The sequence below is a fragment of the Eleginops maclovinus genome, chromosome 8 (assembly GCF_036324505.1).
Source record: "Eleginops maclovinus isolate JMC-PN-2008 ecotype Puerto Natales chromosome 8, JC_Emac_rtc_rv5, whole genome shotgun sequence".
NCBI lineage: Eukaryota > Metazoa > Chordata > Actinopteri > Perciformes > Eleginopidae > Eleginops > Eleginops maclovinus.
In genome coordinates, this window is record NC_086356.1 from 19132099 (window position 1) to 19204187 (window position 72089).

At 39.7% G+C, this 72089-nt stretch overlaps 1 protein-coding gene across 6 annotated transcripts; it reads left to right on the forward strand.

Annotated features, from left to right (window-relative positions):
• Window positions 1-1296: 1296 nt before the first annotated feature.
• On the forward strand, window positions 1297-49393 carry arhgef28a (Rho guanine nucleotide exchange factor (GEF) 28a). Of its 6 annotated transcripts, none has more exons than XM_063889478.1 (36): window positions 1297-1512; window positions 3964-4018; window positions 9899-10043; window positions 10129-10506; window positions 14718-14907; window positions 15040-15229; window positions 15834-15903; window positions 18033-18079; window positions 18261-18333; window positions 21409-21515; window positions 22204-22466; window positions 22552-22735; window positions 22855-22966; window positions 23726-23812; window positions 24972-25014; window positions 26584-26685; window positions 27692-27815; window positions 28509-28644; window positions 28972-29027; window positions 29149-29209; window positions 29318-29435; window positions 29527-29642; window positions 30309-30449; window positions 31017-31267; window positions 31352-31477; window positions 32027-32144; window positions 32270-32524; window positions 33283-33359; window positions 33510-33688; window positions 33802-33893; window positions 34009-34224; window positions 35584-35819; window positions 36607-36654; window positions 37831-38349; window positions 40778-41057; window positions 42582-49393. In XM_063889478.1, the coding sequence occupies exons 2-36, from the start codon at window positions 3986-3988 to the stop codon at window positions 42734-42736; spliced, it is 5328 nt and encodes a 1775-aa protein (XP_063745548.1). In that variant the 5' UTR covers window positions 1297-1512; window positions 3964-3985; the 3' UTR covers window positions 42737-49393. The 6 variants fall into 6 exon arrangements, with proteins under 6 accessions (XP_063745548.1, XP_063745546.1, XP_063745550.1 ...); XM_063889476.1 differs by having other exon boundaries at window positions 47219-49393; XM_063889477.1 differs by having other exon boundaries at window positions 1338-1405; window positions 47219-49393.
• Window positions 49394-72089: the final 22696 nt, after the last annotated feature.

The following is a 72089-nucleotide window of genomic DNA, read 5'->3' on the forward strand; positions in this document are numbered from 1 at the left end:
TTTGCACAAAGACTTTGACTGCACTTTCTTTCTGCACACATACATGTGTATATTTTTAACAACACGGACTCCAAATGTGTATATGCTGACATCATTTATTTTACTTTCTGCTTTAACAGTTTGTTTTAAAACCGTTATCTGTATATCATTTTTATATTTTTACTTTTTATTTCGTATCTTTGTGTTAATCTGTTCTGTTTTTTTCTTATCTCTATCTGTTGCTGCATAAACGCTTGAATTTCCCCACGGGGATTAATAAACGTACATTTTATCTTATCTTAGATGTGATCCAGTCCCAAATGGCCCATAATCCTCTCATCTCCCCACTTAAACAAGACTACACTGTGCGGGGGGAACAGTCAAATTATCTCACACTGCTGACCGTGCTTAAAGTAAGGAAGCTCTGTTGTCAGCTGTGACCTCATGTTACACATTTAATATGCTGCTCATGATCAGACAGTGGGGTATATCTGGGACCAGGAAGGGTGGGAAAGTCTTCCCCTCTCTTCCTGTTGCTGTCATATATCTGTTGGTGATTACAATCCATAAGAGACCAGTTCTGAGATTTCCATCCAACATAAGAGCACAAGGAACTGTCATGCAAATTAAGCAGATATGGAACAGAGTATTCTTTACTCACTGCACAAGCAATTCAAACGTTACTGAATTAAGCACTTTCAAGTTGTGATGACACATATCTCAGCTCTATTGTATATTTCATAGGTTACAAAAATCCCAGAATATTTGATGTAGTGGTGAATATGAGCAGGGAATTACCACATTCACATACATGTCAGTGATACAGTGAAAGTGAGCCTAGGTATTTTAAGCTAACCACAACAAACTACTGTTCAAATCAGGCCAAGTAAGAAAGTATGTAGACCTTGAATGAAATATAAATATACGAAATAAGTACCTCTTTTTATATGCAACGCTTGAGTAAATGTAGGCTAATTAGTAAGTTTCCACAACTGTGAAAATGTGACTATTTGTGTTGGAGCAGACCCATACATTACATAGGGCTACAAATGAACATAGGTGAAAATGACGTCACTCTAGCTCATCTCTGATTGGCGGAAATTGAAACGACAACTGATCCGTGCACACCATATCTTGCAGTAAGATAAAAGACCATGAACATATCATATAAAGTATGAAATGTCGCTTTAAACTCACTGTACGATAAATACAATTTAAGGAGACAAAATAAATATATATAACATTAATGGGAACTTTTGCCCCCCTGAGGCTTCAGTCCTGCAGCCCGGTGTGTGAGGGGGCGGGGCCAGAGGAGAGGCTGAAACAACTCTGGCGACACCTGCAAACAAACTGCCAACCGACTGTACTGAAGAGAAGAGACGGAGAAAGTTGAAGCAAACCGTAATGCGGAATAAGACTGCGAAAGGTGCGTTTTAAGCAAAAAGCTAACAGAAAAACAACTTGTATATTAACAAGTTGTGAGATTTGAGTTCACTACGGATCGCACCGAGGGTTGAGAAGAGACGACAGCAGGTAATGGCAATCTGATTAATCTTCAACTGAAGAAATCTGCTTAAAATAGTTTTGAATTAACAACTGCGGTTTGATATCATGATGTTTTTTCAATTTTGCACATGTTGACTTAGGCTGTAAACTATCAAATTATCAAGTTGGAGCGTTCATAGGTAAAACGTAAAAACAACGTGGTGAGTTCAATGCCTCTCTGTTACTGACTCTTTCATACTCTTTGTCCATGTTGTGGTCTTGCAGTCAATTTTATTATTGCTTTGTTGCATTTACTGACTGTGTTTGACTGTGTGCAGGAGTTTCACTTCCCGGTGAAAGTAGTAGAGGCATTGTTCCTGAAGGAAATGTTAGAGTGCTGATAATGTGTGGGGTATTTATCTATCCTGTTTTCACTTCTTTGCGGGATAGTCGACCTTTCCATTCAGTGGCTTAGCATTGAGATTATTTACCATTAAAAGTTTTGTATTGTTTACAATTCTAGAGACTTCCATTTGTTTTAATATATACCAAATCGTGGTCTGAAAGAAAGTCTTTACATCTTTTTATTAATCACTTAAAGGCACTGACATTACTCAGTGAGTATTAAGTGAAAAGCTAAAGTGTAGTACCTAAAGGCTGAAAGCAGAAAAGTGCTACTATTCATACAGCCTATAACAGATTGCAGTTTGTCATGTGAGAGGAATTGGATTATTCAATCATGCATCCCCTGAAAAAAATGTTAAGGGACAACAGGATCAGCTTGCTCAGGTCTGAAAATATTTGCATCACATATAAAGATGTCTAAATGAATTTCCCAAATGCGTTGCGACAGTGTTCGTTCTCTTGTTATGTGTAATCTCTTTTCTCACGCTCTGTTCTGGAGTGTGTGGCCACCAGCCAGGTCAGGTTTCTTATTCAGCACATTGACCATGTCAGAGGCTGAAGTCGGCCTCAGGACGATGACTGACACAAATTCTGTGCAGACGAGAACAACTGGACATCAGGACTGGAGATTCTTCATCTCTGTTTGTTCCTCCTGTTTTGCGTGTGTTACTTTGGCAACCTGATCACATGGTTATTTTTTACCTATAGATGATTCAGAATGTGTTATTGAGCTCAAGAAGGTTAATTCAAGGTGCATGTTGATTCTTTTTCTATGTGTTGAATCAGATTATGTCTTTAAACCTTGCATAAACTCTAGCAGACCAGAATATTCACATATGTTGACGTTATAGGGCGCAACCTGCCAACCTAGGACAATGTTTATTTTAAAAAATGACACGTAAAGCCTCTCTAGTTCCAAGTTACAATCATTTAGCCCGATTGATGTGAGCAGTATTAAAAACAGGAAATAGACGCCCAGGCCTGTGGCATTCACTTCTATTGATAAGATACAATATCAGAGGGATAGTGATATTATTGTTAGGTACACCCTAAGGACAGCAGTTAGTGTAATGTGACTTTACCTGTTGTTGGATGGACCATGGATCCTTGATTTTTGTCTTCTGTGCCCCTAACAGTTTTTTTTAATGAAGTAACCTTCAGTTCAACTGAGGTTCAGAGTATAGTGCCTCCTTTATTGTATTTCATATGTTGAATAAGGGGTTGATAATATTGGGAAAAGTGTTGAAATAGGGGTTTACATTTTTTGACATTAAGAATAATTTTGAAGGTTTTCATTATATGAAAATGGCTTTAAGTCGACATCAATCTCTGAGCAAGGTCACACCATAGTGGAAAATCTTTTTCCTCTTGCTAGCATAACAGTTGCTACGGCCGAAAAATTAAAGAAAAAGAGATGACTACAGATGATGAATTCTGATGACCACTGAGCTGCAGAATTCAAACTGTTTGGGCTTGTCTAAGTGGCACCAGCTCATGCAAATGAGTGTCTAGACATGGTGCAGCCTGCAGAGCTGACACCACTGTGCAGCTTTGAAGTCATGCACTATTCACAGCTGAGAGTGAAGTCACAGCGGGTCCGGTGTGTGCTGACGATACAGTTACTATTTTTTCTCTCCCCTGCTGCATCCTGCAAGAGGAGTCTGACGCTGTTGATATTGTACCTTCTCCCGTACAGGTTAACCCAATCACCTAAAGGCTTTAAAGGGGCCCTATTTTTGTGCATGTAAATGGTCTAAATCCAAAAGTTCATGACACTCCTCCCCTTTCTGAAATGTCTATATTGTACTTTTTTTCTGTACTATAAAATATGAACATTAAAATGTGCCTCTTTAAGAGGAGCACCATATATAAAAGTGTGTACATTGTTCACCAGAAAATGACCTCAGATTAATTTAATGTTTAAAAAACAAGATATATCCTCACTTGAGCGACTCTGCCTGCAGCACACAATTTACATTTCCCTGAATTAATTATAAACAATTTCAATAAAACTAATGTCATCATTTCTTTTACTTTGAAACGTTCATTTTTTCTTATCCTGACATTGTAGTAACATGAATATTTCCTCCCTAGGCATCTGGTGGATGGAGTTAAAATGGACATGAACAGAAGAGAGGTGCCTCTATATGTAAGTGCTCATATATTTTGCTCCAGTCTGTAAGTGTGTGATGTGTTTGCGGTCTATTTGGATATTTTTAGGGTGTGGTTGAGTGAATCGTGAACTCTGAATAGCAGTCTGCCATATTTAGACCCCACTCTGTGTTTTCCCACCAGAATTAGAGCACTCTAGTTTTTTCTTCCCGCCTCTCTCTCTCTCCTGACTCTCCCTCTGTGCTGGGGTTGACTAGCAAGCCTTGTGTCGCAGATGAAACTTAAGCCAGGAGGGTTTCAGTCCCTGGGGAAACCAGGCCTTACACAGCCTGCTCCTCATAGGACAAGGCCCTCTGAAAGCATGGCCTCCGCAGTGAACATTGGAAAGAATATCCCTATTTTTTTGTGGGTTTTCCTAGAAGGAGTGCACTGAACAGTGTATTAATTGAACAAATACACATTTTCCATTTGAAAACCCTGTCAGAGTGCACAGTATGCAGGTGTGTTTGGATTATTGTTTGACATAATAGAACTCTGTTTCTTTGTGGTACTTTCATTTCTTCCATCTGTCTTTCTATTCCCCGTCAATCCTCCATCTCTCTCACTCTCTTGCCCTTATTCTCCTGTGTGTGTGTGGAAGTCTGGGTGGGCCATTCACTGAAGTGTTGCCAGATTTTTGGTAAGCAGAGTGTCTGCTTGTTTTGCCGTGTCACCAGTTTCATAGGATGAAGGGTTTGGTGGGGGCTCGCTCCAAAACCTTTGCCTTCCCTCACTCATAGAGGCTGACTGAGGTCCGGTCTGAAAACCCAGGCATGTGAATCATTATGAGCTCTACCACTCTCACATACACCTCTCCATTAGGAGGAAGTGGCGTCTCCACCCTCGAAGGTCACAGCTCAACAGCACAAAGTCTCCCTGCTGAATGAGATCCAGATTTCAATGCCAGGCTTTGTGCAGGCGAGCCAATGCACACTGCTGTGCTATAAAAGCTGTTATTGTAACACCCTTAGTGAAGTGTTATAGTGCACCTTCCATACATACAACATAGTGTCAGGACCAGAGCAGGTACTGTTCGGCCAGATCAATGGATAAATGGTTGCATTGTGTTGCAGGCAGGAAGTGGGAGTTCCTGTCTTGGACAAAGTTTTATTGAGCTCCAGTGCAGGGATTTTTGCGTCCATGTGCTGATGTGTGGGTAAATGGAATCCCCCTGCAAGAAGACTCATGTCGCTGAAATGTGAGAAGTTCACATCTGATTTGAAAGAGAAATATACCAAAAAATCAAACCATCTACAACCAACGGCTCTATGACATTGTCAGACTGTTAGTGGGTCCACAATGTTGCTTGAGACTGAATACTTCAATAACTATCTAAGGGATTACTTTGGAATTTTGTACAGGCAATTGTGGTCCGCAGAGGATGTTCCCTAATGATTTTAATAAAAGCCTGACTTTTCCTTCAGTGCCACCACAAGGTATAGGCTACATTTCCCAAACTACTATTTGATGAACAATTTTTTCTAACCTTCATGTTCTCTTGAGGTGAATCAACTGGTTTTTTTTAGCAGGCAAATGGTTTTGCACAGAAGTTTATGTTCACCAAAGAATGATGAACAAAAACAATAGTAAACCTGTAAATTCTTTCCTTGTGATTTCATCAACTTTAATTTTTGATTTGTCCATTAGCCTTCCTTGCACTGAAAAATAAATGACATTCCCTAAGCCGTATTGTTTAGTGCTAAATAGTGCATTTTAGCACGCTGACTCATTAAACATAGATTACCATGTGAAACATTGCACCTGTTAAACATAAACACGTTGGCACTGTTAACAGCAACTAGCATGTAGAAGTTAGCATTTTGCTAAAGTGACACTGTTTCCAATACAGCCTTTAACGTCTTGCTTCTTTTACAGCAGCTGCTATCTCAACACAGCACAACTGCACATTCACAAATTTAGATAGATTAGCTCTTTCCCGCTGTGCCATATTTATTCAATTGCTCATACGGTCCGATAGTGACAGATATCACAGTGCTCTTTGTGCGAGTGGGTATCTCTGTGTCATGGTTTATGATTTTGCTGGCCTTTTAAGTACTGAGGTGGTTGTGTTTGCCATGCTTTTCACATGTCGAACAAACACAACCTCACCCTGCCTTTTGAAAAGCCAGTCAATCATAATAGAAGAAAATACTTGAACAAATAGACGTGCTCTCTGTTTTCTCTAATATTGCAGACCTAAAATAGTCTCAATAACGATTAATGTCAGCTTGCACAAACTCCAGGTACTTCTTAGTATTTTTACGTAACAAGGAGTCTGTTCTTGGCAGCCCTGTTCTTCGAAATCTTTGGGGCACCACGCCAGATTTACTGACAGAGCTTTCTGATAGATCTTTCTGATATGAAGATTAGTTAGTATCTCATAAATCAGAGGTATGTGTCCCAGCTGAGTATGAGAACAGGCCTGCAGTACAGTTTAAGCTGTCACCCTCAAGGCTCCAATGAGCTTCCGTTCCATTGAGTTTCTTTAAGCTTAGATGTACGTACGTTCATGTGTCACTTCGGAACTGTGTGCTGTAGAAATACTTAAGATATTTTTCCTTTGAATTATTCTTAGGATTAGAAAAGGCATTACATGATGTGTCAGCTGGTTTGAACAAAGACTAACTGTGAAAAACAATAATAATTTATAGACTATGTGAGGATTTCAGCACATTTGACAAAACATAATTTGTGTCAGTTTCTGAAATTCTACACTGTTAAAAATGGTCAATAATTAAAACAAAAAAAACAACTCTGTCTGCGCTGACGTCAGGCTGTTTTTCTCACTCGGGTCAGACTGTTATTGAAGCTGTTTTTGTTGTTGCAGTGTTCTTGCCTCCCCTGACGTCACCTGCGTGTTACACTCAGGAGATCACAGCAAAGAGCTCTAAAGCTGATGACTGCTGGTTTCCTGGAGACGACAGGCAGCAGATCCCACTGAAAGGACAGTAACATGGGGATTATAAACACTGGTGGATCTCTAGTGAAAACAAATATTAATATGCACCAGGTATTATGTTAAATTAAGATAATCTTGCTCATTCTTACTAAGGCATGCATGTCCAGACAATAAATACTAAGTACGACAGATTAAAGAGTAAAATACAAATATAACACTTCCATTAACATATATTTATTTAATTACCACCAGACAAAGTGTTCTGTAGAACACAGCACATACATATATGTTTGCATGACCATTATCTAGTGTGTAGACTTACTCCATTTCTCCATACTTTAAGGCTATCTTACACATCAACACCCCCTCTTTGATTGGTATCAAGCTCCTATTGCATATGTGATAGACCTCCTCGTGTTCCATAATTTACACATTACACCTGACCTGAGAACTGCCCATATAAGACACATGAGGTTAAACTACAAGGTGTTGAATATTTCATTGTTGCTGGATCAGCTCGTGGCATGATACAACCCCACAGCAGAGGGCATAGATCACATCAGTCGTTTTTTTATCACCAGCCATCCTCCCTCCCTTTCCCCAAGGCACAGGAGGTGAAGTTAGGATCAAGCAAACTCTGTCTGATCAAATTGTACCTGTGTGAACAATATCGTCTGAGGCTGCTGCAGATGGTTGGGATGATAAAGTTGAAACTTCAGCCTCCTTGTAGGAGTAAAAATGAAATCAAAATAAATGAAATAATAAGCGTACACATATGTTTCCATATCTTTCATAGAAATTTAAATCTAGCAGCCGGAGGACAATTTCCCAAAACGAAGCAGCAGACATAGAAAATTGATAAATCTCCTTGATGTTAATATGGGATATTTTATAATAATCCTTCGGGTCAGGACACAAATGTGATGGTTACATAATAAATGTAATGAAATTCTACACGAGCCTTGCGTCTTGCTAGCCTTGTAAGAAATCAAGAAGGCTGCACAAACCATAGGCCGACATCTTATCTTTTAGTTTGCTGGAATAATAATCAGCGATATCCTTAACAGTGTACAGTGGTAGCTAAGTGGTGGTAGTGCAACTGACCACTGAGTGCACATAGCAAGCTGAGAAACTGGAGGCTGAGTCAGACCTCTTTTATCAGTCAAAACTAACAGCCTGCCAACACAGGAGGTCAGTTTCATTTCTACCTCTGAATCACCACCGACTGGACTCCAGAAGAAACACTGGAAAGCTCCCAGATTTTCGGGTCAAGGCAAATACAAAGGAGAGTGGCTTTAGTTTGAAAGGCCCAAACGACAACTTAGACTTTTTATATTATTGTTTGGTTAGTCAAGATGGAAGATGGTCTGTATATATGAGGTTGTGCAGAGAAATCTTTCCCATCTACAGTAATGGTGTTAACAAAAGGCCTTTTGGCAAAATAAGGCCTGTATCTGTGTCCTTTAGCAGGTAGCTTACTATCAGTAGGAAGTAAAAATACCTGCAAAAGTATTCACAATCCCATCAGTACTTCGCTATATTTTATTGTGTGCTAATAAGCATATGATAGCATATTAACAGACCAAATATAGTTAACATTGTACCTGCTAGAAATGAGCATTTAAGCTAGCCTTCAGCATGTTAGCTTCCTGCATTAGCTTTAAGCATGGCCAAGCCCAACATCCTCACATCCACTCAAGACTCTTCATGTTGTTTAAATATAATGATGATTATATTTAATCCATCCACACTCAAAGCTATAATTATGAGCTGTTTATGCTTCAGTCCCTTTTATTTAGCTGTCCTCACTCTAAAATGTTACAAGAATTAAAAGTCAGTCGTGCATATAGCTACAAAAGCTTTTGGCTTGAGAAAAATGATTCCTGGTTGATATAGGCCCCTTTAAATACATTTAAGCTTGATGAATGCCTTAGCCTAATGTCTTAACAATAAGGACAAATTAAGGATGGCAATAAATCATGATAATAACAATTATGATGAAACCCTAAGCTGAGCACAAGAAAAACAGATGACTAGGATATTGCACAAGCATTGAACTCCAAGTGTGTGATCCCTCTTGAACTTCAACGATACCCTCTTGAAAAGGTTGCCTCTGGAGGGAAAAATAACACTGGGTAGTGAAGTGAATCTTGCGTTTTTCCTGTTTGGTAATCTTATTGACATTAACTTTGCTTTGTCAGTGATTAAGAGGCACTTCATATCAGTGAATAATGTGGGTGATTGAGAGAACTCTAACAGAGGGAACTCAGTCGGTCTGTGTTGATCTTCTGCTCTAAAATCTTTTTTGAGGACATGACTTGTGGGTGTTTTTGGAGTGATGCTGGTCAAAGCAGAGTTCAGATGCACTCAATAAAAAATAACAAGGTCACTGATGTTACAGAAGTTATGAACCTCATTTTTAGGATGCAGTCAATCCTATTGTGGGAAAATGACTGGTGTCTCTTTTTCTTCCTTTATTGGTGGCTTACCCATGCTCCTTCTATGTCGTGTCAGAGGGTGATAAGAAAATATTTTTTCCCTCTGGAGAGAGCAGTTTATAAAAAGCCTTTTACATTAAAGAGGCCCTATTATGCTCAATTTGTGCTTTTACTGTGACATCAAGAGCCCGATCTGCTCTGATTGGTCAGCTGGACAGCTTTTTTGTGATTGGTAAACTGCTTAAAAAATGTCCCACCCATTAGCCTATTTCAAATCATTTGTTGAAGCGCTAGCCAATAGAAGCATGAGTGTTATGTAATGATGTCACTAATGAGTCCAATAGAGACGTTTAAGGTTGGGGGGGAACCTTTTTTCTCTCCCCCTGGAGACACCTTTGGTATTTTAGCCTTTGCAGATCATTTACATGCACAAAAACCTGTAAAACGCACTAAGGGAAAGGGAAAACCCCAAACAGCATAACAGGGCCCCTTTAAGTTGTAAAAGCAATTAAATGGTTGGATTTTCTTTTTCTCATTGCAGGGACAAGTGGAGGCCCATGTAAGGTTACAGGCGAAAGCTCCTGAAGACGCAGAGTTTTACATTGTTGTACAAGGCTCTGACCTCACACATGTGACTGCAGCAAAAAGAGGACATGATGGTCAGAGCCTTTGCTACACAGTTCCCGGTAAGTCCTTCAATCAAGCATTAGTCTTCACTTTTAGCCTTGTTGTTATCTACCCCCTTATCAGGATTCTCTCGATCTTCCACAGGCCATACCCTTGTGGAAGTTGCCTCTGTGACATCCTACTACTACGCAGAGGACAAAGTAAACCCATGCGAAGGTGAAGATTCTCTGGAATACATCAGGGATGTTGCCCAGGAGGTAGCAGAGTACCTGAGTGCAAAAAGGGAGCAGCTTGGCCCTCAGAGCTACTTAGATGTCCTGAAGAGGTTTTCCACGTGGGCGCAGGCAGCTGACGAGGAGCCCTCCGCTCTGGGGTCAGACAGCGATGAGGAGGATATTCGACTCGGGCAAAGTTCATCTGATGAAGTCGGTCTCAGGCCGCTGGATGAGAGGATCACACAGGCTCTGGCCAACATGGAATATCCTCAGCAGTTGAAAAACACTGACAGTGAGCCGAGAGAAGGTAATGAAACTGGAGATGAGAGTGTAAGTAACAAGCTGTGATCTTGTGGGTTTTATAAGTCATTGTTGTGTGTAGTTCTTTCCAGTTTTTGATGCCTTCTAAAGCACGTATGGGTCTGCGTATTGTAGTGTATGGATCAGTGACACTTTTAGAAACCAAACAAAACAAAGCAAAGGTATATACATGTGGATTTATTTCACTCAGAAGATCAAAGTAAGTTAAGCCACAGATCCACTCACAACCTGGTTGGTGCTCTGCTACTTCCTGGATCATTTGCAGGGATCAAATATCAGGGAATCCCCTCAGGTCAGCAGATAAAGTATGAGGATTATCAACTATTCAATTGCCAAATAACTTTTTTCTTCTTCTTTGTTTTGTTCTATTGTTGCTGGGATGCACATCCTGGAGGTGTTCCTAAAGGCTGGTTCACAGGTTCAGAAACACATATTTTGTCACTTAACTCCAGTGATATCTAGCCACAGGTTTTGTCTCACTTGCACACGATTTGAGGTTGGAATCTGTAAATTATCCAGACTAAAGGAGATTTATTTGTACCCCCTAGATGCATAGGTAATTTAGATCTGCACTCTTCCAAAAGATGCTGTGCTAGCGAGCTCATTTATCGCGCTATGAAGTAGGGTAGACCAATTATAATAGCAGAAATAATTTTAACATTTTGCAAATAAAAGTTAACATTTTAAACCAAACACAGCTCAACAACGAAGGTATTAAATGTCTTGCTGTGTAAAAGCATATGGGTAATGGGTAATATGAATGAGCCTATTATATAGAGAATAGTAAGAGATTAAGTGGACAGGTCTTAAACATTTCCCTGTAACTTTTTTACAGCTTTCTACTCCTCATAACCTGGAAACATCAAATCACCATATCAACATAGCCGGATACAACTACATATTTTTTCCTTTTACAATTTGTGTGAATTAACCCTAACAGACAGACAACATAAGGCCTTCAGGTCACCCTCAGTGCAGTGCTGTTCTAGGTGCTCAGAGGTTATAGAAACCCACCATGAGATCTGTCTCTTCATCACATGATGTGCAGGACCAGCCAGCCGGCCAGTGTGCTCTGTAGAAGACGGAGCAATTACTGCCATTATACCTCTTCAGCCAGATTAGAGTTGTCTTGCAGACCTCTGTGTCTGTAAAATCCACTCCCACAATCCTCCTCTGCACTACACTCCCACTGCTGTGTCAGAGTGCTTTCTTACATCTAGGCCTCAGAATTTATTAAGGTTCATTATTACAAAGCATTTTTTAAGAAACTGATGGCTGAACACAGACATAGGTATAGATTTAACATGGGTGCATTTTAAGAGATGACATGTTGTTATGGAAAAGTATAGTTGGCTAATACAGTTAATTGCCTTTTTACAATTCCATTGTATAGCATGGTTAGAAGGCCTCATACAGTCATAGGCTGTCCTCTCTGCAGTATGGTAACTATTTGCAAATGGCATGCTTACAAAAAGCAAATGCGCATGCAAAACATGGGCAGGCTGCAAATGCAAATTAGCTGTCAGCCCAAAGTCCTCAGGGTACTATTTACTGGTGTGTTCGACAATGACATTCTTGTTTGTTGAACTTTGCATAGAGCGCATGATCAGTGTTCACTCCTCTCAGTTGGGCGGAACTGGGTCACAATTAACGGCGCCATTGTGGAGGTGACGGTGAATTTTAGTTCATCCCGGGGTTCCCGGCAACAAATTTGCAGCAAAAGAGAAGATAAGAGTTAATTTATTCTGCACATTGTTACTGGGTGGGAAAGATGGCCCCATGGCAACCTTCAGCTCTTACCCACACTTACATTGAAGGCGCAAAGATAAAGTACCTCGAGTCGTCTCTAAAGCTGTCTTTCATCCTGTGCTTACAAAACAAAAGGGTGTATATGGAGGATTTGTGCCGAGCAGTGATCAGCAGAAGCAGGTCCACCCTGTGCTGCTTGATATCAGCGCTTTCATGTTAAAGCGTCGTTCAGAGTGAATGAGGGTTGTTTATACACCCGTATACTTTGTGTTTATGCATCATTCTACTCCGTTGCACTCATGGCAGGAGGCAGGAACAGTTGTTTCACAGCAGGTGTTGGCTCAGTGAAACAGCCAGTTTTTCTAGATAATATATTAGTGATATACTGCAGACCTTGCGTGGCCCAGAATTCCTTCATCTGTACAATTTATTAATGCCATACATACCGTACATATGCAGCAGAATATCTGTACATCTGAGCATAGTCGAGAAAGCGTGTGTACATACCACGCCTTGATCAATCTGAAGGTTGGGTGAAAAGGTTTACTTCACTTAAGTAAGCCTGACTAATATTGGATTTTTAAAGGAGATACGGAAAATTAGAAGGAAAGAAAAAGGTCCATCCCATATTCTCAAAGTTTAAGGTGAAGGTATTTAGTTTTATATAATAAAAAACCCAGATAACAGTAGGATATTTCTCTATTTGAGAGTCTGAACTCAGCATTTCCTGCTATTCTGAGTAACAATTGTACTTAAACATTAGTCAATTATCAAAATAGTTGTCTAAATCCTGGTTCTCATCCAACTTTCTCAAACTAAACCGTGATAAAACCGAGGTTCTTTTAGTTGGCTCCAAGTCCACTCTGGCAAAAACTGACAAATTCTTCCTTAGCATCGATAACTCCACTGTCCCCCCCTCCCTCCAAGTTAAGAGTCTGGGTGTCATCCTCGACAGCACCCTATCTTTTGAAGCTCACATCAACAACATTACTCGATCAGCCTACTTCCACCTCCGCAATATTAACCGCCCGTCACTCACACCCAACAGCACCGCCATTCTCATCCACGCCCTAGTTACATCCCGTATTGATTATTGCAACTCCATCCTCTCCGGTCTTCCTCAAAAATCTCTGCGTAATCTCCAACTGGTCCAAAACTCAGCCGCCCGTATCATCACCAGAACTCCTTCCATGGATCATATCACTCCAGTTCTTCAACAACTCCATTGGCTCCCCGTTAAATACCGCATCGACTTTAAAATGTTGCTCCTCACCTTCAAGGCCCTCCCTCTTGTGCCCTCCGATCCTCCTCTGCCTTCCAACTCACTGTACCTTCTGCCCGCTTGACCACCATGGGGTCAAGAGCCTTCAGCCACTCTGGCCCCCGTCTCTGGAACACTCTACCACAAGAAATCCGCAATATGGACTCACTCTCAACCTTCAAATCCTGCCTGAAAACCCACCTTTTTAAACTGGCCTACTCTGTGCCATAATTACTATAAACTGATTTTTGTTTTTAAGTCTTTGTGTTTTTTAAGTCTCCAATTACTGTTTGACCTTCTTTGTTGCTTGTTTTTAATTATGCTCTGTAAGGTGTCCTTGAGAGCTTTGAAAGGCGCCTATAAATAAAATGAATCATTATTATTATTATTATTATTATTATTATAGATTAGTTGAATTATCTTTCAAGTTATAATATGGATTGTTACAGGTATCAGAAAAATGAGTAAACGTAAGCTACAGTAAATGGTATGAAGAGGTGGGAATAACTAAGTACATTTACTGAAGTACTGTATAATTTTGAGATACTTGTACTTTACTTGAGTATCTCAATCTCAGTTATGCTACTTTGTACTTCTACCCCACCACAGTTCAGAGGTAAAAGTTGTACTTTTACTCCCATACATGTATTTAATCCCTTTAGTTACTTTACAGATCTGGATTAATGATGGTAAATATAATCAGCCCTTAAATCAGACTTTAGTTCACCTGCAGTAAATCCAGCAGCTACCCTGCAGTATACAAAGCCATTCAAACTAGCTGCACCTTTACCAGCTCTGAGAACACTTTAATGATCAATCATTATAAAACATATCAGAGATATTATTCTGAAATGGACCAATCCAACAATCACTACTTTTACTGTCTCTACTTTAAGTACATTTAGATGAGAGTACTTTCTACTTTCACTGGAGGAACATTTTGAATGCAGGACTTTTACTGAGACAGAGTATTCCTTCTATTTTACGTAAGTACAAGATCTGACTACTTTTCCAACCTCTGCTAGTATGGTCTTTGTATGGACTTGTCACATGACAAAACTCTTACTTAACCAAGCCAAAACATTAAGGCAATATAACTTGAATCCTCCATTCATTTCAGGTAAAGCAGAAGTTTACATTATGTCTTTTTTTCATATAACCCTCTTCATTTTCGTCTCTTTTTCCAGCTGCTGAGCTCCAGCCCAAAGAAACCCTCCTTCACCTCGCAGTGCGTTTGGGTTTAGTCCATGTCTCCCGTTATTTAATCCACCAACCGAGAGGTCAGAGGGCATTGACCTTTCCAAATCAGGAGGGAGACACCCCTCTGCAGCTGGCTCAGAGGGACGGACAGCATGCCATGTTCCGGGTGCTTGCTGCGTAAGGCTACATTTTTTTGACAAATCGACTAATCGTGACTTCTGATAAGGCTGAATCACAGGGAAGGCTCCTTTCTGTTGTCATTTAATTCATTTCACCTCACTTCCTATCATCTGTCTATCCCCTCCTCAGTCCTCCAAGTCCTGTAGTCAGCCTGGTTACAGGTGTGTGTTGTGTGTGGGTCGACCGCTCCTGCATGCTGAGGTTTTGTCCCGCAACGGACTCCCTGACCCTGACTGTGCGACGTACATCCATCAGCCGCCCTCAGGACGCCATCTTTACCCTCCGAGACAGACTGGCAGACCACAGCATCCTCAAACAGGTGCGAGCAAACAACCAGGAACAACTTTATTTAACGGCCTTATTGTATTCCCATCTCCTGCACAATATAGAACAGCTGATAAGTATTCCCATGGGGCTCTGTAGATGATGTTATGCCTGTTGCTTTTGAGATAAGGCCATTTGCACAGGTTTTGTTCAGGCTTGTGGAAACAGAAAGCCCTTGACTCCCACACCCTTTGAGATACAGTCAGACATGTTGATAAGAGTTGAGCAGGTAACGGTAAACACAACAAGGCATAATAAATCAGAGGGCATGAAGGGGGACATGAAAGGACACACATGTCCATATGCAGTGATAGTACAACTTCCACAATGTCAAACAGTGGCGACAGAGACACTGGTTTTGTTTTCTGTGTTTGTGTGGCTCTGTTGTTGTCTGTGAACAGTTTGATGAAGGTAAAGTTCAAAGATGGCCTTATTTATATGGACATATTTTGTGACCTCGGTAGCCTCACAACCGCGTTCCACGCTGCAGCTAGTGTGATTCCGTTACTGTATGTCTTGTACTCTTTTTGCTGTTATTTGGAGATTTGTTGCGGTTTATTTGACTGTTCAACTTGTTAACATATCTGTTTTTGTTCCAGACCAACATGCTCAAAGCTGTCCGAGAGGTAGACCAGACGGAAAAAGAGGAATTCCTTCCTGGTGATGAAGGTAAAGCGGCTTATTTAAATCTAAATCTGTGTTGTATAAATTATCCAAGTCCTGTTTACCATGGCTTTTTATTACCTCTAAATCTATGTGCATTCATCTGTAAATGATGTTATTACGGACTGTTTGTCACAAGATGCTTTTTACCATACCCTACCTGCATCCGAAGTATAATGCTACTTGAAGAATTTGTACTTTTAGATAAAAAGTACATTACATTGTTCACAATAACCCTACTTTAAAGCAAGAACATGTAATCAAGTGTCTGTTTACCCGTGATAATCTGACATGAGGCACAGGTAAACACAAATCGAGATACCTGCTGAGTCTTTGTCCTCCTTTTTGTGCCACACGTTAGCTGTCATGCTGTATGTGCGCACCAGCTGTGTAACATGAGCTCTGAAAAACAAACGTCCAACACAACCAGACACGTATGCCTGAACACACCCACACACTCATAGTCCACAGTGACATTAAACTCACTGATGTAGTTGAGTCTAGTGCTGAAAATAGTCAATATGCTAGTTTACTTACAATTAATTTGAACAATCAATTAATATTTTTATTCATTTATGAAGCAGCTTCTCCATGCTGATAGCGTTTGGATTTTTAACGGTCAGACAAATCATTTTCCCAGGCGTCCACAGTGGGTTCTGCTTTCAAAAACCGTTTATAATATTTGCGAGAAACAATCCCCACAGATTCATTCGAGCAAACCCTATGGTCATCCATCATTTGCAACGTAAAGAGACTAAGAAAACACTCTTAAAAAGAGGCCATAAAAGCCACTCTCCTCCTACACGTGTGTTTGTTCTTCCTCAGAGAGTACAGAGAAAACTTGAGCGGCAGATTGTTTTTCTTTTCCTTTGGTGACATGCTTGGGCTGGCTATTAACCACACAGGAAGATCCTTTGAGAACTCCAGTAGTGGGTAAAGTAAACAAAGGGTACCCAAGCAAAACTATTGTTACTTTATAATTATATTGACTCAAGTAAAAGTACATGTAAAAATAACTATTTGCATGAATAACAACTGTAACAACTATTCAAGCAGGGAGTAACTTAATTAGATGCTGTTTAATAAGTGCACACTAAGTGTCATAGTGCCATATAGAGAGAATAATGTGGATGTAATGATTGTTAAACTCTTAAAACCAGATAGAAAACAAAGTCATTGCCATTGTGTGTGTGAGCAAGGGCTGTAAATATCAACTATTCATCAATTCATCTGAAGACTATATTTCTTGATTAATCTTTCGATTGTTTGTTTTATAAAATATCAAAAAACAGTGAGAAATGTTCCAGTTTCTTAAATTCAAGGCTGATGTCTTTAAATGTCTTGTTTTGTCAGTCAAAAACTACAAACATATTCAGTTTAATATGACATATAACTGAACTAAGACGAATCAGAACAGTTTTATATTTGACAGTTTGAAAATATTTTGGGAAATTACATTAACCAATCAAAGGTTATCAAATGAGTTCACAAGTGCTTTCTGCTCATCAATGAGTTTAAACTATAAATCTCTTGTGTAATCTCAGCTGGATATAAACATTATATAGGAAAAGTTTGTAAGGGTAAAAAGTATTTCTGCAAAACAACCACTTTTATTGTAAAAAATGTTTTAACGAAATAACTCAAGTACATGTAACATAGTAAATGTAACGCATGACTTCCCCCCACTGCAGATCTTTAATGCTGCATCTTCTCACACACACACACACACACACACACACACACACACACACACACACACACACACACACACACACACACACACACACACACACACACACACACTGTTTTTAGTAACTATAGAGATGGCACATGGCCGTATCGACTCATAAAGGAGAGCAGGAAGTGTACCTCAGTATTGACCTTAACCCTGTCCGACTTCAGCCGCCGTCCATTAATCCTTTGGAAATAACAACCTCACGGGGGGAGTGTGTGCTCTTCCTCTGGACCTGCTGCCTCACAACAACACAACATCTCACAGACCATTTTTTTAATTCCTGGAAACTGGAGACACATCCAGAGGAGCTGATGTCGTGCCATGTGCACATTTCTGCTTGGGAGGAGAGTGGTAGCCTGTCATGCATCAACTTCTGGCTAAACATTTTTATTTTGCACAGGCATTAGAGCGGAGCTCCGAGTGGAGGAGCACTCGCTGGTGGACAACGTGAGTATACATGCTGATATATATTTGTGAGTGTCGCTGTAAATGTTTATAGATTGGCCTCTTTAGTTCCTCCTGGTTCTTACATGTCACTGTGATTGCATCTCTGTTTACTTCAAGTAAACAGTACTTGAATTCTCTTAAGAGCCATGCCTTCTCTGTGTGGTTTCTGGTTTGTTTAAAGGTATTTGAAGAGCACCTTGTCCTTTCTCTGGATGATGCGGACGATGAAGACGAGTACACATCCTCATTATCTGGTAATTATTCTTGTCTCTGATCTCCTCTTCTCTTCTCCCCAAGATTTTACTGGAGAGAATTTGTTTTATGTTGTTTTTAAATAAATTCACACTGAAGCACTTTATTACAATATAAAGTGTTATTCAAAATGTTAAAAAAGGCACTTTATTTGAAATGTTTTTCCTCCTCTCCTCTCCTCTCCTCTCCTCTCCTCTCCTCTCCATTAAATGTATCTACCTCAAGCAAAACAATAGCACCGTAGCCAAACCAAAATAGTTTTTCCGTTTTAATATTATGGCAATAATACTGGCATCTGGTTTTGATTCCTGAAGAGTTTTATCCAGAATACCTGATGTGCTAATGTTTCTTGGAGGAGGTTCATATGTCATTCATCAAACTCTGGTTAAATATTTGTATTTTGCAAAGGTATAAGCAAGAAATCCATGTGTCCTAAATAATGAATGTGTTACTCGTAAAAAAACAGCAACACAACAGCATATCTGTGGCTGTACTGAGCAGCAGGGTGTGGAATAATAAGGTGGTGCAGAAGCCCTGACTGGAAGTTTTTTTCTTGTGGCGCTTGCACAATGTGCAGAGCTCTGTTTTGAATCACATCATAGGAAATCAATAAACCAACTGCCTCACAGACACAGACAGGGATGCACTTCTGGATAAGGTTAATGAGCAGTTTTGTTTGATTAAACCGACGTATTATCCTCCTGGAGTCTGGCTGCAGGCGGCGCAGGTTGCGTCTTCAATGACTCCGTCTGGGAGTCCAGGAATCTGCCCTGTCATTTGGACAAAAGCAGGAATGGGGTCAGGAAGGGAGATGCCCCCCCTCCTAGTCTGGCCTGTCTCCCTGCCGTCCCCTCCCCCCCGACCCCCCCGGATCGGACAGTGGTGCTCTGTACTTGAATTGAGGGGGGGGGAGAATGTTAACAAGCTCAAATTTCGTAGCGTTTACAAAAGCTGACATTTTAGGTGAGCCACATACATTAACCTTGAGTTCTCTCTTAAACACGCAAGCGCAAACACTCACTGGCTTGTAAAAAACTTCGAGGAGGATGCTCACATGTTTCAGGTGTTGCCACAGTTACTGTGATTGTGAGTCCTCATTTCCTGTGTAGAAGAATGAAGAGTTTGTTGTAAACTACTGAATGGAGGAAATAAACTCAGTGTCCATAAAGTGAAGTGTGTGTGTATGAGTGGCAATGCTGGGGCATTGATCCCAATGTTTTCCCCTTAAGCAGGACTGCAGATTTTTCGGTATTGCCCAAGGCATCAAACTCCCCGCTGAGTTGAATATTTTTGTCGTGATGACGGCGCCTGAAGATGGATGTGGTTCAGAGTTGTCATCCAGAGTTATTGTTTTTTTCCATATCTGTCGAAATGATGGTCTGGTTTCAACCGTTTCAGTTGTTGTTGGAGCTTGCCTGTGTGACAATCATTCCACCATCTGAGTCTTCAATCTGTCACCATGCTTTAAATTAAACAGAGAGGAGATTTCTGTGTCTGTGTGGAGCTGCGTTCACTGACAGTTTGATTTGAGCATATAAAATGGGAGCATGCAGACGGAGACATATACAGAATATAACATAAACACAGGGAGTCTGCCTTGTGTGTTTGAGCTGCAGCTAATGTCTTCACTGTGTGAGAGCAGCAGAGAGGAAATGCCTCTGTGATGCTCAGGATTTCCCTTACATTAGTGTGGGCACGGCCGCTCCAGACATCAAAGTCTGAGGGGAAAGTGCTCAGAGCTTTGAAAATGTCTTCTCATCAAGAGAGGTAATTTTCCACATTGTAATCGTAGAATTACCAGCAGCAAGCACTCCTGTGAACATGCACATGTATGTAAACTGCCACTATTCTGTACTCATTCATTTTTAGGGTTTTTTAGCTGTGCTTTGTTGTTACTTTGTACTTTTACTACATTTTTAAACACAAACATTGTACATTTTTACTGCATTATATTTAGTATATTTTTTAGTATGTAAACACTGTATCCCAAACCACAAAAAATGCCTCAAAGGGCTGTACAGAGCAAACAAAAGCAAAGACAAAATACAAATATCATAGCACAAAAATGATAACAACCATATGAACAATATACATTGATTCATAGTATTTGATAAACATGTCTCCTTTATTCCATATCAGTGAGATTTTTCAAGACAATCAGTCTTTTATTATCAGTCTGCAAAACAATTTGGAAACCTAACCCAGGTATTAAAAACATGTTATTTTTAATGAAAATCATTATAGAAGCGATCATAATATTACACAACTGGTCCATATAAAAAAAATAGAATCATGAAAGAAAAAGTTGTATATGTGAATTGTAGTCATGCCCAGTCTTCCCAATTTAAACTTTGTCAAAAACCAGTTTTTATAATTCAATTTATGAATATGAAAGAGAGAGTGTACATGATTACTGTTAACCAGACGTGGTCTATAAAGGAGAACAAGGCTCCAGTCAATAATCCATTTCCTAGAAACCGTCAGCTTGGCGGTAAGGTTGACATGTGCAGGTTTCTATAAAAACAAACCTGTAAAGGTCAGACAGGGAGAAGGTATGCAGTGTCTGCTCACATTTTCCTTTCTTTACTCTATCCCTAACATTAAATAGGAGAAAGATCAATAAATTATGGCACAATGATCGAAAAAATCACTAGAATTAAGCAGAACAGCAGGCTCACTGAAGAAAATACGAGTTAACAGAAAGATATGATGACAGGTTTGGTCATTTATTTTCTCTTTTTATGGCATATCTTTTTTCATTTAAATGTTTGTAATGTGTTTTGGTTGTAGGGGTTAGACCCTAACCCTGCTTTACTCATGTTACACTGAGAGCTGTTTTTTATATTAAACCAACTGATATTAGGATGAATAATAGTAATGATAAATGACTTTTTGCCGTGTTCTGGGAAGGTAAATCATTGAGAAGGATAAAAATAAATTCCTAATGGACATCTGCATCTTGTACAGCGCTGTATAGAAGCTGATCCTAACTGGGAAAAGGGAGTAGAGAATAAGAGAAGTACTTTATTTTAATAATAATAAAGCTCACTGAAGATTGTACTCTTTGTTTTTCACAGTAAATGGGCATCCCATGCAGTCCAGTGGAGACCAGAGCCAGTTCACTGCAGACCCTCTGCTCTCCAGGATCAACAGCAGCGACCGGAGCCACACACATCATTCACAGGTCATACATCACCCTCTCTTTAAACACAGGTTTATCATTTCAAGGGACAGTTCAGCCCAAAATAAACTATACTTATTTGTCCTCATATCTGCAGTGCTGTTTTTTAATCTAGATTGTTTGAGTGTGAGTCGCTGACTGTAAGCAGTATCAGCCCTAGAGAAGTCAGCCTATTCTCAGGTGTAATGAAACCAGCTTTTGGTGATAAATGTCTCTTCCCAGAAATCATGACCCGTTGCTCAAGGTAATCCATCAACGCAGCAAAACAGTTTCTTATAGTAACTTTTTTTTCCTACCAAACTACACCCTCCAACCGCATCACAATTCGTGCTAGATTAACGCTTATTTCTGAGCAGGGATACAGCTGGTGGTTGTTGTTCATTAGAAAGAAAATAGTTCCTATTTCAAATTGCTCAACACAAGGTCAGTTGATTATCTTCAGTAACTGGGTCTTGATTCTCGGAAAGAGAAATTTCTGGCAAATGTTTTCAAATCTATCTATTAAGCAAGGTGCTACCATTATATTTGAGAGAAGGCAGACATGTTTTGGGCTTGTATTTCCATCACTCTGCTACTAACACAAAAACAATCTAAGTATCGTCGATTATGGGGTGAGCTGTCCATTAAATCATCCCTGTTTGGCTACTTTTTAAAATACATTGGTGCTTTCTTTTGCACTCTTTAACTTTAGGAGGAAGATGCCGACATTAAGTACAGCGTCAGTGGAGTGACGAGGGGCAGCACAGTGACGGACAGTGGGTTGTGGGACACGATGGACTCAGATGATTTCCTTCCAGCCACTGACACTCCTCCGCCCTATTCAGAAAAATACTTTCTCCCCTGCTCTCCCCCTCTCTCCCTCCCTGACCAGGGCCTCACAAGGCTAAAAAGTCCCTCCTCCTCCGAGTCGAACAAGGAGACAGAAAATTCACCCATGGATACCTGCGACCTCAGGTATAAAACATCGTGGACCATTCTCTCTTATCAGGACGCAGTGTTTTAGTTGTCTGTGTGTGTAACTGGTCCTCTATTTCTCCAGTCCCAGTCTGGTGGCTCTGGAGTTGGACAGTGAGGAGGAAAGCACTGAGCCAAAGTCTCCGCTTTCCCCGCTCCTGTCAGATGTTGAGAAAAGTGAACAGAAAAGGGAAGCGTTTGGTCCCACCCATGACCTCACATGCACTCGCAGCCAATCTGCCTCCTCAGCATGTGAACCCACCACTAAAGTAAAATACCATCTCAGGCTCTCTGTAACAGTCATTTCCACTTCCCCTCATATCATTCATGAATTGAATTGATGGTTTGAAGTCTAATGTTCTTTTTTTTTTAAATGATGTTTTCACAGGAATTGGGTGACCAGGGGATTCGCCTGCGTTCGTATTCCTACTCTTCCTCCAAAATCAGCTTGCGTCCTTCTCGTTTTGCGCGGGACAACCACACATCAGATATCAGCCCTGGTCAGTAACACCCAAAATCTGAAGTGTACAGTAGAATAACACATGACTAACAATGTTCTCATCAACTAACTTCACTTGTGTGGTGTGTTACTAAATGGTTGGTGCAGAGCTAACTTTTTACATTCTCTTTTTGTCCATAACCAGCTGTTCAATGCAGATAATCTCACTACTAATAAAAAGTGCAGTCAACTTCAGTAATAATAGTTTGTCATTTTGGGAAATACACCTATTTGGTTTCTTGCCGACATTTAGATGAGAAGATCAGTATGAATTTCTTTTTGTTGTTTAATATAAAGATACAGGGAGAAGAAAGTTAGCTTAGCTTAGCTTACCTTAGCATAGGCTGGTAAAATAGCTAACCTGGCTCTATTAGGAATATTAAAATTGTCCTACATGCATGGTGGAACTTGCTTATTAACCAGTTATATATGAATTTTGTTAAAGTCATACAAACAACCCAAATTTCTGATTAATTGGTGATAATGTGATGCACGATTTCTTAGCCAGGGAAAGGGACTCTGACAGTCTGAGGGTGATATTGATCTTCATCTCCAAATCTTGTCAAGAAATCAAATATTTTCCAAGATTTTTAACTATTCCTTCAAAAATGTCTCAAAAATGCTTGTTAAATCCTTACAATGAGCCTCCAGCAGTGCAATAAACATATATTTTGTGAGCTGTCAGTCTGGAGTTGACTGTACCGGTGATATTTGTCCGCTCTGTAGTTGATGTGTGAGCTCTGTCCACTGTGTCCTGTAGATGCCGGGCTTCACAGTGTCAGCCACAGCCGATCTCTCCTTCAGGCCCTCTCTCTGTCTAAATCTCTGTCTCTTCTCCACCCTGGTAGTAAGTACTGGACACCTACAGCCGTCACACTGCGCTAAGGCTCAGCATGCCGCTGTCAGTGTCAGTGCTTATGTGTGTGTGTGAGTCAAGGTTATTATTGTTAACTGATTCTGTTGATTAAATGAATGTTTTGAAACATTTGATTTGATTTGAAGACAGAAAGGACTTTGGTAGAGACCAAAGCAAAGCTATAATCACAGTGAATGTTGGACCTACATTCATTAGGGGGTTTTAAACGAGACCCAAATTGATGTAAATGTTGTTTTGAAAGGGAAACTTCAAAACATGTCAAATAAGCAACTGTCAGGCTCGCCATATCAAATTAAAATAGCTGACAATATTTGTTCTTGGTTTGTTTTCACTGCTCCCAACTGGACAAATACAAAGTTGCACTTTTAAAAAGGACTGTATTTCAACTGTTGTCTGGTTAAAATATAACTACCTGATCAGAAACATCATTCTGCATTTAAGTTGAATATAAATTAAATTTTAATTTGCAGAGTAGTGCTTTTCATCATCAGTGCCAGTTGCTTTCTAAGCTTAAGTTAATTTATCATCATTATACATACTTCAATGATTCCAAAACCGTGGACAATCAAACCACAAACAAAACAAGGATGGGGATTTTAAGTAGTAACACATTAAAATAGAATCATGAAAACATATTAACCTTGACGTGTGTTTGCATGTGTGTGTATGCCTTCCCTAATCATGAGTCAGCCTTGTCGTAATCAGAATGGCAGCAGGAGTGCAAGAAGAACTCACATTTGCAGTGATGAAATAAAAAGCAGCTGATTACTTTGCAGCCCGGTGAGAGATGTAAGGGGTCTCTGAGGGGTCAGCGCTCTGTCTGTCTGCTACAGCTTCATATGGACTGTCATATACCCCTGATCATCTTTTGTCTTGCATATCAGTTGTGATATTATTTATTGTATATGTCATTATGCTTTCATAAGAACAGCTTCTCTGGCAAGTAAATGAAACTTTTATCACTCACTGTAACAGTTAATGATGATGGTTCCTTGTTGTATATGATATTGGATGTTATTTGTTCTGTTGCCTGACTGTAGCTCTTTTTTTTGTTTTTGTTTTTACAGACAACCGACAAACACTTAAATGTTTTAGTTTGATAACTTCTTGTCATTTTTTATGTTCACAGAGCAAAGAGCCTCCAGTATATCAGAGCAGTCACATGAAAAAAGGTATTTATGCTTCACTTTTTCCCCTCTTTTTAGTTTTAGTGTTTCTTTCTTTACAAAATGACTCATCTTTTCACGTTAGCAAGTCTTTCACTCTTAATTAAAATGAAAGTTAATTTTCATCAAATATGTAATCCCCAGCGTGGGGAGCAACATAATAGTAACCGTGACGACCAGGTTGCTTGGTGACAGTGGGCACTGTGAAGTTTGCTGCCGTCTTTTGTGAAGCTCTTTTGTCCTTGTGGAGCAGAGGTTTTATGAGCTGGTGGTTTTGATCCTGTTTGTTTCTGTTTCTAGTGACGTACAGTACAGATACCAGCGTGACCCTGAGCTGCTTTCTGCTTTGTTATTGAAATGCACAATGCTCTTGTTTTTCCCTCCATGGCTGCCTTGCTCAGACATGATCAGCTGCATCAAGGATGTCCTAATGTATAATGAATGTGTTGTACTGGGCAGGCAAATGATGGTTATTGATTAAAAAATGGTACTAAACTATTACAGTAAGTGACGATAGCACTTTCAATAGTTTCCTGAAGGTTGGCACTAACTTAAAATATGACTTCCTCCTCTTTTTGTTTTCCTACTCAGCTCTCTGCTGATGCCAAATGATATTTCCTCTGCCTCTTTGTATGTAAATGCACTAATGGACCACACTTCAGGGGCGCCCCCTAGTGGAAGACACTAGAAATAATATACAGTATACGCCGATCAGCGTTAACATTATGACCACCTGCTTAATATTGTGTAGGTCCCCCTTTTGCGGCCAAAACAGCCCTGAGCGGGTGAACTTGGTCTGCAATGTTTAGGTAGGTGGTACGTGTCAAAGTAACATCCTCATGAATGGCAGGACCCAACGTTTCCCAGCAGAATATTGCCCAGAGCCTCACACTGCCACAAGAGCTGCAGTTTTGGAGATGCTCTGACCCAGTCTTCTAGCCATCACAATTTGGCCCAAGTCAGAGTCGCTCACATCCTTACGCTTGCTTATTTTTCCTGCTTCCAACACATCAACTTTGAGGAGAAAGAGTTCACTTGCTGCCTAACATACCCCCCCCCCCCCACTGACAGGTGCTATTCTAACAAGAGTCAGTGTCATAATGTTATGGCTGATTGGTGTATATGGTGTGTTTTTTATAAATGCATTGAGATTCAAATGTGACCTGACCAAAAAGGCAGCATGAACATTATTGAAATGAAAAACAAAAACAATGCAAGTAGACAATTACAAATAAATTATTAAAATATCAATTTAATACACAATACAACAAAATGCAGAAAACTGATTCTAAGGACTTCAGTGAACAATCCTAGAAACTTCAGTGACTAAGAGGGTTATTGTCTTGCTCCTTTTAATATGGACTGAAACTCCTCCATCACAGTCATTCTGTTCATTTATTCAGGAATTTGTTGCAGCGTTTTTAAAATATATTTATTCTAGTTGTAGTAGTTGTAACCTCACTGCTGTCGAATGTTGTGGGTGTGCGGGCCATATTAATTTTGGCCGTTGTGGCTTCTCATCAGTATATTAACTCATCAGTGTGTGTGTCGGTGTGTGTGCGCTGCTCTTTACAGGGAGATTAGGTTCCGTAAGCGAGCGCAGTCTGCTGACGATGAGGGCAGCATGGAGCTGGCCGAGTCCCTCCAACATCTCACCCTGTCTGAGTTCCTCAAAGAGTATGTGGGGGGTCCACCCCCGATCCCCTGTTCTAGCATCCTTAACCATCCACCTCCAGCGAACTAACCCCTGACTGACAGCATGTTCGCAGCAACTGACACCAACAACATCCTCCTCCCCTTTCCTCTCCTTGTATTGTTTCCTTTCCTCTTCTCCACCTGTTGCACATCATCTCCTCTCCTTGTTTCCTATTGTCCTTGCTTCTTCTCATCTCATCTCCTTTTACCCCTCCTCTGCTTTTTTCGACTACCCTCCCTGTTTCATCTCCTTTCTTTGTTCTCGCTCTTCTCTTTGTATCATCTCCTCCCCTTGTTTCATATCCTCTCCTTTTATCATCTCCCCTCCTCTCATTTCCTACTCTTGTTTTCTCTTCTCTCGTTGTTTCCTCTTCTCTACTTCCTCTACTCTCCATGTTTCATCTCCCATCCTTCTTTCATATTCTTGTTTCCTCTTCTTTTTTCCTACTTCTTCTCCTCTCCCTGTTTCATTTCCTCTCCTTGTTTAGTCCCCTTTATTCTCCTCTAATAGTTTGGTTGTTAGTCTCTTAACAATACGCACCAAAAGTCTCTGTTATTGTTTTGCATGTAACGATTTCCACTTTCACAGCACAGAGTTGCAGAGAATGAATTTCTTTTTGACACATTTTAGTGACTAACATTTCAATTGCTTTCTCTTACATTTATTAGAACAGAAAGTACACCCTGTGCAATATCAGATGGAATGTTTTTATGTTGGTTTGTCATTTTATGGCAGGAAGTTGCAGTACAAACTTAACAGTTATATGCTTTTGTGCTTTAAGCATATAAGAATACACTCTGCCTGCACCTGCATTAACCCATCTTACTGGCCTTTGTTGTCCTGTAGACTCAGCAGGAAGAAAACAGGATGCCGCGACTCTATCACTTAACACCTCTGCAAAACAACCAAGATGTTTATACTGCTGTTAGTTATATACCCTTGTGGAAAATAACACATTTCACTCCCATTATTTTATTTTTTCTTCAGAATTGAAGAGGAGGAGTTGGATAAGTACAACATCCCCACAAAGGTGGAGTCAGAGAAGTACAAAGTCATTCGCACCTTCAGTTTCCTCAAGAGCCGGATGTCCAGCACACGCAACAAGACAAAGGTAAACCCAAAACACAAACAGTCCATGCCTCTGATGTTACACCCATCAAAAGTTCCACTAGAATACTAGGAAAAGAATTGACAAACAAGTCAGCTTCACATGCTGTATTAAACTCTCAGTTTTTTAGTCTTGTTTATTAGTTTCAAAGTAAGAGGAATAGTGTTTTTGTTGTCGATTGTGCTCCTCCGCAGCAGGTGTGTTTGTACTGACTGATTAATTCACATATCTTGGTTGATCTATAGATAATGACCTTTATAAAACTGTTGTGAATGCTAGTAGTCCTGCTGTGGAATCAGGTATGAAATATGGGACTCTCTGGGAGACACAACCAGGAAATGTTTTCTGGGAATAATTCAAGGTCACAGTCACAGACCAAACATGGTGTCCGGCCTCTTTCCTTTCAATGATTAATCCCCTGTTGTTGAGTCAGCACAGAGACTGGAAGCCCTCCCCGACCTGCATCTGTTGTTTATGCTACGCTCCATTTCCTTGTCGGTGGACTTTCTTACACTTTGGCAAAAGGCGGGGATTCCTTCCAGGCTCATATATCCACCTACATGTGGAAGAGTTTACTCTGAAAATACAAACTCACCCTGGTTTATAGAAATATGAGTTAAGGCTCCGAGCTGTCACAGTTTGTCTCTGTCTATATGGCCTCTTTGTTTACTCATGTCTCCGGCATGGTTTTCAAAGGGGAAGGGGAAGGACAGGGAGGCCAAGGACCGGCAGCCAAATGGACATCGGTTCAACACAGGCTCCTGTTTGGGCCCCAACATGTGCGTGGTGTGTGACAAACCAGCATCTGGAAAGGACCTGCTGCATTGCTCCAGTGAGTAAAAGAGTATTTTTAGTTTTTTAACAAAACACACCATGGTTTCCCGCTCCTTGGATTGGTTGTTTTGGTTTTATTTGATTAAGATATCTGTGGATGAGTCATTTTTTAAGCTGCTTTCATGCCAAGTAACTTATTTCCAACTAAATGAAGAGCTTATCTCTGGTGAAGTTTAGCTTTTGCATGATTCATTATGGAGAAATGAGTTTTACAGATGTGTCAATGAAATCAACTATTGATTATCTTTCAAAATCTTATTCAACCAAGAAAAACAGCCCTAAAGAAACCTCACATTATCTAAAAAAATGTAATTTTTTTTCACAGGTTGCACTGCTATCGTCCATAAGGGCTGTAAGGATTCTGTCCCCCCGTGTTTAAAGGTGAATATTGTGTTGAAATGTATTTGTTAGAAAGTTGTCTAAACTGCTTTCTCTATTGCCGTCTGTCCTTGTGTCAGTTGTTTATACTCTGTTACCGGCCTCTCTCATTTGTATTACTTAGAAACTTCAGGATAAGTATGCTGTTACCACGGTGAAGAACAAGACCGCATCCCTCCCACAGAGTGAGTTTACAGCACGAGGGTCACGAGGGGGTTGTTTGTGAAAGGTCCTGTTTGTATCATTTTATTTTGGAGATGATTATTGTTATATCTCTTTGTTTTCACCCTCAGATTTCACAGTGAGAGACAGTCCTCCTCTGTGTGTTGTCCCCGTCTCTACCTCTCTACCTGTCATGAAGGAAACTGCAGAGTCAAGCCTCATCTCTGGCTCTTTCACAAACAGTGACAGGTCAATAAGCTCTCAGACGTTAAAAATGACATCATTAATGTGGAGTTATTGGTGACTATTTGAGGGTAATATTGGTTATCTGTGTTTTCAGTCGGCTCAGCGAGGGCTCAGAGACAGAGTGTGACGGCTGGAAGGCGAACAGCCAATCAGAGGAGCTCCTGCAGACTCCAGTGTCGTCGACCTCTACTGACTCATCCTTTGGAGAAGGTATGTGATGAATGAGGCTCATTGTTTCAGTTTCCTATAAAGGAGATTGTTTTAACATGGAATGTATGTCCTCATGCCTGTTTCCTGTTGGGAATGGTGGAACAACAGATTGGCAAAATCAATGTTTTACACAGTTTATATTGCAGTTTGTTTATCAGATTTCTTTTTGTCATTTTTTGAATTGTTTATAGAAAGTATGTATTTGAATCAGTAATATGCATACTTTCGTGAAAGAAATTATTTTTAATGCTGATGACAAGTGTGATCAACAAATAAAAACAGGATTTTCAAATGCATATGTCAATTTTTAAGTATTAAAAAGTGGGATAAAAACCTGATATCTGATTTCTCAACCAGCACTTAAATATGTAAATTGCTCTATTATATGTAAAATAAATTTACTTTACATTTTCTAAATGTTTTGCGAGGGAAAAAAGGTTTTGTTACTAGCTTAAATCATGATACAACTATATGAATATGCTATTTGGTTAGTAATGAAAAAATATGTATTAACCCACATATAATGAACCCTGGGATTAAGTGGCACATTGAGTTGGGAGAAAGTAAAGAGCCCTGATTCCTCAAGCTGAATGTTGTGATTAATGAAATGTAATCCCCGGCAGTTTTAATAAGAAAAGCTGATTTGGTTCATCTTCTTCTCACTAGACTGTGTGGATGCGTGTATCCACGGCGACATCTCGGCTGACGCTGTGGATTACGAGGCGGAGTCGTGGAGTTTCACCGTGGAGCACAAGTTCTGCAAGAAGCAGGAGAAACGAGCCGTGAAGAGGCAGGACGTGATCTATGGTGAGCAGATGTCACAGTTGTGAAAGAAAACCACTGCAGTGTGTCATTTTCTGTCAGTGTCAGTATTTCATACTCAAGATCGCTGTAACACATTTATTTGGCAGTGATGGAAAAGTACTCAGCTTCTTTACTTAAGTGAATGTATATTACCAGAGTCTAAACAATACTCCATAACAAGGAAAAATCCTGAATTTAAAAAGATATTAGAGCTTTAGCACCAAAATGTACTTAATGCACATTTTAGACACTCTGTGTGCTGCTGAATACAGGAATAGTATTTATGTCATGGAGTCGCATCGTGTTATGTATCTAAAAAAAGTAACTGGTAACTTCAACTCAAGTAAAAAGTACAATATTTGCCAGACACAAGTGAAGTAGGAGTATAAAGTGGCAGACAATAAACATATACAATTACCTCAAACTTTTATAGTACAGTTGTTGAGTAATTATACGTAATTACTTTGCACCGCTGATAATTGTTTTGTATGATTAAGTGACTGACTTAAGATTTCGTAAATGGTATATTGCGTGTTTTTATGTGACACACATTTCCATGTTTGTCTGCAGAGCTGATGCAGACGGAGCTGCACCACCTGCAAACGCTGCACATCATGGCTGAGGTTTTCCGGCGAGGTATGAAGGAGGAGGTCCAACTGGATACGGTGGCGCTGGACCGGGTCTTCCCCTGTCTGGATCAGCTGCTTCTCCTCCACCACGCATTCTTTTCTGCCATGAAGGAGCGGCGACAGAGCTCCGCCCAGCCCCAGGGACACAGCAACTACCTCATCCACAGAATAGGAGACGTCCTGCTGCAACAGGTCAGTGCTTCTTCTGGGACGATATTATCTTAGGTACAACAGAAATGAGTTAAGATGTGAGTAACTGTGTTCATCTTTCTGCAGTTTTCAGACGAGAACAGCGGGAGAATGAAGCAGGTGTACGGAGAATTCTGCAGTCATCACAACGAAGCAGTCAGCTTCTTCAAAGAGCTCCAGCAGCATAACAAGAGATTTCAGACCTTCATTAAGGTACTAAACCTTCTCAGACACGAGTGTACAAACGTATCTTCAGTTTAGTTTAATCTCAGAATAATCAGCATTACTATCCAACACAGAAAAATGTGTTGGTCCAGTGTTTTAGGCCTGAGGACACCATAAAGTCTGCAGTAAAAACAATTCTATGATATACATAATAATGGCTCATACCATATAATAAAACACATTTGATCTTTTTTTCTTGATGAATGAAATGACCTTTAGTATATATGTTTTTCAGCCCTAAAAGAGAAACAATAATATCAAATAAGTTTCAAATCTTTTCAAGACTTTCAATCTTTTTCAAAAGAAAATTCAATATTAATGTGAAAATATGACTAGCTTAAACCTGTAGATTATGCTGCACGGTTTACAAGTTTTTTGTGTTAAGAAATACAACATTTCTCAACAAAAAGACAAATCCTAATTTTATTTATAACTACCTTATTGATTTTTATTATATATATATATATATATATATATATATAAAGCACCACTACCCTCTTGACTACGACTACTAACTTTTAATTTGACCTTTTTAAGCAACAAGGCAATAATTCCTTGGTGAGGCGGCGGGAGATCCCAGAATGCATCTTGCTGGTAACCCAAAGAATAACAAAGTACCCCGTGCTGTTGGAGAGGATCCTCCAGTACACTCAAGGTCAGTTATATACTGCCCTCTGCTGGCTACATCCGCTGTATTTACAGCCCATTTTTATTATATTTCATTTAAAAGTAACTGACTAAAATTTGGTCATAATGTATTTCTCCTTCCTGACCGCTCAGAGGGAACAGAGGAGCATGCGGACCTCTCCAGAGCTCTGGTTCAGATCCGAGAGGTGATAGCAGCCGTGAACCTGAGCGTCAGCGAATACGAGCAGCACCAGCGGCTGCAGGAAGTGTGGAACCGCATGGAGAACCGCAGCACAGCCAAGCTGAAGAACGGACACACTTTCCGCAAGCAGGACATGATGAAGCCCGGACAGATGCTCAAACACCAGGGCCTGCTGCTGTGGAAGACCGCCACCGGACGGCTTAAAGGTGAGACTGTGTTGTTCAAATTATGGGATGTTTGGAAGTGGGGCTGTATGAATTCAGTGTGACACCGACAGTAGATGGCGGACAGACAACAGTTATCAAACTGAATTCAAGCGATGTACTGCAGTGGATGAGGCAGCTGTAAAAAGTATTTTAGCCACCTAAAGAAACATCAAATTATAAGAATCAATATCAGTTTTCAGATCAGTATGCTATATCACTCATATTTATTTGCTGCTTTATACTGCCATAACACAGGTATACAGACTGTTTATAGCAGGGAGCTGAAGTTGTTATCCATCCTCATTCCAAGGCCACCAGACTGCATTGAAAAGTAACACTTCTTCGGCTTTGGCAAGAGAACAGATGGATATAATGGCTTCAGTTCCCTGCTGAAAAGGGCTGTCTGCTGACAAGTGGTGAAATATTCTAAATAAAGAGTGCACTGATAATGATTTGTTTTGGTAAGCCTGTCTTTGAGGTGTCCAAAACATGTTTTCATGCTGCCCCTGTCCAGAGGAGTGTGTTGCTCAGCCTGCATGATAAAAACTCCTGTCTGCTTCTACAAATCTGGTGCTTACCGACCATCATCTACCGTAGTTTTTACACAGATTATTAGTTTTATTATTAGTACCTTATACAGCCCCACTTCAAGACATCCAAACTATCCCTTTAATGTTGTTTGCATTTTTTAGATGCATTTACATAATGTAAGTCAATGATCAAATTGATGACATTTTCCTACTTTTCCTCTTCTATAGATGTGTTGGCTCTCCTCCTCACCGATACGCTCATTTTCCTGCAAGACAAAGACCAGAAGTATGCGTTTGCCACAGTGGTACGCACACATTAATTATGTCTGCCATAAACCGGCTGCTACAAACATCAGCTCTGTTATTGTCACACCCTATTCTCTGTTTTATTTTATCCTGGGCTATGAACACGTCCAGGAAGAATATATAAATCTCATTTTTTTTATGTGCTTCAGGATCAGAAGCCTCCAGTCATCGCACTGCAGAAGTTAATAGTGCGAGAGGTAGCAAACGAAGAGAGAGGGATGTTTCTGATCAGCGCGTCAGCCGCCGGACCGGAGATGTACGAGGTCCACACGTCATCCAAAGAGGAGCGGAACACCTGGATGAGGCTCATTAGGGAGGCTGTGGAGAGGTGTGTAATACTCTGGTTTACATACTGTATCTATATGTGTATAAATGAGGCAGAGGAGAATATTGAGGGCTACTCTTTCCATAATTTGTGAAAAGTATTTGTTCTGTGCTCAGCTGTCCTGAGGAAGAAGAAGAATACACAAGTGAGTCTGAGGAGGAGAAGCGAGCTGCCGAGGCTCGTATTCAGAAGATCCATAAGTTACAAGGTGTTTTTTCAACTTTTTTGTTTTGTTTTTCTTCCCTTTTTCTTCATATTTTGTTTACCCCCGAGTGAACATTTCACCATACTTTATCTGTGAACCCTATGAACCTGTGTGTCAGAGAGTCTGCTGAGCCAGGATCAGCGGATCTGCGGCAGCCTGGAGGAGAAGCTGCAGGTTTACGCAGCGCTCTCCGCTCTGCGTGGGAGGACGGACGCCTCGCTGCTCGAGCCCCGGCTGCTCGAGCCCCGGCTGCTCGAGCCCCGGCTGCTCGTCCAGCCGCATTCCGAGGAGCCGCCTCAGGCCGCCGTGTTGCTGGCTGCAGCTCTGCAAGAGGGTGAGCGCTCTACATTACTGTACCCTGCAGGAACACACACAGACACACAGCACCATCCGATTGTTTTTTTAACAACAAAATCCAAATAAGTGAGGAATATACAAGATACACTTATTATGACCCCTCTTATAAACAATTTCAAATAGTTTAAAACACAATATTATGGACATATTTAAGTTGTTACTAATCCATAGTATTTGTCATCTTCCACAGTATTAAGAAATATTCTAATGTCAGTTACTGTTACTCCTCCTTTTTTATCCATAAGTGGAAGCTGCTTTATAAATAGAGAACCAATGACTATGTAGTAAAACACATTGGTGATAATGTGACACACATCATCTAAAACTATAAAACGTAGAATAATACTAATATGTATTAACGACTACATAATTATATGTTATGTAAGTGAAAATGTGCAGCGAGGCGGTCATTACTGGAAAAAGAACACCCAACAGACTGATCATGGAGACAGACGTGCATTATCCCACTTATTACACGGCTACACACTAAACAAACTAACGACCTGACTCCCAATATTAATTGAAATAATTTAATTGACTTGAAAATAATTGTATGGCTCCCGCTAAGAAATAAACCTCTGTTCCACGGCGCACCAATGGCTGGAACTTGAAATAACAGCTTGTTTAAAAATGAAGGCAGCTCTGATTGAGGTTTTTCTGTAACTGTTCGAGTCTGTTCACAGTTTCTGATCCACTAACAAGTCCTTAAACACTGCAGAGCCCAAACCGTGTTCCTGTCAGTGTTTACTTCCTGTCTGTCTTCTTCTGGTGATTTATTAACCTCTTGACCTTTCTCTCTCTTGATCCTCCTTAGCAACAGTCATTATAGTGCTTAACAGCGGTCTGTAATACTTTCATATTGACCTCTGAAATGTCCGAATTGACCAATTACAATTGAGTATTCAACTAAGGTGTGTAAGAAAATGTTAATGTACTGCTTAAAAATGTTTATTGGTGGGGGGCATTAAGTGTATTAATCAATAGGTAGACAGTATCAAATATATTTCTAATAAATAAAGCAATCATTATTTATTTATTAACATTATGTTGATTTGTACTTTGTAGTCATTTTTATGGTGGTTATGCTTATTTATTTGGGAATCCAATCATTGTTGATTGGAGGTTTTCTTAAAAAGTCATCCATCCTGTGCCTTAAATGTATATTGGCTTTTGCTCAGATGTATTGTAACAAAAGAGAAATGTGCCATCATGAAACATGTTAAAGGACCGCAGTATAATCCTCTCTTCTTCCAGCTGAACTCTCTCTCATATTTATTGATTTAATGGATTGAGCGGTGCACTCAATGTCAAACGTGTTGTTGTTTTTGTGTCCCAGCTAAGAACCTGAAAGCCACGCTGTCCTCTAAGGCCTGTTCTCCATCCAGTCCCAGCCCGGACTCTGACACAGACTCAGTGTTTCCTGTCAGCCCGGCTGCTCCTGTGTCACCCCCATCGGACTCTGAGGCATCACCTGAAACCCTTGAGGCCAGAGAGGGGAGCTGGACCGACGCCTTCATGCTACAAGCCCCCTGTGGGCTGCCAAAAACAGACACCAATGACATCGACTTTAAGGTACATACTTCTGCTACACAGGATGTGGTGGGATGTAAATAAATGAAGTTGTTTAAGTACAATTTACAGGTACTTGTAATAAAATGGAACTACACTTAAATATATCAGTCTTGTACTTCTTTATACTTCTTAACCACTACCTTTCAGCTCCATCTTCCAAAACAAAATCTAAAGGTTGTGGATTTATTATTTAAATATTAAAGAGCAATGTAATGTAATGTTGTTCACTGTGGCTGGTGTAGCTACAGCGGTATTACAGGTCCTTATAGCCTGCATCTGAACCTCAGCGCTTTCCATTTCTCCACAGATGTGTGGCTCAAGATTGCCAACAGTTGTTTTAATAATTCAGTACAGTCTATTAGAACTGCATTTCACTCTTAATGTGATACATTATTGATGAGCTCATAATAATGGAAGGAGTCCATTTAGTTCCTTGAGGCATTCGGCATTAAAAATGAATATGAATTCTTATTCCAATTACTATGCCGCACTTGTGCTACCGTTTGCAGCTTTTTGTGACCTGTGAGTTAAAAGACTCTGAGAAGTGGGAATCATTTTATTGTCGACTGCGGTGTTAATTTAATCGTTAACTGTGTGAAAGGACAACAGCTGGCCTCAAGGGGGCGCACATGTTGCATGAATTCAGTTTGAAATGGACATGAGTGGGAAAATATGAGTAGATGAGGAGATTGTTAAGCTCATTATTAAGTAGAAATATGAGTAAAATCCTCAGTCATGCATGAAAAACACAGCCTGTTGATATACATGTTGTATTTTGATCTAACAGGTTGCTCTAGGTGTCCAAAGCCTGACCCAGTTACTATACAGTCTGCAGGTGAGTGCATTATTTAACACACAGTTAACCTTTTATCCTGCTAACAGCTCTCATCCATATTACCATCCAATCAGCAGCTCTGCAACAGACCAACCTCTCTTCTCCTTCCCTGAGAACACACACTTGCTTTGTTATTCTCACACTCAGTCAAGATAAAGGCCTTAATACGCCTGCACTCTCCAGCTCCAGTAAACAGAGAACCAATGCTGAGCTCAGCCGTTTGAAGCCAAAGGTAGCAGCATGAGCGAGATTCCCCCTGATCTTCTCTCTGCTTCTAGAGATAGGGGTCCTTTGTTTCCCGACACACTCTTACACAGTGCTGTTAAGTATAAAATGTAAATGTGTACAAGGAGAACGTGTGTGTATTTGCATGAGGGGGACATGTGTGCCCATCATTGTGAGCTTGAGGTTTTGATTTCAATTATATTTTCATATTCAAAGTTTTGTATCTCTCCTCGCATATAAACCTGAAAATCACAATCTACCAGTGGCAGTTGGTTGATTTCAACATCTGAAGAGCTTTGTCGTAATATAAGAATGCAAGTAGAGCCTGATCATATGTTTATATGTCTCCTAGTAACTGTTGTCAGTGGTGTAATGTAACTAAGTACAGTTGCTCAAGTACTGTACTTAAGTATAAAAGGAGGTACTTGTACTTTACTTGAGTATTTTCACTTTCATCTACTTTATATTTTGTACTTCACTACATTTTTTTATCAACTGCTGCACTTTTTTACTCCACTACCTTTATGTTACTAGTTGCTTTGCAGATTTTGGTCATTAATACAACATATAAATCGCCAGACGTTGTAATTTATTATTATGGGCTAATCTTCCCAGTAGTATACAAATAAACCCACTTTTACCAAGTGCGACATGTTATGAACACATCAATGCACCAATGATTTTAATACAATTAACGTAAAAAAAGGGGCTTAAAATGGCCATTTAGCATAATGACTACTTTTACTTTTGGCTTTTATTTAAGATTTTTATTGCTCTTAAAGTTTTTGAATGCAGGCCTTTTACTTGTACTTTTGGACTGTAGTATTGCTACTTTTACTTGAGTAAATAATCTCAGTACTTCTTCCACCTCTGCCTGTTGTGAGGATGCACATGTGGTTACAGTTGTGGTTGATCCTATGCATTCCCATGAACCCCATTTTTGTGCTCTAGGCCGCAGTGACCATCCAGGACAGCTGCTACGAGGTCCAGAGGCTCCTCCTCCAGGAGACGGGGCGCCCTTCCCCCCGAGCCCTGCGAACGCACCTTCCCAGCATCCGGGGCAACACCCTGCAGGAACAGGAGAAGCAGCGAAACCTGGAGAAGCGTAAAGAGGAAGTGGTGGCGGCTCGGCGACTCCAGGACCGACTGCGCCAGGAGAAGGAGCGCTGGGAGAGGGAGTGCCAGGCCAGGGAGAGCCAGCAGGGGGAGCAGGAGAGCAGGCTGGAGGAGCGGGAGAGGCAGTGTCACCTGGAGATGGAGAGGCTGAAGCGCGAGAGGGAAGAGCTGGACGAGCAGCTGGAGGAGTACCAGCAGAGTCTGGAGCGGCTCCGGGAGGGCCAGAAAAACGTAGAGAAGGAACGTGAGCGGCTGGACCATCAGCAAACGCTGCTGCAGACCTGGAGACACAGCCGGCAGAGGAGTCTGCCCTCTGTGATCCCTAACATGGTCATCCCTCTAGATGGGCAGCAGGTAAGGGGGGCACACAACTCACAACTGTTTCTGCTGTCTATGGATTTTTATGTAACTTCTCATGTTTAATTGGGCATTGATCAAGGGTTAAGTACACTTCTGTATAAAGCAGGGTAGTCCAAACGTTTGGCTGGGCTGCTCACTAAAGGTGAGGTATATCAATCAATCAATCAATCAATCAATCAATCAATCAATCAATCAATCAATCAATCAATCAATCAAAGTGTATTCATATAGCCCAATATCACACATTTTACACTTGTCTCAGTGGACTTTACAGTTTGTATAGAATATAAATATGAATACGACAACCTGTGTGCTTGGACCCTCCCATCGGACAAGGAAAAACTCCCAAAGAAACCCCTGAGTTAATGCGGAAAATTGAAGAAACCACGTGGAGAGCAACAGAGGAGGATCCCTCTCCCAGGATGGACAAACGTTCAATAGATGTTGTGTGTAAATTAAAAAGAGTAATACATTATTATATTAAATATATTTATTATATCATATTATATTGCCTCATAAGTTAAGTTATAGGTTAGCAAAACTATTAAATGTAGGGAAATTGTTGTTGAAAATTGAATAAAGAAAAAATACAGCATACATTAGAGCTTTGAAGGTGCTCTCCCTTCACAGCCTTGTTATGCAAATAAGTTATTGGGCTATTTTTATTCCATTATACTTTACGAATTTGCTGTGGGCCAATTAAAAATGGACCATGGGCCACACTTACGACCCCCCTGATCTAAAGCTCTTGACCCTGACACCAGTGTGACGTAGATACGCAGTGTTTATGGAGTATTTCTTGGCTGAAGTCATTGACTAGGAGCTTTTCTCAGACAGCTTTCAGCCTGAGTTACGCTGCTTCACACACTCACACACAGCAGCTCAATCCCCTCTTGATGTACGACCTGCGATAATGAGAGCAATTTCAGCATCATTTGTCTTAGTGCTCCTGCAGGTCCACTCACCCATAAACATCTTAATGATTGATGATAATTAAACCATTGCAAATAAAAGCTCCGACAAAATAATTAAAACCAGAGGCACGCAGCCCTAGTAACCAATCAATCGTGTCGCAAAGGACTTAAATTATCAACGCTTTGTTTGAAAAACACTACGCTGAAATGCCCCCCTGCAGCTGGAAGGCATGGAGGATAAAGGGTGCACTGTTCCCCGTGCCCTTTAAGTCTCAATGTACCTCACGTGGACAAGCAACAGTGGGGAAACTAATACAGCACATACATCTCTGGGAGCTTTGTGCTGCTCCGTTCAGCAGGTGTGACGGTTCAAAAGACGCACACAGAGAGCCCTCCAATGGACGGACAAATGAGCTGACTCGTGTTACAATATTCCCTCTCTCGCTCATTAATTTACACACCACCCTGGGCTTTTTTAACAGGCTGGATGGGATGGGGCTCTCCTGGCTATGGGCGGACTTTTTTAAAATTTCAATTCATCTCTTTTAGTCGGTGTGGATGCTGCAGTGGTCTGAAAAAGGTGTGCATAAGCAGCAGAGGCCCTAATGTTCCCCTGCTAATGTTTTAGCCAGAGGCAGGAGCTCACAGGGTCAAACACAGATTGAATGACGCACGAACATACACACACACACTCCCTTTCTCAGGTCGTTTCTAATTAGCAGAGCTGCCTCGGCTCCGTGGAGAAAAGGAGGGCACATTAATGTGAAGATGGGACAGTAGACAGGGGGTATTAGGAGAGGACAGGTGGTGAGATGCAGCAGTAATTCCTTTTCCTATGCAATAAAGGGTCTGCACAAATGACTCGTACAAATCCAATCTGTGAGAGTTTTGCATTGTCACTATTACAAAAGGGAAATGCAAAAGGTTTATTTTTCTGAAAAATAATTACCTTAATCAACAAACTCTACACTGTAAAGAGGTCTCATGGCAGTTTTCAGCTGAATATATAGTTCCTTAAAAAAATTCTCACAATGAAGTCTGTGTATTATGCATTATTATTATTATTATTACTGTGAGCACCTCAGGTGAAATTTAATCCACTTACATTATATTGGGCTGGAAGGTGGAATCACAGACAGAAATATATCCACACCTGGGCAAATAAAACCAAAATGATGTATCCATTTATTTATAGGCAAGTGGGACAATCGATTTTGGGTGCTTATCATTCTTTTTTATTGGATTTTTAGATAAATTCATCTTAAGGTTTATTAACAGGGCCTTTCATAGGTAAGTACCTAATATTGATCAATTATACAATACATTTCATGATCTCTTGTGAATATGCACCAGTGAATTTCAAAGGATATATGTTGAATGGATTTATAGGATCAGAAACTCTCCAATCATCATTCTTTGTTAAAAATCTCTCCTTTGGACAAGATTACGAGCCTTATCTGCATGTGTGTTCACCCGTGTTCTTAATTTGTTTGCCCTCTCTCCCCAAGGAATCAACACAGTCCAGAGACCTGGCCGGTAACGGCTCTGTGTTCGTGAATGAAGCCGCGTTCGCGAGCAGTGCCATCAACAACCGCCAAGGCCGCCACAAAAGAAATGACCCCAGCGCTCACAATTGTCTCAACACCCTGCTGGCAAAATCGAACAGTAGACAGCCCCCCGTAGCGAAGACGCCCCACAGTCCACACTCGGAACCCCAGGGATGGATGGCGGGGACAGGATACCTGTACAGCCCTGCAGGGAGGCTGGAGCTGCAGCACACGGCTAGAGGTGAGCAGTGTTATCATCTGATCTAGAGGACGTTCAGAGCAAATCACAAATGAAAGGGCGATTACTGGCTCATGGGGAATCATATTTTACTACTACTAATACATGTTGGATGGCTAACTATTTTGGCCATGAGATCTCTTTAAGTAAATCAGTGTCCAAGCAGGTTTCAGAAGTCTATAAGTTAAACGTTTTGACCTCTAAATCAGATTGTTTCATTTAAAGGTCTCTTATTATGCTATATTTGAACAATTTATTGTAGGGCAATATCTGTGAAGTGTTTGGCTCAAAATACCAAACAGATCCCCATCGTAGCATGCCTCCTCCCCCTCTATTTCAGACCTGTTCCTGAAGTGCTGATTCTGTGACTGTCACTTTAAATTTGAGCTGAGCTGAAGCTGGCCACGCCCCTTTGGAGCATCATGCAGCTCTCTCTCTCCTCTATGAGAGTTTTCTACCTGAGAGAAGAAACTCAGCTAAACGCTGCCGTGATTAAACCCCATATGATGTCCCAAACCACATCCAGCATTATTTCTGAAACACTTCTCAGAGTTTACCACTACAACAGAGACATTATATGTATTATATATACAACAACTCCAATTCCCTCCTGCAGACATCCTGCTGAACACACACACACACACACAGAGGTGCTGCGGAGGGGATTCAGCTCGCAGACTGAATATGGGGGACGATAGGTTGGGACGTGTCACGTGGGCGGGACGTTGCCAGGAGTTCAATGTAAAGACAGCCCACATTTCGGTTATTACATCATACTCGAAGCAAATCTGGATCAGCTCATTTGTACCCCCGTTTTTAGAGATGTGTGTAAGGAGGAAAAGAGAGAGGGTTGTATTTTCTGACACTTTGTGAGTCTCCTTACACACCGGGGACACATATTTATGTATAGAAGACAGCAAGAAGTGCATTTTGCATAATAGGGGACCCTTAAATGCATTTAGAGCTCAATTTGTAATTTAAACAGCAGAGAGTAGGAAATAATACTAATATTTAACATTATGTGAACGCCTTAGACCCCTTTGTGACCCATTTAACTTTAATTGAAGAAATACTTATCGATTATCAAGATTATTGTTTCTCATCATTCGACTAATCAATAGTGCAGACACAATGACTTATAACAAGAAATAATAAAAGTAAAACTTATTAGATTATTGAGCACGTAACTACATACATTGTCATATTATGTTTTTAGATACCATCTTCAAGGAACGCAAAAGATACTACTAATGAATGCATCAAGTAGCTCAATTACTAATTTAAATGTCTGGTTACGTTTAATATCCTGCGCCTCTGGAGTTGAAAGACAGTATCATCCTGTCTGCTGCTCAACGTAAATGAGAAACCTGCTTCCTTTGAGAATGTAAACAAACCTCTGCTTGCACTGGTTTCACCCATGTCGTGAGAGCCCACTATACACACACACACACACACACACACACACACACACCCACTCTGCTCTCAAGGCTCTATCCCTGCTGAAGCCTTGTCTGTCCTTCCTCTCAGTTAATCAGTGCCTCCTGACAAAGAAACCTTCCCTCCTCCGCACCACCTCCACCTGCAGCAGCAGCAGCAGTGAGCCGGGGCCTCCGCCTGCCAAAGGGAAAGAAAATCAATGGTTCCTCTATCTATCGACTGGCAGGGCAGACAACAGCATGTGAATCACAGTTTAGAGGCGATGGCGGACTGATTGGGACATCGATTGGAAAAAATCTTTATAAAACTCATTACAGCATGACTCGTCATCGCATCAGGAGGGAGGGGACGGGGGGAATGAGAGACACGTATTAATCTGCATTTCACTCGCAAGGTGTCAGCTGCATGCTCACGTTCACGCCTTCCCCATTCCTAATCCATTCATGCAGCACGCTCATTGTCATTTTCACCGGAAAATTACAGGTTACATGTGTCGTGTTGCTCAGCTCTTTCCTGATAGGCTGGTTTAGAGTTAAGTGACGCTGGCGAGGAGTTGGTGGTTTTTTTTCAGCCACTAAAGCAGGCAGCGCGATCTCCTCCTCATTGATCAGCTTATTAACCTTTCCTCGTTATTGAGCGCTCACACCGGCCCCAGTGAAACCTCAGTCACTCGTTAACAAGCCTAGGGTGTATACTTGGCAGCCATCTACCACGCAGGGCGCGTTCTAGCTGACATCTACCCACAATGCATTCTTCAGTGGGTCCCATGAGGACCTGCAATTAGACCTGTCACCATGATGAATATTAAGTTGACACTTGACTGTCACACAAATAGTTGCGGTGAACAATTTAATTGCCTATTTTTTGGGGGTAATTATATGCCGCACAGTGCGTTTGTGTTTGATTTGGCGACTAGACCTGAATCTATGTGGGACATTTCAACTGCTGCACATCAAAATGATGTGATCACTGCCAGAGGAGTATCAATTAATCATTACATTTTTCAGAATCCGTGTTGCACCTCCCCTGCTGCACAGTTTTATTTTCAATAAGTTGTTCTGAAACGGTTGTGTAGGCTAACCTTATGTGACTAAAACGTGGTACAAGGTTGCGTGATTTCTTTTCAAGAACTCAAAATGAACCAGGGAAACCTCCAACTGTTACTCACTTCTATTTACACTCAATTGTTCATCATCACCTACGCTCCTCTTACATCTCACCATCCATCTAAATATTTTAATGACATTTATCTCATTAGTACATTTGTTGAAAGCTACAACACTGGCATAACTTTCCTCTGAGCTGTCATACACAGTGCTGAACCCATAGGCAAACTCTGCTCTAAAAAAGAGATCTGTTATCAGCACCTTCCTGTCAGCATCTTGTTTTGTAAGAGTGAAATATGGCCTTTTAAAAATTATAAAGAACCTATCCAACTGCAGCAAGAGCTGGACCCAAACTCTTTTCACTGATATTTGAACCTTGTGCACTTGTAACCCAGTAGATTATTTATTTGTGGAAACTTTGAATTCTCTTTTATTGTGGAATCCAACAATTTTGCAAAATGATGGCAGTCAGCTCATATAATTGCGGTCACGCGATTATAAAATAATTGCAATCAAAGAATTATCGGCTTCTTCCCATAAATCCCCATTAGATTTATGCCTCCTTTATGCCTCATTTTAGTATTTTATGTGCAATCTCAGATTTCAAGTCCTCTTCATACCGGATCAGTGATGCCTGGTATGCAGAGGAACCTGGTATCTGTTTTTATCGTGTGAAAAGCAGAGGAATCTCTTTCAAATGCAATTCCTCCTTTGTGCTGCCTCTCACGTTGATCAGAACACGATCTCACTTCTCATTCTCAGCTGAGCATGTGAAAATGTCTTCTTATGCACACACACAAATACACACCCTTTTTTTGTTCAGTGGATTTCCATAATTTGTTCCTGCACAATGTAACCTCGGGTAACCAGTTGGATGGAATTTCCTGAAATGACTCTTCATCTGATGAGTCGTGTCTGCTTTTTGTTGCTCACCTTTTCATACAAAAGATGAGAGCATTATGAGTTAGCTTAGGAAGAAAAGAGAGATGAAACCTGTGCTCTTTACAGTATGCAGATTCATTCACACTGCTGCGTGACACACAAACTGGAATGTGACTTTCTAACAAAGCATTGGGCTATGTTAAATGCCAGTGATTATTCTTTCTCAATACTGGGACTGACATACAGAGAATTAAATCCTTTTTGTCTCAGCAGTGGGAAAAAAGGTTCTGTCTCTCCTGGGACATGTCTTCATGCTTTAATGTTCAAAAAGCTCTTTATGTTTCTCATACTGCCTGTGCTGCAGCACCTCTTTTCACCCTCTGTCTGAAACCAGAGCCCAGTCTGATATGTTTTGTTTACTTCTAGAAAAAAACAGGGGGGGTAGTGTGTGGGAGATGAACTCCCTCTGGAGGGAACACAGGGATTTTAGCCTTCATGGACCATTTACTGTACACGCACAAAAATCTATATAACTACAGGAAAGGCAAAACCCCAGATCCCATAATAGTGCTCCTATTTTAAATATGTAAATTATGAAACAATGATACTTATTTTAACCTATGCTTTTCCTAAACCTAAGGTTGCTTATTCCAGATGTCTGCCTGGGTCTACTGATCTTTTGAACACACAAAAAAATATATTTTCATAACATGGCAAAACATCCGCCTATGGCTTTAAAACATCCCTTTTATTTATTTCTAATTACCAGATGTGTTGTATTGGCTTGTCCAGAAGGCTTTAACTCAAATTCACAGAGGAAGTGTTACAGACAAAGTTTTGCTGTAGTATCTTACAAAGCATCTAATGCTGTTGGCAGGGGAATCACAATGTTCCAGGTTGTTTTAATAACCCTGGCCATCTGGTTTCTGTTTGGGTAACCATACAAGACTGATATTATTTTCTCCCAATGTTCTGCAGCTCGTACAAATTGATATTTTTGTGGTGCTTTCTTTTAGTAGCATGCATTAAGCTGTCTGTGTTCCAACATATTAATAACGCTAAGATCTTATTACTTCATAGATGAAGACAGAGATTGAGTGTTTTTATCATCTTGCTGCACACTTGATGTCTCATCTATCAGAGGCCTGGCCTATATGGTGGCTAACAGAGCCACTCTAACAGACTCTTATATAATTAATCAAACAAAGGCACTTTCCTTCAGGGACACAATGAGGCAATTTATAGTTCACGCCATCTGTTACCATGACAGCACACCTGCACTAATGCTAGACAGCACCCACCATGCACACAAATGTAAGAGCACACACTTTCTCAACTAGATGCCACCCATGAAAACAATTTATCTTTCGGATCGCCTTTAATTAAATCGTAATGTTATTGATCCTTAAAGGGAACACCACTGAAGCTGGGGGTATCACATTTCTTTAAAAACGCTTCAGCAGGCTATAGTTCTTGCAGACTCTAAGGTTTAAATCCTTGTTATCCATTTGATGGTATCGTAATCAGAAACAGGTGTAGTGCACATAAAAGGAATTTGCTTGGGTGTAAAAGTGTGCATACACAGTAAAGAAAATGAAGTCGTAAAAAAGGAGGTAAAACCTTGATTACTTTGTTCCTGTTGCTTCTAAAACTGGATTTCCTTACAGCGATCAATAAGAATGTCTGTTACAAACTATTAGAACATTTTAAAAAATAAGAGAATTATTTATTTACAAGACATTTGAATTTAAAAAAGATATATATTAATAATACTGCATAAAATAAAGTTTGTGCATCCTATACATGTAAAGATGAATGTGCAGGGTGCATATATTAAATATATATATATATTAAATATATTAAATCTTCACCATGGCGATGGATGATGCTGAAAAAGATAATGATAAAAGGGACACTAAGTGGAAGAGGGAATGATGGATCGTTAAAACATCTTTTTGTTTTCATTCTCACTCCTATGCTCCTCTGCATCAGGGGGCATCAGAGGCTGAGCTGCAGCAGCTGTGCTTTGATCTATATGCAGGTAGTGATTAGAAGAGAGGGCGCAATAATTAGACTGAACTCATTAACCAATTAATTCTGGTGATTATTTATCACTGGTTAGTAAATGATTGATAAGGTCAATGAATTATTAGTGGCTGCATTTCTTCTACACACAGTACAATAGAGCTGTACAGAGCGGTTTAAAGCCTCAAAGCTTTGATATAACGTTTTAAATTAACATTTCAGTGCTGCACATCTTTTTTTTTTCTTCCTTTTACTACACCAATATTAGTGTTCTACACTTTATAGTAATAGATTCCATGGATGATGGCTGTGTTTTCAGTCTTGTGCAATCAAAACATTTCAAATAGCTCCAGAGTGTTGTCAAGTCCATAAGTTGAAATTCACCACATAGTTTTGCTTTAATCCACTTTTGTTGCCATAAGTTGGCCTTTCAAAAAAAATTCACTGCAGTCTGAAACTGTTTTTCTCTCTGCCTAGCTGCAAACAAAGGGAGGCACCTATTGAAGAAAGTTAATAAGTCTAGCATTTATTTGAATCCGATGATGCAAATCGAGGATTTTGTTCGATTACAGAATTTTTTTTATGGTTATGACATTGTAAAGCATGACAACACTTATTAAAAGCTTGATTCAAAAACCCAATAAGAAGCTTCAAATGTATAAAATGACATTCAGTTCTTCCCTACAGTTTTATATTTGTATTTGTCTCTCTCAGATCCTCAAGGCTACATCGGGGAGACATGGTCGTCAACAGCAAGCGGGGCTGACCCGCATCCGGTGCTCTCGCGTCCCACTGACCCTCAGCTGGACCTCCGTGCTCTGGTTTCCTTAGAGACTGACAGCGGTGGTGAAGAGGGCGGTGAGGAAACCATCGTGTACCTCTGAATGCTAAAAGATTTCAGACTCTAAATCAGACAACACAGCACTTGGAAAAAGATATAAAGACATTTATGAAGCAACTGGATTGGAATCAGGGTAGCTTCAGTGAGCATTTCACTGTGAAACAGTATTTTGTCATGTTTTTTCTTTTATATTTTAAAAATGTTTTGTGGTCTTTTATAAGTGTAAAGTTACCGGGAACACCGGGTGAGAAAGACGGGTGTTTCATACTCAATCTCACATGCCTCATGCACCTTAGCTCAAGGCACTACTGGGTGTTCAATGTCTATTTTCTGTGTGTGTGTATATGTGTGTGGTCTTTATTGACTGGGTCCCTGCAGCCTCACTGTTTCCCCTCTCTGCTACTTGTCATACCTACTTCTGTCCTTTTCTTTCTCAGGTCCCTTGAGCACTATATTTATTCTATTCACCACAGAACAAGAGAAAACGCGTATACCCATCAGAAGAAAAGCATCAGGCGGTATCTCTCTACTGTGATTGTCTTACCATCGAGTAAACTTCAGCGATCAGATGGCTTCTGTTTATGTACAAGCCGAACATTAGGATTGAAAGATGAGGTGCAACACATCAGTCCCACGCTTTTCAGACCCCAACATTTAATTCTTTTAATCTGAAGCACATTCTTCATGTGAAGAGAAATAAGCACAGATGAGGGTGTAAGAGAAAAGTTGCAGCTGTGCTAATAAGTAGGTTTAATAAGAGTGTAGACATTCATCCACAAAAAGTCTGAGAAAGCATTTTTAAGCACACTTTTCCTGGGGAAAATAAATGTGCAGGAAGACTGAAAGAAAGCAAACATACTAAACCATTTTATATAGAAATGTAATTATATGATTACATTTTTATTTCTCTCATTTATTTATTTTTCTTTCATTTGTTTATCATTTTAGCCAAACTAGCAGCAGCTCTAGGGATGATAATGCTAGTAATTCAGTCCACCCCTTTGGTTCATTGCGGTGAAATATTGTACAGGCATATAAGTATAAATACATGAGATAACTCCTAATACATTTGGTGATTTTATGACTCATTTTCTAGCCTTACCAAGTGTACAACATATTTTGGTATGAATGAAATATTTTTAAAATCTTGTCCCCCTCATCAATCATTATAACTTTGGTAATCCACAAACTTTTCATCTAGACCCATTTAATATTTTAAAACAATGGATTCCTCCAATATTTTGGTTAATCTAAAACATTAATAACAATAACCTCAGCTTGACTTGACTTTGAGCGTTGTGCTGATTAGCAAATGTTAGCATGATAACATCTTAAAGTACGATGATAAATACTAGCTTGGTGGCATTGTCATTGTGAACATGTTAGGATGCTGACAGCACGATAACATCTTAAAGTAAGAGGGTAAACATGATAAGAATTAGCATGATAGCATTGTCATTGCAAGCAGGTTAGCATGCTGACATTAGCATTTAGCGCAAAGCACCACTGTGCATTAACAGCCTCATAGAGCTGCAGAATGGCTTTAGACCCCATGTCTACTTTTTCTGTGATTACTTTAAAGAAAAACTATTTAAATTTTATACAAGCTGTAAAGGGTGAAATATATTGTCCTGATATCATATTTGCAAGTACCCAAAATAGTAAATTGCCTTATTGATACTGTCATGCTAATGCTACAAGCTATTACACTTGAATATTCATGTTGCATGTTTATAATCTCTCATGGGCATTTTTATGTGTAAACAGGTCCCTGTGCCAATGCTTTAGATGTCCCTTGATGTTTTTACAGACACTAAAAGATAAATGTAATACTGTTATTAATGGGACATAATGCAGTTGCAGTATGTTGTTGTGATTTTAGTACCATGTACATACGTTTGTGATTGTATTTATTCATTACAGTACTAAAGAGTTTTCCAGTACTTTATGAAGGGTTGTGTTGTACATAAAAGTGTATCTGTGTGAAGGCACGTCTTTTTTTTGTGGACAAAGACATGTTCTTATTGATAAAAATAACTTTCATTGAACTTGAAACAGTGCTTTGTTTTTCTTCTGGCTGTTAAATGGGGCTTAGTGAAGATGTCAATACAATATTATAAAATAAAAACCTGCGTGGTTGAAGCACAAACACCAATTTTAAGCTGGTGTACAAATATCACTTCAGTTTTATGACTCTGGACTGAATGCAGTGTCAACAGATGTGCAGTTTCCAGCAGTGACAGTGGGTAGAGCAGGTGCATGAATGTTAATGATTTTCAGTCAGGCTGCACCTATAGATTGCAATCACCAAAATAACATCCATATTGAATTAATGAATGCAATATGTTTGACACCAAATGTGCATTTTATTAATACATACTTGCACACATTTCTGAATACATTAAGACTTTTATGGGTATAAACATCCAAACTAATCACAGCCTGTCTCTCAAGAAAAGGCTAAAAATAAAAACTGAGCGAACCTAATTGAAGCTTTCTGGCTTTCCCTGACAGCAGTAATGTATTTCACATGCTTCACCTGTGCCTCTGTTGCCTTTTCCCTTTTTAGACAGAAGAGCAGATGCCTGAGATCAACAGGCTCCCTGCTCTACCCCCCATGTGTGCCTTATTATTTCAACAAGGTGCTGCATACAAACACCCACTCATTCCCTGCCACACACACTCCTCAGCCTGTTTTCTACCCTATCACATTTTGCTCTATTAAATGCAATTTGCAATGACATCAATTGCTAATTCATGCTTTAATTGCTGTGTAATGATTTTAATAATTTAACATGAACTTCATTAAACCTTATTGGTATTTTATCCACAATTTCAGTCTAAATAAATGAGCAGATAATCTGTCATAATGAACCAGTACAAGCAGGTTGTAATTTGCATATATTTCCTATTACCCTCTGAACCATCCACTATACCACCAAATTTTCCCTCCAACTTCTCAGATGACTAATTACTTTACAAAATGTCTCAAGGAAATAGTTTGTGGTTTGGTTTGTTGCTCTTTTTGTCAGCAGGATAATGCTGTTACATTTTTCACTTAAAGGAACGGTCTTGACAGAGCCTTTGTATTTGACTGAATATTTCTGTGGGATTCTAATCTTTATACTGATGACTCTGAAGGCAACAATGCTAAACAATATACTCTGAACTGCCTGAACATGAGTTGATTCCTCTATTTAATCGTGACATATTACATTAAACACAAATATGATATCCTACAGGGATCACTTCTTGGGCCTCTTCTGTTTATTATCTACATGCTTTTATTTTCCTCAAAATATAGAAAATATAACCATTGTGGCATGTAACTTTTGTGTTTTTCCTATGCTTGACAGCAAACTAACATCTCCAGCTCATTCAGATTGCAGATGAACAAGTTCTTAATAAATAACGTAGTGTACAACTTTCACGTTCTGTTTGTGAGATTTGCAGACAAACAAATGCTTTCTCAAATGTTATTCATACTTCTTGTTGTGTCTTTTATTTCTTCTTCATCACCTTCTTCTCATCTTTAAGTATTGATTTTGAAATACTCAAGGCTCAAAACCTCTCTGATCTGATTCAGTTTTACCCTGAAGGCCTCTCAGGTCATCTGGGACTGTTTCACTTCTAAGGGTTAAAGAAATATAGTCGTTAGTTTCTCTGCACCACAAAATCTGGAACATCTGAGGTCTGCTGTAAATTCAACTTCTTCTAAATCAATGTTTTTCTGTTTGCTCCTGCTTTATTACGTGCTGGTTATTTATGCACTGTAACCACATTATATCGTTATTCCTTTGGTTAATATTCTACTCCAATATACTGTATGCTTAGGTCTTTTTCAAAATGCATTTTCAAACCTTATAAAAGCATATTGGGTTGCTACCACTTCCTGATCTTTACACCAAAAAGCATGAGGAAATGTGGTCAAGCCTCTGTGTGAAACGCTATCTTCTTCACTCACCATTCTTATTTTACTTGCTGTTAAAATGAAGATTACCCCCTCTTCCATCATCTCTTTTTGGGCCCTCACATAATCACTTTTGAACACAGTTTGTATGCTTCACTGAGCAGCCATTTTGACCATGATTTTATGGACCATAAAGTTGGATATAATCAAAATGTTCCTTTGTTTTATTTGCCTCCGCAAGTTTTTCAGCTCCACCTAAGGGAAACTTTCAAAGCCATCAAACAGCTGTTTGAGGAGTAATGGCAGAAAGGGAAAAGCACATTTTATTAAAAAAATAACTTTTGTGTGCATGTCATGGAGTATGTCTATGTATGAAAGCTGTGTTTTGTGTTTGTTTGACAGGTGTGATTGTACGAACAGATGCTCTAACTATGATCAATGCCTACCAGCCATCTGGGTATTTTCAGTTCAACTGACACTCTCTGATCTCATTCCCTGGCTTATCATTTCTTGATAACTTTATGAAGTTGGATCTCTTTTCAGTCTGTGTGCCAATAGTGTGAATATCCTTGAGTTCCTTTACTAAACCTTACATGCCCAATATTACAACTAGAAAAGTGTTAAATACTTAATAGCTCTTTAGTGTTTCTCTCCCTCAGCTTCACTCAGTGTGGATTCAATAATCATTTCACAGTAAAGAAACCCCAGTACTGTATGTGGCCTGTGTCTCTCTCCCCTAGTTGTTTTTTAATGACCTACGTGGAAGGTAACCAATAATGCCAAAGGAAAAACCGATAAAGGGGAAACATATTATCGCTGAGTCATCTGCCAGGGTGAAACGCACGTCGCTAAAGTCTTTCCCAAGGGAAAGTGTAATGATTTCTGTAGGCGCACAGAATAAACCTGCCCGGCCCAAATATAAATAACAGCCATTAAAGCTCATCCCAGTGAGGAATGCTTTTATGAGAAACCCTGAACAATATACAGCATATATACAGGTTATTAGATTTCTCTTGGGGTGAAATATAGTGACACGCCAAACTCAATAAATATACTGACTGTTCACAACCGCAGGAGAAAATAAAATCTACTACAACTTCCAAATTAGTTTGACTTTCAGTACTTTTTTTCTTGTTAACAAAATATGTCAGTGTGAAAATAACACTCCCTAAAATATGTTTGAGCAGCTTCTGCAAAGAATGCAGTATTATGTTTGAAGTGACATATTAAGTGACATATTCTCTGATCTTTATTTTGGGTCCTGGATTTAAGTGGTTTCACTCATCGTGTCCCTTTTAAGTCACAGTCTCATGCAGCTGCGCCAAAGCCAAGTGCAATGATGTTTACCCCCAAATAAATGCTAATTACAGCACTCAGACATTAGACAGCTTCAGTATCCCAGCAAAGATGCAATGGATGAAGGTCAGATCGGCAGTGAAGGCTACAATGTACCAGAAGTGAATAGTTATCCAGAATTAGCCACAAACAAAGGGTAATATAAGCATTTATTTCCCCTATAATTGTTCAATTTGCTTGACGCAAGCCATTCATATTTGTTTCCTTTTTCCTACATTTCCATTAAAGCCAAGTCGGATGCATCACAGCTATGAGGGTTACAACTTGGATGTTGCTTTTACAAGTTGGAAAATGGCAAATTTGTTCCTTCCTTGTGACGTGAATGCAGCATTAATTAAAAGGTCTGCCAACATTGTTATTACACTGATTTCTTTGTGAATTTCTAGTAGTCCACAGAAGTCGCTGAGGACATAAAAGTTTATCAGCAACTTAACTCTCATACTTATCCAGGACAACCACTGAACCTCAAGTAAACAACTCCATACATGTTATGTCATCCACCCTAAAGGGTAATGGTAATAATTATCAATAAATTGACATAAATCCTGACAATGCGATTCAATTCCACATCTAAGCAACATCTAAATGTAGTTTTCCAAAATGAGTTTGGAGACGCCGCTGCAGATACACTTAAAATAAATGAAGTGACACTACAGAGAAAAACCTACTGTTTTCCCTGACTTTAAAACACTATCATTGAAATAAATTCTTTTTAATTTCTCAAGGCAGAGTAATATATTTAATATTAAACCTGGCAACGTAAAGCATCCTCATATACTATAAAGCACTATTTTATTATAACCACCACTGAACTCCAAATAGACTTAAAACATAAACTGCATATTCATACCCTAAGTGGAGATGGAAGTAATTATCTTAGAAATTAAAATAAATACTGACGATGCACATATGCGCGACATCTGAGGTGCATCTGACTCTACTTTCCCACACTGAGGTTGGAGGCGTCACCACAGATGAAGAAGAAATAACATGATCAGACTAATTGGAAAGAGACAAAACACAAGATTTCTCTCCCTTTGTAAAACACAATCAGAAGAAAATCACTTCTCCTATAAAGGATTAAATATTGATGTTATTGGTGAGAATGTCAAAAGGGATAAGCTTTATAATCCATAAACTTTTAATAGCTTTCAAACAACTATGGTGCCTGAGGGTGTGCACAAATCGATACAGAATGATCCAAACCTATCCATGTTGACTGCTTTTCTGCCTCTTTTATCCCTTTTTGTACACTAGTTGGTAATTATTTGCATTGAGCTCGCCAACTTTGGTTAGTCAACACCTGTAGGCTTTTTTTAATGTTTGTTTTTTGTCTTTTGTTTAAATAAAGGAACAGGAACTTTGAAGATACCACATCCAGCGTCTGTTACACCACCTGTTGGAGGTTTTGCTGCCACAAACGGTGTTACATTTTTCACAGCCATTCTTTCAGCACTGCTCCATTCATTCTGTCATCAGCGTCATCAGTTGTTCCTGTGATGATGTTGGCACAACAGTATTACAGGAGATCGGGTAGGCTTTGTGTGTTAGCTTGGATGAGAAGGTAAAAAATGTGTTTGATTATGTGTGTGGTGTTTGGTTTCATCAGCTGCTTGGAAAGGAAGAGAATCAGACAATGTTTTTGTTGATGGTCATTTTTAAATGCATCTTCACTGGGGGGAGGTGAAGAGTCTTTAAGGAGTACTGATATACTAAGGGCCCGTACCTGTCAGCACATGAGGAGTGTGTGACATACATCTGATGCTGTTCGTGAGAGCATGGGGAGGAGCGGTTCACTGTTTTTCTGCAGCGTGACGGCTTGGTAATCCTCAACAACACACCCACCTGCTTCTCAATAGGACCCTCATTTTCCCTCTTTGTCCCTCTTAATTATAGAGGACTGTTAGGTGTCCATGTGGTGCGTGTGAGGGAGAGGCGGTATACATATCTGTTGGGTAATGGATAAAGGATGGGTAGGTTGTTGTGTAGGTTTCAAGCTAAAGGATTAGTTACCTTAACCTGTGGTGACTAGATAGAGAACATCATCTCAGTCTTTTCACTAAAAGTAATGTTTACCAAAATAGGAACACCAAATACGTTTTCATTTAAATGATTCAGAAACTGGATGATAACATTTTTTAATCATTAGATTGAAAACAGTTGTGTGATTTTGCGCACAGACATAAATAGTACGTTCATATACTGACTTCTTCATACTAACCTCAATTTCTTCTCAATTAAAGTCAACATTTTAACACATGAGGTGCTTAATCAAAGGCATATGGCCTTTCTTTATATTATTATATATTTTATAATATGTATTTATATAGCACTTTTCATACACCAGGTGCAGCTCAAAGTGCCTTCACAACATGGCAAACATCACAAAACAAGATATTCACTTCAGGTCAAAAGTTTAAACTTTTTGCAAACATGCAGGATAAAAGCATAACAACAATTCAGGGACACAAGGAGATAAAAGGTATAAAAAGAATGTACAATAAAAAAAATATGATCCAAAAGTAAAATAAAGGAATATAATCAATATAAACACCTATACAAAATAAATGAAACAATATAAGGAATATATAAATAATAGAGATTAAAAGCTAAGTTTACCTTAGCATTTTTCTAGACTTCAAATCCTCATTGACATATTTTTTATTGCAGATTATTACATTCTACATAGTTAATGCTGAAAGCTGCAAATATCCAGGAACCATTAGATGACAGTTTTGCCAAACCACATTTCTTCTGGGAGAAAACTGATATTGATTTCCCTGAAAATGTAGTAAATTATCCCACAATGTTCGTCTGTAGATGATGGCTATTTACAAGACAGATTTCCACATCTTGTCTAATTTGTGTTGTGAATCCATGGCTAATGTGTGGGTGTGTTCGATAGCTGTATGTTCACATTTACAGCAATTATCTTGTCAGATGAAAGGTTATTTTTATTATTATTGCCAGGAGGAATGTAAGGCCCAGGTTGAAATAACAGTTATCCTTTATGTTGGCTCATCTGAATGCATATGTGTACATGCAGCTCGTTCTGTCTCTTAATGAGTATCCTTCAGTTCACTGGACCGTGAGCTAATGTAAGTCTCTCACACTGCCTCCCCTTTGATAACGACCTTCCCAACTTCACAGGAAGTAGCAGTTAACAGATAGCCGGCCCTCCTAGCAGATGAACACTTTGTCATTAAAAAAAGGGTGAAAACAAGGTCAGTCCACACCTCCATCCACCCGTGCACAAAGAGAAACGGGCATTTATAGCTTTCAGAGGTCATTTGCTGTCAGTCACAGACACAGAAGCCTGGTTTCTGCCCTGTGATCAGCCAGAAAAAAGAGGCTGGAGTTACTGAAGCTTTGTACACCAGATATTTATGCCAGAGCAGATTAAACAAGGTAGACACCCGTGGCTGAAATGGGTCATCATGCATTTACTTTGACTCATCAGGCATGAGAAGAAATCAGTTTGACACTGCTGAGAAGAGACAGAAGGAAAGAGCCTAATGGCTGTGAGAACTTGAGATTTATGTGGAGGTCATTGTTCTTTTTTTTTAATACACATCGATTATGCTTTTTGTATTGTATGTGACATATTAGTGCCTGTAAATAATCCTCTTTGATAGTATGCCAAGTGGCCCCTCAAACATTTTTATGCTAAATCACAATGAGATAGATTGACTCACTTGTGAATTTTCTTTTGTAACTTTAATGTAAATAAGGTGCAAGGCTATATAAAAGTACATCATGACTTATACAGCTTATGGAACAAAAGAAAACGGATTTATACTGGGCCCCTACCCTCCTGTCGTTTTGCAAAAAGTGGCCCTAAGGCAAAACAAGTTAAGTAGCATCTCCTGGCCAACAAAAGCAGAGGGTTGAAGTAACACTATACTTTCAGTCTCCTGACAGTAACACGGTGGTTTTATTGAGAGGTTCGAGTAAACAATGACATTTTAAAATGAAACTGTGATAGCAAATTAGAAAAGCATCATTGTGCCTTGGCATAGTTAAAAAAACAAAACAACAATCATTCACTTTACTTCATTAGTCCTCCCAGAAAACAGGGCTACAAAGTAACTCAAGCAACAATTTATTAAAAACAGTATTAGGCCTACAAATTCTAAAATTTGTTTTTATTGCTTTCTTAATCTTAAGGTTTGTTATGGTAGTGCCATATTGATGGAGTTATTGGTTAAAATGTCCACAATTTGAAGTCCGAAAATCTCTTTGAGTCAGTGTGGACTTTCCCTCCAAAATATTAATTTACTATAATACAGCATCTTTTTCCATCTTTATAACTTCAAAACATATTAAAGCATGTCCTTATCCTGAAATGGAATTGTTGGCAAAGTAACATATGCTATTGTAAAAACATTGATTCAAAAAAAGAAAGTCAGTCTGCTAGGTCACAGAAAGTGCAGACACTTCAGGGGTTTCATGCACCAGCCGGTGGGCACGCTACGTCACACAAATCAAACGCACCCACGTTTTTGCGTGCTCGACAGGTGCACCGGTCTACCTAACTTGCTAGCTTAATGCTGAAATGCTCCTGCGTTCATCTTAAAACTTCCACCTTCACTATCGTGTCAAAAGGCTTTTTGAAAGTTAACATCTGTCAAAGCGGTGACTTGAAAGTCTCATTTACATAAAACAAACAAACAAACACAAACAAACAAACAAACAGTTGGTGCTCATGGGACAATATGGCCGAATGGACTGCTATGATTTGGTCATGCTGAAAAGAAGTTGAACCTGTAACACAGGAGGACATTCAGGAGGAGTTTCACAGGTGGGTAAACAAACTAGCTCTGATGGTTAAGAACAGTATTTGTGTGATGTGCACTCAACATCTGCTGCTCTGTTTATGCTTTATAATTTGTTTATATGGCTGCTGCTACCTGGATATTGTTTACATTCTGCTGTTGATTCAATTAGAAGTGGCAGGTTAATTGATTGATGTGCTTGTTGCACCTGCCAAGTTGTCAAAAGCTCTCTTCAATTGCTGGTATTTTTTGTGAAGCTGAGTTGTTATCCTGTTTTCTGGCCGTTTTAAATAATGCTACACTGAGGAAAGCTATTTTAAACAGAAGCAGTTGTGCTTTAGGGCTGCAAAGTGCCATTTGGACTATATAGTTGGTTAGGATAAATGGGCTTTATGTTGTATTGCAGAGGCCTATACTGTACATAGGTCTATCATATAACCTCATCAGATACATTATGATTTACCCTCCTTCCCTCCATTTTACTGTTTACTTGTACAAGTACACTTTACCTCAAAAGTAAGCAAAAGACATACTTTTACTAGTCTTGGCCTACTCATCTTATCCCAGTAGCTAACACACATTTGGTGTATTCACATAAAAAGCTCTGCCTGCCTTCACCTTGGTTGGTTGTGCTCACATTCTTTTAAGCATCTCATGTTTGAAATGCAAAAGTTCCTCGGCTGTTTCCTTAGACATGCCGTGCATTACGTAAGTGCAAAACAATTTAACAGCAGGGGGCGAGGTAAAGGGCTCTTACATCTTCCCAGTGATTAATGTTTAATTAAAAGCTGCAGGATGGTAGGGAAGCTCGCAGAGCAATCGTAGCCTTTCATTTAGATTTCACTTGAGGTTGGGCAGCCATTGCTTTAGAGATACCTTGCATATTGTTTGTATTGCAAAGCAAGTGGAATGATGTAATGCTCTGTGTGTAAGCAAATGGCATTCATGGAGTGAGGTTGCACACACTTTAGCCCTTTCTCATTTCACAATTTTCGACTCCTCGGTCCTCCGGTAGAGTGACCCGGAAATTGACTTCAGCCACCCTGAAGTGAAATGGGTCTTTGATTATTTTATTTATTCTTATCTAAAAACAGAGGGACGATAGCTCATATGAGGGATTTCAAAGGTCTTTTATTTTGAAATTGTACATCAGCATGTCATATTATTTTTGAAGTGACTTTCTGTGATGGCCTATTTTTTTAACACCAATTGAAATAAGTCACCCAGTTGAAATGGAAATTTCAATTTTATGATTAGATATGTCTTCATAAATGTATCCTCCTCAGTCAAATCATCTCCGTATCTGTAGCCTGTTATTGTCTCCTTATAGCACATTGTGAATGAATTCAAAGTAAATATATAAATGTTCATGAACACAGTGCTGCTGTGCCTCCTGTCATCATTAATGGACGTCGCTTCAGAATGACCGCTCGGTGTTGTTTCCACTCCTCTCTCCACGGTTCCCCTCCTCGAATCCTCCGCTCAAATCTCCTGTGCGGAGACTCCTGGGCGGAACTAGGACGCGAGGCGAGGGGTCGAGGTGGGTAAAACGGAGAAATGAGAACAGGCTCGTGTATGGGGTTGGTCTTTGTAAACTGAATTGATAGATTATGATTGACCTTAGCATGTGGGGGGTTTCACTCATTCACAAGGAGGGTCATGAAAAGGCTACTCTCACATTGTTAAAACAAAAATCTAGACTGTGATGTTCTTGTGTTGTGTGTTTATTTTAGGACTAACTGATGCCTAATAAGTAATCCTCTGCCTCTGCGGAGGCCTTATTTTTAGTTATTGGCACTCAATTTATCATTGCTGTGAAACTAAATCACCGGTTATTAATGAAGATTACCAGCCTGGAATATAAGCATATAAATGGGGAGATAAAAACTAATTAAAATGTTATATCCCAGTCACAGTGAGGTCATAGGTTTACTTTTGAGACTGAGGCCATTGCTTAATAAAAGCTCTGTCAGGTGCTATAAATTGAACAAATAGTGATTCTCATTTATAGTTCATCTGCTGTTCAGCTTTAATAATCTCTGAGGTGATGTATTTGCTTTATCCCAGCAGCGGTTCACACATTTTCATTGGTCTTGTGAGATGATACTCATTCGGCCTGATATTGACACTCCATGTTTTTGCTCTTTTGATGTCTTTGATGTGATTTCTCCTCCAGAGGAAACTGCTGCTCCTCTCTTTCCACCCGACAGAAGGAGGGAAAGGCTCTGAGCTCTCCTGTGCAAACACATACACAAACTGACACACACACACACACACACACATGCACACACACACACACACACACACACACACACACACACACACACACACACACACACACACACACACACACACACACACACACACAGTTATATTCATAACTCCGGCAATATGAGTTAAAAAGATTTGGTCTCATTAAAAGATTTTGGGAGTTATTGAGGAAGAGGGATCAGACTTTATTTGATAGCCTGAGGCTGGGGAGCGGAGCACTTCAATCAAAGAACAATTGCTTTAAAATCTTTCTGTATTAGCTTTCCCCTCCTCTCAGCTCAACTACTGAGGCTTCATGTTTGTTTGTTGTTCACACTGCCATTTATGATTGATCTAGCAGTGGTGCGCTGCGAGGCATTAATCAAATGTTATTTCTCTTAAATTTAAAACACATTTCAAAGCTTTGTAGTATGGAAATGGAAACCTTTTAAATGCATTTATACTCCAGGCAGCAGGCAGCAGTTGTTCAGATGCACTCAAAATGAAGGATATCACTATCTGAGGTGATGCAGCTGGATTGAGATTCTAATGGCAGCAGAAATAAATAGGTAAGATTAACATTTCTCATAAGTCTCCATGAGGTAATCCATATGGATCATGTTTGACCTATTTCAAAAAATCGGGATGATGATGCAAAATCATAATTTTCTTTAAAAGGTATTTGGAGTGACTGGAATATGATGTGCTAAAGTATTTTGGTCATTTTATCATTACGCATACATTGGTTTACCAGAAGTATTTTAATTTAAAGAGGCCCTTTGTCATATAGGTTTTTGTGCATGTCAACGGTCTGTAAAGGCTAAAATCCCAAATGTTCCTCCCCCCGGATTTCCTCCAATGGGCTCCTTTGTTTACTTATGTAACGTAATGACGTCACTATGTAACAATTGGGATTATATTGGCTAACGCTTCAACACATTGTAGGCTAAGGGGCGGGACATCTCTCAGCGGTTGACCAATACCAACAGAACCGGCCAGCTAACCAATCAGAGCAGACTGGGCTCTGGTTTCAGACAGAGGGTGAAAAGAGGTGCTGCAGCACAGGCAGTATGAGAAAAATAAAGAGCTTTTAAAAACATTTAAAATGCATTTGAAGGTCCCCTGTTATGCAAAATACACTCTTTGCTGTCTCCTACATAAATATGTGTCCCCGGTGTGTAAGGAGACTCACAAAGTGTCAGAAAATACAACCCTCTCTCTTTTCCTCCTTACCCACATCTCTAAAAATGGGGGTACAAACGAGCTGATCCAGATTTGCTGCCGATATGACGTCATAACCGAAATGTGGGCTGGCTTTACGTTGAACTACTGGCAACGTCCCGCCCACGTTACACGTCCAAACCTATCGTCCCACATATACAGTCACGAGCTGAATCCCCTCCGCAGCACCTCTGTGTGTCTGTGTGTTCAGCAGGATGTCTGCAGGAGGGACTTAGAGGTGTTGTGTATATAATACATATAATGTCTCTGTTGTAGTGGTAAACACTGAGAAGTGTTTCAGGAATAATGCTGGATGTGGTTTGGAACATCATATGGCGTTTAATCACGGCAGCGTTTAGCTGAGTATCTCTGTTAGAAACTTCTCTCTTCAGACAGTGAGATCATGACCTGCAAAGGGGCGCGGCCAGCTTCAGCTCATTTGCATGAAAGGGAAAGTCACAGAATCAGCACTTTTGAAAACGGGGCCGAAACAGAGGGATAGTGGACATGCTAAAATGCATGATCTGTTTGGTATTTTGACCAAAAAACGTCAGAGACATGTTTTTTTAAATATATATATTTGTGACATAATATATGCCATAAAAGAGCATAATAGGAGACCTTTAAATCCCCGTTGATTGTTTATATTACTACTGTAAAGGAAACTTGTATACATCACAGTTGATTAGTGAGATTAGCCACAAGAACCCACAAGAACACAATGTTCCAAATATGCGTATGCCAATTCTGTACATGCCTAAAGCAATTTGAGTGAGAACTTTGTCTTTAATCAAAACAAACTGTTTTGTTACACGCCTGTGATTTAAACACTGGCAAATGCTACCTCTGCAACAGAAAACAAAGAGTGAGTCAAGGAAGTGAATGAAAGAAAGAATTTACAATGCCTGGATTTATTAACGAACACGTGGGCTGCCAAAGTAAACAGGCAACCTGAGAGTTTGGCTTCAGAAGTAGATGAACAGCAAACAGGATGTGAGGAAGAACTGTGAGAATCCTTCTAAGGGTCCCTGTAGACAAACAGTGGGTGTATATGCAGGAAATTAGCCCGTGGTTGTTCGCAGCTTCAATGAAACCTACAGAGAGAGACAGACTGCTGACAGTGAGTCTATCTTCCATATTAAGTGCTATATAAATGCATTCCATTTACTTACAACCAGTCCAAAGATACTCACTTTTGCACGGAAGATATTTGATCCATCTTTTATGTAAAAAGATATAACTTGGCATCATTTTTCAGGACTTTAGGCTCCGTAACGCTGTCATTTTTTTATAACAGTAGGAAGGAAAATGACATGTTCTTCGCGATATTGATTGAAAGTGAAGTTTTAGCTTCTATAATAAATGTTTTTATTGGAGATTGTGTAACCACCTACAGTATCATTTATTCATTACCATATTAGCAGAGAGGTTCCAAATAACCATGCAAATGAGCATGTCCGATAGCAAGAAATGTGCGAGCCTCCGTCCGTACGATACATGAATTTTCTAGTTTTTATTATTATGGTTGATTTGTACACTGCTTGCGTAGATGATAAACTCAATTCAATTTCCAAGTGGAAAGACAGAGAGTAAGTGAACTTAAAGCTATTTACTCGGTTTGTTCTACTATCAAATGCCCCACGCTTCTCCACAAAACACCCACACATAGACTCATGACACGCCACCAACCCGTGGGCCCCCGTATGCATTTTAATCACAGGAGGGCAAAGCAGTGAAGTGCAAATTCAGACACAATGCCACAATTACCAGCCTATAGCGGTGGCTTCGGGGGCCCAATTAGCAGCAGAAAGCGCCGCGTAACACACGCCCTTAAGGTCTTTTTTTTTTGCTAACAAGAGATGCTTGACAAAGGTCACAGAGCTTGCTGTAGCCTCTCTTTGGATAATAAATGTTTCTCCACTGGTATTTGTACCTTACATTTGTCTTATAAAAGCCTAAGTCATGAGGTTTAATGAAGTTTAACAGCAATGAGCTAAGAGTCTATATGAATGTGTTCACCACGAAGAAATCGCTTTAGCTCCCACATTATGGAAAGCCTCCCAGCATGACTCATGGATATGCTTAAGTTAGTGACATTTAATGAGGGAAACGCATATAACACTCACTGGATCCTCTTAAAATACAATAAAAGACACTTTGATGTACAAAGTTGAGGGCTATTAAAAGTTTTCTTGCATAGTGATATTCGTTTTATAATAAATGGACAGCTGCTCGTTCATGGGTGACTTACTTCTGGTTGACTTTTTAAGAGACAACTTTAAATTACACCAAAAATCTCCCCCCATGTACCGATTGAAAATGTCAGAATATGTTCGTGTTATTTGGCTGCAGTGATAGTTTTGATTGGAAAGGGATAAGGTCAAAATGTTTTTCTCAGAGCCATGAAATGTATTTTCATGACTCAGACATTGGTTTTAATTCACGTCATGTGTTGTTTGAACTCTCCGTTGGCCTTGCATGGTAATCCTGTGAGTGTATGCTCGAATGCAGAGAGGAGCTGTGTTGTCTGGAGCGCCACAAGCATCTGCATTTCATTATACCGAAAGAAGGTATGGAAATCCAATAGCAGTTGTTGCTGTGTGTGTGTGTGTGTGTGTGTGTGTGTGTGTGTGTGTGTGTGTGTGTGTGTGTGTGTGTGTGTGTGTGTGTGTGTGTGTGTGTGTGTGTGTGTGGTACCTGGCACACAATATATGTTCCCATGCTGCTTGTGCTTGTAAAGAAAAACAGCAAACAGAAAGTTGTTTGCCAGCGTGGAAAAACATTTCCTGTGTTTGTGCTCTGCGTTTCTTTTGGACCTATTAATGGCTTTTTCTCTATCCAAGACATGAGGGTGGGGAACAGTGCTGCAGTCAAATATTATTCATGAAGAACAATATAATACCGAAGAAAGGAGGGGAAGTGGGGAATGGGAGCTATTCCTGATTATGATAGGCAGCTGCATGTGCCTCCATGGCTCTAAGGTTGAGACACAGATGGAAACACACTCTGAACAGGGTGACTGACAGCTCCTGTCTCTGTCTGCGTTTAATTTACACGCCGGCCTGTCTTGCACTGATAACCTCAGTGATATAGCTCCGGTGGCGACAGAGCAGCAGGGAGAAGTGTTTAATTGTGATTCATCTGGTGGTCACTCATCAGTTGGGGCTCTACGCTGCGGGTCTATAAGACAACGGGCCAGCTGATGATAGATCATGGGTAATGAGAGTGTGAGAAGTTCATGTGTCATACAAGTCATCAGTCCCCATACTCACCGCCGTTGAGTTGGTGAATCATATCCTTTTGTGTCAAGGGAGAAGAAAAAGGCAGCAGAAGAGAAGCACTCCTATTTCATTTGCGAGCGAGAGCGATGCGATCCATCAGCCGGTGGAAATGTCTCTGAGAGCCGAGTCAGGATGTCAGCTGCAGCGCAGGGACAACATGAGAGAGACTCACTGCAGTGGAGGCGTCATGTGTGGGGAATGTCCTCAGTTGTGGCCTTTCAGTCTGCAGAGATTTTTACCCCAAATTCTTTAAACGGAGGGTTACCGTAAATACTTTTTCTGAGCTACTGTCTGTCTGTACAGCTCTGCAGTTTACACACATTTTCATTATTGGTTAATCTGCAGATCATTTTCTAGTAGGGCTGCAATTGAGAATTATTTCAAAAAATTTCAAAAAAAATTTTTTTTTTTATTTGAAAGGGTTAAAAACACAATGTCCTGTCATTTTTTAATCGTAAAAATCAGTGATGAGTAAATTAATTGAATAGGCCTTTCAGTTGTGAATAATTACAATTATTTTTGTTATTGATTAATTGGAAGAACATTTTCTAGTACGGCTGCAATTGAGGGTTATTTACTGATTATTGATTAATCTGGATTATTAAATTACTTTATAGACTAATTAATTAAAATAACTGTCTGTGTTGTTTATCTCAGTTTCTCAAAGTCCAGGGAGATGTTTTATCCATGTGAAACCTGTTCAGTTATGATATAAAACAGAGACAAACTCCATATTTAACCGGGTTAAAAACACAATTTTCTGTCAACTAAGAATCTGTGATTATTTTTCTGTGGATCGATCAGTTGATCAATCGTTGCAGCTTTCCCTCATACCTATGCAGATGAGATGGGAGTGATGTTCCTGTAGAGTAGGGAGGTGGGGGAGTTTAATTGACAAATTAGGTCAGGAGCAGATGACTATGAGAGAGCAGTGCCTTCGATCACCTGTACTATGTCATACAGCTGCACATTTAATGAGGAAATCTGTGAAGACACGGGGCGGAGACAGCCGTCTGTCACCGTGGGCGGCTTTCAATCTATTTCATATTCAAGCTTTTAGTAGACCCTCTCATTCACGACAATTTAGTATGATACAAAAATGTAATAGTCTTGCCAAATGCATCTCAGCAGGCATTTACCGGTCATAATCAAATCAGGAATACAGTCCGAATAAAAATATGTACTTTAATCACAACCACTAGGACGAACTGCCTAAACTATGTTAAAATATAGTAATTTTCTGATGCATAATAATGCACATAACTCTAGGTATTGTCAACCAATATTATAAAAAACTAATTGTAATCTTTCAAATCTGATGAAACTAATAGACTTTCATTGTGTTAAATAGCTGAGGACTGAACCAAAACTCTCTGAAATAGCAATTAATAATAAGTTAATTAAGATTAAATGTAACATGAACAATAACAAGGAATGTAGATTAGAAAATAATTGCTAATGAATACCGACTGAAAACAGGAATGTAGAAAATGTATTTGCATAATAAGTATAAATATGTAAAAAATGTTTGTGTGTGAAGATATAGCTGTATGGGATATAGAGTTAAACCTCACACTGTTACTAAGAATTAAAAGTCATTTGGGACACGTGATTTTTGTCTAGAGACATGTCTTTCTGTTTGTCAAGTTGGGTTAAATTATTTCATCTAGGATTTCAGGAGAGTGAGGTTTGCTTTCTTGGTCTCATTTTAACCCGAGAAAAATAAATAAATGTATTACTATTGAGAGAAAACTAAAAAGTGCCTTGAGCCCTACGGACAAGAGGACATGATAATTCAAGCTCTGCGGCCTCAGGGGAGTGAGTATAGAATCACTTTTATCAAAACGGAGCAACAACAAAGAGTAATATCATATAATATACAGCAGTCCTGACTAGCTGCTGTGGTGCAGGTAATAGGATCCTACACACCTGTGTCTGTTGTGCAAGAGCAAAATTAGTTTTGGGGGATTCATTATAACAAGAGCAGCTCTGTGTTTTTACCTTCATACATGACAGAGATGACATACGAAAAGGGAGCAGTAATTGCACCCCCCCCACCCTCCCCAGTTCATATTACAGGAGAAATATGAGAGGGCTGCTTGTGCGAAGGGTCGTCTGGCAGCTTTGACAGCCAATTTAGTCCTGCAGAAACAGACCTGCCCCCCCAGCACTGCAGGGTTAGAGCTGTCACACATGCACTGGCACTGCACGCATCTCTTCTTTTTGAACCCCATCACCCATCCTTTTCCATTTGCTGCAGTCTTGTCTTGATTGGAGGCCCTTCAGATTCATCGCTTGATACTCTGTCCGCAGCTGTACAGAATCTGCCAGGGTTTTATTGTTTTTAAAAGAGTTTCTGTTATGGATTTATGAAGATAAAAAAATATTCTATGGAAAGATCACTTTTGACAGACACAGATTGTTTTATATTTTGGATTTTTTAAGTTTTTTTGTGGGGCCCTGTCTGCTTTTCTTAAAATGCTGCTGAAGGGCGACACATACCAAAGGTTCTTAAACTTTTCTCAGTTTGAATACAGTTTGGCTTGGTAGTATCTTTTTATTTGCCTTGGTTTGTTAAACAAATTGAAAATATAAAACTTCTAGACAGCCTGTCTAACAATTTTAAGTGTATTCCTATTAACTTTATACTGTTTTTTCATATGTTTAATTGGCCCTGAACAAATAATGCTACATTTATTGAACATATTTATTCATTTCTTTAGATGAGAAGATTGATGACACTCATGTCTGTGCATTAACTTTGGGAGCTGGAGTCCGGAGTTGATTAGATTAGCTAAGCTTAGCATAAAGACTGAACTCATGTTAGAAAACACTATTCTGGTTCACTCTTCAATGACAAAAAAAAGAAGCCTACCAGCACCTCTTAAGCAATTAGCTCCTGTCGTATACAGTAGTTTGTTTACACATTTACCAAGTAAACAGCATATTACTTGCTGAGCATAGAGTTGCTGGTAGGCAGAATGTTTAGCTGTGAAAGGAGCCAGGCTAGCTGCTAGCTTCCAGTAAGGAAAGCACCATTACCCTAATTGGATTTCGGTCCCATAATGACCCAATAGCTGGTTAGGGTACAGGTTTCAATGGGGAAAATGTATTCAATTTAATTCTGTCTTTTTATGCTATATACATTATGGACTGATGTAACTATTGTCACTGTTTTGACCAATTTGTATCATTAAAAAGGCTTGCACCTTAAAGGTTATGCCTATTTTTAAGTTGCAAGTCTACAATGTCACATTTTAAAATATCAATTTAGTCAAATTAACATCTGTATACTTATTCCAGTTAGTAATACTATTATGTTTCAATTATCAATACTTCGTTAAACAGAAGAGCAAAAACAAACAGATTTCCCATCATGTTGGACTATTCCTTTAGAAGTTGAAACCAAACCTTGTCAGTGTTGTTCCTTAGTAACTTTCCCTCACAGAGTTGCCCTTCTGTGGAGGTTGCATGAATGTATGAGGGATGGGATGTAAATACTTTGCCCCAGCTGGATACAAGGATACATTAGAAGTAAACGTCACTGATTTAAAGATAAATCCATTTAATTTGCTGAGCCTTGGCAGCGCTATGAGATATGGTCATAAGTTTATCGCGCTGCTTCGCGGTGGAGTGTTTGTGCCCATTTCAGCTGCTGTAAATCAACAAGGAGGTTAGAAAAATCACAGCACAGCATCAGATAGCTTCCAGTCCTTGGCTAACCTTCACTCTGAGTGTGTGTGTTTGTGTGCTTGCCAGAAATCTTCTTTATCCATCGTACATGAATGTACATTGCCCAAAACTAATTTGAAGCTTTGTTGTTTTTTAGATTTTTCACTGTCATGTTCTAACCCAATCGAGGCATCCTCATGACAGTCTCCTCTGTTCATCCTATATAATGATTTATATTTAGATTATTTATAATTATTAGCTGCCAAAAGTCAATGAAATTGCACACTGACTTTTCTCTAAGACAACACTTGTTCTGTTAGCCTTTTCAGAGCTGTATGTGACTCCTGCTGCATACTTGTGTGCAAATCAACACACTTTGCTGAAACACACATGCACTGACATCGATACTGGTGCTGATTCACACACACATTTGTACAAACTCGTACAATACACCTGGCTTATGCTTTTCTTCTGAAGGAATCCTTTGTTTTTTGTTGAAACGAAACACAAATCCATGGTGCACATGAACAATAGCGTCATCAAAACCATCTATGATCTTCTCAAACATTCGCACAATACGCAGGCTGCATTTAAATCCTCACTATATCTGAGGTTAGAAGTCAATACACAGGAAGCCAGGTTTGGTCTGTGTAACACAACTGCACTAAGCTCACCGGAGCTCTGCTGATCTGCAATTGATCAACCCTGCACTTAAAAAAAGAGCAGCAGTGTTAAGGCTGTGTACTTTATATCACAGAGCAAAACAGCTCTCAGAGGTTTACTGAAATACTCTTTTTCTTCTTTAAGTTTGTAACAATACACCTGACTGGTGAATAAAACATGAAGAGCTTTCCTATTAAGCCTGCAGGTGGATGGCTCTCTGGAAGAGTTACACTTGAGGTTGGATTGTGTGTAGTTTTTCCTCTAACCCCTGCAGTGTGTCGGTGTCAGGAGAGAGTGAAAGGTTAGTCAAACCTGTTGGGCTGGCACACAGATAGTTCGTGCAGCACAGGGCTCTCTGCCCCAAGCAGGAATGTAACTGCACTGCCACTGAATAGCTGGGACACAATGGCCTGCTGCTGATATCTCTTAAAGATTGCCTATTATACACTTTTTCCACTATATAAGTCTCAGATTTGTACAAACATGTCTCTGAAGTGTTTGACTGAAATACCAAACAGATCGTGCATTGAAGCATGCCCTCTGTTTCATCCCTGTTCCAACAGTGCTGATTCTGTGTCTGTAGCTAGACTGCAGCTAGTTTGCCAGGTGATAAGGAGGGCGGGTATTACCTTGGTTGGTTAGTGGTTAATGATTGCCGAACCCAAAATGGATTTAGCATAATAGGTGAGGTTTAATGTCCAACAGATATAGCAAAAAGACACATCTTTTGTCATGTTTGAGGACATCTTTATTAACGGCTTTGTTCCTGTTTGCTTGTTGTGTGAGAGAGAGGAAGTCATTTCACAGAAGATTCAGTTGTAAATTAATATTCCTAGAGAATGAATCATTTAATAAAACACCAGTAGTCTGTTACACAAGGTTAAAGCAAGTTTGATTGAGCTCTAACTGCTTTGTTTTGGCTAGTTTGTTTCTACAGTCTTTTCTTCCTTGTCAAAGCAAAGTGCTTTTATTACCCACAATTCACTTAGTCACCGATACAGACAAAGGAGGGGAAACTGTTGCCAGGCTTTCCAGTTTTTCTTCAGATATGCAGAAGTTCTTTTCCAAGACTTCTTAACAGACGATGATGTGTATAATTGGTGCCAATGTACTTTATTGAGAGTGCATTGCATGCTAACACATGAACTAGCTAACATATTACACAATGCCTTTCTCTGTTTACTTATTTTTTAATTGAACAATTATTCGTCAGCCATTTCGTTCTATCTTGATGTTGTTATTGCATACACAGTAAGGCAATTCTTTTTACCAAAGACAGGTTTGATGCTGTATCGCCCATAAAAAGTATCTCAGATAAAAATAAAAGCAATGACTACCAGTCTTTTCTTTGAAAAGAAATAGCTGCAGCAAATTGTGTTGTGTTTGTGCGAGTGGATGCAATGACTCCCTATTTGTTATATAGAGCAATACCTTCTGCTAACAATCCCACAATGCACTGCACTACATTTTCTAGATGTGAAAAATGAATGTTGATCTATATATCTGCAAGTCAATTCACCCTAACATTTCACTTCAAAAAATAATAATACTGTGACTGTGGCATGGAACAAGCTCTGCTGTTCCTTCTCAGAGAGGTCTCTCAGCAGGATGGTTAACACAACACTGAAACAATGCTTTACAATGAAACAACCTGAACAACCAGGTCGCTGTCTAAGTTTTTGAATTCCTCCCAAGATGCTAATTACAAAAGGGAGGTTAGTGTAGATAATTAGTAAGCATTCAGCAGAAACAGGTTTGTTAATTGTCAGAGCTTGTGTGTGCATTATCTGTCGTGATCTAAAATGAAAAAACTCCTGTCAGTGTGATTGCTGAGAGTCACTCAGGCTCAGACACAAACAAATGCCCCTGATATTGTTTGGAGAATAAATCCAAAGGCACAAACCGCAGACCAATATTCAAATTAGCTCCATCAAAACAACAATAACCGCCCACACATGTCTGCACTGAAGCTGCAAGGACGGACAGGGAGGGGGAGGATGTGAGTGTGGTTGCTTTGGGTATTTGTGAAATCATATTCTTTTTAATTGCTTCTGAGAAAGAAAGTGGAGAACTGTGAATTCTGCGTACTCTTTGTTGACCAGAGGGAAGTTAAACTCCCTCAACAAGTTAAATATGCATTTCACTGCCAGGGTTTTATATTTATTTAAAACAATAACAAAAGACGTAGTTTGGTGGCATATTGTAGTAGTATGGATCATGGGAGTTGTTGTCTTCACCAACATTGCTGTCAGTTTTTATTGGTTATGATTCCTTCATTCTTCTGGGAGGTTTCTACCAGGAGCAAAAACATCCTGAGAGATCAAACACAATCAGAACTGGCGATTGAAATATCATCAAACAAAATTGTTGTTGCTCAGACACTTTTTTGGCTACCACTAAAATTTGCTTGTGTTTGTGATTTCTCAAGATTCAAAAGTCTTATTACCAAAATCCCTCATTTGGATAAAATCTATCGGTTAAAACGTCAAGATCTTAAAGGCATATTGTAAAAATGTGGCTGGAAACTACATACAACTTTTGGCAGAGAACACACTGCTCAAAGTGGATATCACTATAGGAGAACAAATGAAATGGACCATTGGCTTGGCTAAAAATGACCCTAACCCTTTTGGGTATTGTTAGTACACAACTCAAGAAAATATAGAACATACATGTTAATGCACAAATGTTACATGTTGTACTTTTTCAACCCTTGTGTTGTTTCGAAAGCTGTTCATGGTGTACGCAGGTCAATTTTGACCCATGATTTAACTCAGTCCAAAACACTCAACAATAATGACTATCATCCAATATTGTTTTTAGCACATCGCAACTAACTTATTACCAATTCATAACCGTACAATACTGTAAAAAAAAAAAAATGTATGACCCAAAAACACATTACATTTAATTCCCTATATGAAGAGAGTAGGTAATTATGTCATCTAACTATAATAGAGTCATTGGGATTGGGAGACCAGGTGCATGTTGCAAATAAATGATTGTTACAGTGGGGGTGGGGATGGCGTTGTCTAGAGTCAAACATGAAACTCAATTGGACCAAATTTGACCCAGAGTCACCCACAACAATAAACTGCTGGTTCTGCCCAGACCCGAACACCAAATAATGTTTTTGAGAGACCATCAGACTTTGCTAAAATTGTCAAATTATGTTTTGTAGTGTTGATATAGCTGTTGTGGAGGATATCATGAAGCCTTTTTCCGATTAAAAAAACTAGAGTAGTAATTATATAATTTTAACTTGAAACAGGTCACAGGAGAGCCCAACACAACATAATGGACACGCTGATGCATTCACAAATATCATGGTTCTCTTAGAGACAACAATCACTATAGAGCAGAGGGATCACGACAATAGTTCAAGCTATTATCGACCTCCAAAGCACAGCTCAGAGCATCTTAGACTATCCGCAATGGCAGAGACAAGAGATTTATCTTTTTGATTCTACTTTTGTATTAGCTCCTGACACCTTTATTCTGCAGTTTGGCCAGAGGTCTCTGAAAGCACAACAACAACAAAAACCGATGCTCTCATTCTCTTCTGAAGGTCTTTCCACATGCAACAGACTGCAGTGTCGTTTCTTTTATTTATCTT

Bases quoted from the DNA above. Each gene is read 5' to 3' on its own strand.
- arhgef28a (XM_063889476.1), top strand. From the start codon at position 3,986: ATGGACATGAACAGAAGAGAGGTGCCTCTATAT. The intron at 10,044-10,128 runs GTAAGTCCTTCA...GATCTTCCACAG, and splicing joins CCTTTGCTACACAGTTCCCG to GCCATACCCTTGTGGAAGTT. The intron at 31,478-32,026 runs GTACTAAACCTT...GACCTTTTTAAG, and splicing joins GATTTCAGACCTTCATTAAG to CAACAAGGCAATAATTCCTT.